Source organism: Podarcis bocagei (genome assembly GCF_964188305.1).
Source record: "Podarcis bocagei genome assembly, chromosome: W".
NCBI classification, from domain to species: domain Eukaryota; kingdom Metazoa; phylum Chordata; class Lepidosauria; order Squamata; family Lacertidae; genus Podarcis; species Podarcis bocagei.
The window spans coordinates 90,855,782-90,927,870 of record NC_138131.1 but is presented as its reverse complement, the minus strand read 5'-3'; positions in this window follow the sequence as shown (position 1 = coordinate 90,927,870).

Below are 72,089 nucleotides of genomic sequence, written 5' to 3'. Positions count from 1 at the left end.
ACAGAAAACTGGATAAAATAAAGGAACCAGTGAGCTAAAACCTGGCATCATTCATACAAGAGAAAAGGTTTGTGCATTTTCAGAAGATGTACATAAAAGTTGAAAACCTGGAGGCAGAGATGACCCTACTTCAGAGCAGTAGATGGAAGTAGGGCTTCCATTTGATGAGCACCTACAGCTCTTGACCACAGAGAAAGTTGCTGAAAGAGCACAGGGTGGTTAATCCTGCCATGTCTCTCCCACACTGGACATGACTGGGGTCATTCCCCAGCACTGGGCAGCTTTTTCTAATTTCAGAAAATGTTCTCCGTTGCATCTCTGCATGATTGATTGTTGTTGAATTCCATACTTCTAAGCAGTCTCTGCTAGGATGATTAATTCTAACTCTGGCAATTCTCTGCGTTGTGATTACTGACTCAGATACATGGCCAGAATCACCAGTCCTCCTCCAGTGAGGTTGCCTGACGCCTCTCTGTATGTCATAGCTCTGTGCTTCTTTCTACCCATTCAGAATGGATGAGTGACTGACAGGTGAGTGACAGAGACCCAAGGAAGGGGCTTCTCCAAGGCTGAGTAATTCCTACTTAAATGTATTTGAAAAGTAAACCTTTTCAATAGTGTTTCCAATTCTAATTAAGCCATGCTCTTGGCTACCAAACATTTGAGACTTGAGATCTTGAAACTTTCAAAGGGGAGTGTGTTTGGCTCAAAGCAACTTTCTGAAACACTACAGCTGGAATAGACAGAAGGGCTGAGCATCCGCTGAGGACGGCAGAAAATCCCATTAACCAGCAAGTCCCAGAACTCTTTCAGACATCTAAGGGCCCCTCCCCATTCAACTTCAACAGACAGCATGTGTCACCAGATCAGAGAACACACAGCAAAGCTCCAAACTGTCACAGTCCTCCTCAGTGCTTCCTTGGAGTAGAGCCTCTGGCTGTGAGGCAGACCATTTCATTGGGAATCCTGTTTTGCTAAGGGTTTTTTTTTGTGTATTTATTTTTTTGAGCCGTTCTTTGAAGTGTTGCTTTTAAAGCAGGGTGAAAACAATCACTTGAGAGGATTGTTCTGATCATGAAACAAACTTCAGAACATGGTTTGAAAAGAAGCATGATTCCTGGCTTGGCACTCACTCCAGCTACTTTCAGTGACACACCAACCTTTTGACTTTAAAATCTTGAAAGAGCTGCAATTGTCAGTAAGGACAAATGGACTTCGAGCCCCATTTACACAGGCTCTTTTGGAAGCCACATTAGCCCAGCTTTTGGTTCCAGATGACATCAAGCTTTTGGCACGTACAGTGTTACCCCCATCAGCAGGTGTTTTGTTTGCCCACGAATGGGAAACTGCCTGCCGTGCTTATGCTCCAGCTTTGTTTCAACAAATCAGGGGAAATAATCCAAATATTACCCTTGCAGACGTCATAGATGCCATGATGGGGCGTGGTCCTTTCACTCAAGCTTCAGTGCAAGCCACACTGCTGCAAATCTTATTGAGGGACACTGCTCTTGCTGCTAAACAAGCAATGAGAAAAATCCCAGAACCCACCAGTATTCAATCAAGGTGGGGTTCAATCAGGCAAGAGGCAAGAGAATCATATCCTTCCTTTATGGACAGGCTGCTTGTGGTTCGAGGACCCGACCCCCACGAAGTAAAATGAAGACAAAGAGACACGTGATATAAGGTTAATGGGCTAGAAAAGGCCACAACTTTATTGATTACAGCAATGAAAAGGTATTGGCTTAGGCATTGGATCGCAAAACAAGTGGGTTTATTCACCAGGGGGTCAACACCTGTTGATGCTAATCCAACTATAGGCTCACCCCTGATGTCACCGAGGGTCGTGCCATGGCCTCCCGCCAAGCAGGCTTCGGACGGAATACACGACCGCCAGATTCCTTTAACGGAATACCCCTATAAATTGAAGGCATAGGCGATGGCCACACCTAGCACTTCGACACACCACAACACATTATTCCAATGCCTAACCTACCCACCAATACCACCAGAAAGTTGTGACGATTCCTATGAGGTAGGCGAAAAAACCAAAAAGCCTAATGCCAAATGGAAAAACTCCTACCAGGCCCCCCGGGCAACCGGGGCGAACAACCTAAGGTCCATAGCAAGGCCAATGACCTAAGCCCTAACTCAAAGGGAGTGGAGGGTGGGTGACTCGCTCAGGACGACAAATAGAAATGAGGCCGGGGAGAGGCTGGCACTGCAGCATAAAGGCTGCTGGACACGCCCCCCATGGCACCTGGTTGGGCGGCCACCAGGGGGGGCGTGAGTGCCAGCCAGGTGAGCTGTAGGCAGGGGGCAACGCCCCCTGCTAGGAGCGGTGTTCGGGCTCCCGCCCACAACCACTCCCCTCTCTTTCAGGGAGGAGAGTCTTTACAGCAGTGAGTCGTCAAATTGAAAATCCTGAAGCCAAACAAATAATTATCAAACAATTGGCCTTTGAAAATGCCAATGAGGATTGTAAGGTTGCGTTACAACCGATGATACACAATCCTGCCACAGACACAGCAGCCATGCTTCGCATTTGTCAGTCTGTTGGTACAGCCACCCACAAGGCTCATCTGCTGGCGGCAGCGCTAAATGAAAACCAGCCTGTAGCCACCGATACAACTTGTTTCCAGTGTGGCAAACCAGGATCACTGATACCCCAGTGGGGGTAGAACAGTGGCCTCTACCAAAAGAAAAATCAGCAGCAGCGGCACCAGCTATTTCTGAACAGCTTATTTCTGAACAATTGACTTTCGGCCACATTGAACCATCTTCATCCCACTGGCTCCAGCAGACAGGGAACGGTTTGCTTTTACATTGCCAGTATATAACAATTCGCAGCCCACCCAGTGATATCAGTGGGTTGTCCTGCCTCAAGGCATGCGGAACTCCCCTACACTTTGTCAACATTTTGTGGGTGAAGCATTGAAACCTTTCCGCATGCACCACCTAGAGGTGCTGCACACAAGCTGCATCTGGCAGTGTTTGCGACACCATTGTTGCCAACAGGAATTTATATGCTCAGACAGAAAAGAAGAAGACAATCTGCATTATAGAATGGCTACATTTACCACACACCCCACCTAAAAACATTTATTCTGTTGTTGAATCCACATCAGACATTGTTATCAAAGGACGTTCACGTGCTATAGCTTTGAGCGGTTCTGATGTTGCATCAATATATCTGCCCTTCTCACAGACTGAACAGCAGCATTTATTCATAACAAATGCTGCCATGCAAATTGCCTTGGCTGATTTTATAGGTGTCATCATTTTTTCAAAAAATTATTTTTATTTAATTTTCCAAAAAATATAGAAATACAAAGATAAAATACACTTAAAGCCTTACTTCCAATACCAACTTTCTGGGACTCCCCCTTCCCCCTCCCAGCTGTATTCCCCTTTCATGAATTTAGTTCTACAATCTCTCACTCCCCATTTAAAACTTAATTTGTTTAACCCACTATCCAATTTAAATTACACAATCTTACCTCCCTCCCATATCATTTACAAAAATAGAAAAAAAAGATTTTTTCCCCCAGATCCACCCCAGTTTCCTTCCACGAATTCCCTTTTTTTAAAAAAAAAACATGTCCAATCAAAATGAAATGATATACAAGAGTTATATAAAGATATAAAAGATAAAAGATATAAAAAGATTCAAAAAATAGTTGCACAGCCTTTGGATTCCAAATCTCCCCCCCCCCCTTCCCCGGTTTAGATTCCCTATGTCCATCAGTCTGTATGTTGTCAGCCTGGAGGTCTCAAATCCATGGCCAGATTTCTCCCCAGTTCCACCTTGCTGGTTTTCTTTTAATTTATTTATTTTAATAATGTTTAACTTCAAACGTCCAATCTAAAAAAGGCCTTTAATTTCCTTGGTCTTTACCGCTCCTCCCTTTTTTCTTTCCATGTCGTAATCAGTCCTTTGTTCTTTTTATTCCTCACTTTCTCAGGTTTCTTGTCCTGTTCAGCTGCGAAAACGTTCTAATTCGGAAATCTGGTATCTCTACAGAGGTTTGTTGTTCAGGAACAAAAACTTACGTCCAGTCCCTTCCTTTTTTTAAAAATTTAAATTCATCATTAATACACATATACAAGCATACAAACATACATTTCTTACAATCCTTAAAAATGTTCAAACATACTTACACTCAATCCCACAAATAGTTCCTTTCCCCATCACCATCCGCCAACCCTTCACCCCACCTTTGTGTTTGACTTCCAATCTACTCAATTACAATTTCTTTCCACTTCTATTACTTTCTTTCACACACCTTTACCCTAATTTCATACTTCTTTTTCTATTACACATTGTTTTCCATCTTATTTGATATATCAGTATTTGAAACGGAACTTGTTTATTCTAATAGGAGTTCTGATTTTTCGATATGATTTTGCAAGTATCTTTTAAACACCTTCCAGTCCCTATCTTTTCTTTTGAAATCCTTCCAATTTCTTCCATTGTTTTGGATATATTGTAATACTCCAATAATTTGGCAAGCCACTCTGTTTTTGTCGGTATTATACCACTTTTCCAGTTTTTCGCAATCAATAGCCTTGCTGCTACTGTTGCGTATAAATATAAGGTCTTACCTTCTTCCCTTAGGCTTCCTGGTACAATTCCCAATAGAAAACCTTCTGGCGTTTTCCTAAATGAGTATCTAAACATTTTTTTCATTTCATTATATATTATTTCCCAAAATTGTTTGATGTTTAAACAATTCCACCATTTATGTATCATGGTACCTTTTCCCGTGTTACATCGCCAGCAGATATCGCTACAGTTTTTATTCATTTTTGCTATTCTTTCAGGTGTTAAATACCATCTATGTTGCATTTTAAGGTAATTTTCTTTCAGTATATAACACATGGTGAATTTCATATCTTCTTTCCACAATTTTTCCCATTGTTCAAACATAATATTTTTCCCAATATCTTGCGCCCATTTAATCATTGATGCTTTAACCAATTCATCCTTTGTTTCCCACTCTAAAATCAGATTATACAATTTAGATATATTTTTTGATTTTTCTTGTATTAAATATTTATCGAATTTTGATATTTCTTTTTCAAATCCTAACTTTTTGTCTTTTGCTAATCTATACTTAATTTGAATATATTGGAACCAATCACTAATATGAGCTTTAATCTCTGTGTAGTCCTTTAATTCCAATTCTCCGTTTTCTTCCTTTAATACAGTTTTATAGGTAGCCCAATTTTCTTTCATATTTAATTTTTTCACTGCGACAATTTCTGCTGGCGATGCCCACCAGGGAGTTTTCGGTTCTAAGAGTCTCTTATATTTCTCCCATATTTTATATATAGATTTTCTGATTATATGCCCTAGGAAGCCTTTATGTACTCTCACTTTTTCATCTATTAAATAGGCATGCCATCCAAATCTCGTCTCTACTCCCTCTAAATCCAATACATCCGAGTCATCTAATTTGATCCATTCCTTTAGCCAGGTCAGACCCACCGCATCGTGATATAACTCCATATCTGGGAGACCAAATCCTCCTCTCTCCTTCTTATCTATCATTATTTTGTGTTTTATTCTTGGCTTTTTCCCTGACCATATGAATTTAGCCAAATCTCTTTTCCAGTTATTAAAACATTTATCTCCTCCTAGTATTGGGATACTTTGAAATAAAAACATCATCCTTGGTAATATGTTCATCTTTATTACCGACATTTTCCCTAGTAAGGAAAGATTTAATTTTCCCCATACTTGCAAGTCATTTTTTATTTCATTCCATGTTTTCCCATAGTTCTCATTACTTAAGTCTATAGTATTTGTTGTTAAATTTATTCCAAGATACCTTATTTTCTTTTTGATTTCCAATCCTGTAATTTCTTGTAATTTCACTTTATCCTTTTCTTCCATATTTTTCACTAGTATTTTGGTTTTCCCATAGTTTAATTTGAATCCTGCTAATCTGCCATATTCGTTTATGCATTCCAATATTCTAGGTGTACATTGTAGGGGATTTTCTGTTGTGATCATAACATCGTCTGCAAAGGCTCTTAACTTATATCTTTTTTCACCAACTGCTATTCCTCTTATTTGGTTGTCCTGCCTTATTTTCTTTAATAGAACCTCTAATACTATTATAAATAACATTGGGGATAGGGGGCATCCTTGTCTTGTACCTTTAAAGATGTTGATTTCTTCTCCAAACTCTCCATTAATAATAATTTTTGCTTTCTGTTGGTTATATATTGCATTTATACCTTTTTGGAATTTTTCACCTAGACACAATTCTTTTAATAGTTTTTTCATAAATTCCCATGAGATTTTGTCGAAAGCCTTCTCCGCATCGATTGAAATCAGGGCTGCTTGTTTGTCTCTTCTTACTTGTAGATATTCCATTATGTCTATTATATTTCTGATATTATCCTTTATTTGTCTACCTTCCACAAATCCAGCCTGATTTTTATGTACTATTTTTCCTATAATTTTTTTCAACCTATTAGCCAATAATCCTGCGTAAATTTTATAATCGGAATTTAACAATGAAATGGGTCTATAATTTGAGACCGATTCCAAATCCGTACCTTGTTTTGGCAGGAGCGTTATATACCCTTGAGTCCAAGAGTCTGGAATATTCCCCTTCTCTACTGCTTCCTCTATTACTTCTTTTAGTGGGTCAATTAATTCATTTAACATTTCTTTGTAATATTCTGCTGGTATGCCATCTGGACCTGGGGATTTCCCTATTTTTAATTTTTGAATTGATTCCTTAATTTCTACGGTTGATATTGGTTCATTTAATAATTTATGGTCTTCTTCTGCTATCTCTATTAATTTATTTTTCTTTATATATTCCTCTATTTCTTCTATTGGCACTTCATCTTTTTGATATAATTTTTTGTAATATTTTTCAAATTCTTTTTTAATTTCTGTCATATCCCTTATTGTCCTCTCTTCTACTTTTATTTTATTTATTAATTTTTCATTTCTTTGTTTCTTTAGCTGCCAGGCAAGGATCTTGCCTGGCTTATTTGCCCATTCAAAATTTTTATATTTCCAAAATTTGATTTCTTGTTCTACCTCCTGTTCTATAATTTTATTATATTCTACTCTCAGTAATTTAATTTCTTGATTTAATCTCTCTTTATTTTTGCTTGCATAGGCCAATTTTTCCTTCCTTTTAATTTCTTCTAAAAGCCCCCTTTTCTTTTTTTCTTTATTCTTATATGCTATTGAGTTTGGTTGTATGAAATATCCCCTAACAACCGCCTTCCCAGCATCCCACACTGTTTTAACATCTGTCCCTTTCCTCCAATTGTTTTCAAAATATTCCTTCATCAACTTCCTGGCTCCTTGTATTACTTTTTCGTTTTTTAATAAGAAAACATTCATTCTCCACATTTTTTCCCCTTTCTCCTCTTTTCCTTTAAGAGTTAATGATACTGGATTGTGATCTGTAAGTGTTTTTGGCAATATTTCGGCATTCTCTGCTTCAATTGTCATATCCTTAGTAATCCATATACTGTCGATTCGACTATACGAGTTTTTTGGTTCTGAGAAATATGTGAACTCCTTTTCAACAGGATGTTTATATCTCCATATATCCACTAAATCAAAAATCTTTACCATTTCCATAAAGCTTTTTGGCAGCTTCCCTTCATTCCCCCCCCCCTAAAAGACCCACCATTACCCTCCCCACCGAAAGCAGCGACAAATGGCTGTATTTGCAAAAGACAAAATTCCTCGCTGGACTCAATAACAGAACTAGAATGACTAAATGCTGTTAACCAGCCACCAACTCAAAAACGGATTCTACGCTTACTGTCCTGGAATATTGCAGGGTGGGGAAACAAAGGCGGAGACCCAGACCTAATGAACTTCTTCAAAGATTTTGAATTAATACTTCTACAAGAAACATGGTCAACTAGAGATATTAAAATTAATGGATTCACCTCCTATACGAAACCCGCTTTGAAAACAAACACGAAGGGCCGGCCGAAAGCAGGGTTCTGTTGTATGATCAAAGACAACTCAGGGTTTGAGATCAAGCAGCTAGAAAAATGCTTTCCACTTGCACAAGCTCTACTTTTAACACAAAAAGACGATACCTTGCTACTTGTAAACGTCTACATCCCCCCAACCAAAAACAACAGCAGCAGTGAAAATTGGTCACAGCTAACCTTCTATATAGAAAATTTGACCGATAAATACCCAAATGCTTCACTGATAATAGCAGGTGATTTTAATGCAAGAGTGGGAACCAACAATGAACAACTATGTAGCAAATTAAATTGGAATACTGATAATGATATCGCACATGCCCTGAAATTAGGACGTTTCTCCAGAGATAGGGTTGTAAACAACGAAGGCTTACGCCTACTCGAATTATGTAACAACTTTAATTTGCAGATTGTGAACGGCTCAACAGAAGGCGATAGAAGCGGGGAGTTTACATACTTCTCCCCCCGAGGATGCAGTGTCATTGACTATATTCTTGCCCCTTATAATATTATAAATTCGATCATGGACCTCAAAATTGGAACGCGTACTGAAAGCGACCATCAGCCACTATCGCTGTCTATAAACTTAAAGAACGAAACCAAAATAACTAAGTACAATATCATAGAACCTTCTCAATACAAACAAATGACTCAATTAAAATGGTCTCAGGAAATGAGTGCAGCAGTGGGGCAAAAACTCACAGCCAACCTGAGAAAACAAGTATTATCCAATTTAAAGACCACTAATCCCTGCAGTGATATTCTGAAAACTTATAATGAAATCTTCCAAATGTTTGTAGAGCTTAGTACTCCACTTAAAGGTTGGATACTTAAACATAGCGCTAGCCCCTGGTTTGACGATGAATGTTTCCAGCTAAAAAGAAAACTGCGTCAAACATTTAAAAATAATCGCATTAAACTAGAGCCCTCTTATCTCGATGAAAAAAGAAAATATCATTACATTCTGGCCGAAAAGAAACAGAAATATGCAACCCAAAAATGGCTACAACTATTTGACTCAATTCAGAGTAAAAACAACAAAGCGTTCTGGAACCTAGTGTACGGAGGACTGAAAGCCGAAAATCAACTAACCCAACCACCAATTGCAGAATCCAAATGGTCCCAATACTTTACATCTGTATTTAACAATCTACACAGTGAACTTAAAGGAAATGAGACCGCTATAAATAAAATCAATAAACTCCAGGAGTGGCCAAGGGTAGAAGAAGTGGAAATTAGAGAGATAGTTAAAAATTTCAAATCGGGGAAATCGCCTGGGCCAGACGGTCTACCAATAGAATTATTTAAGACCTATATAGATTGGTGGGCAGAACCCCTAGCTCAATTGTTTACTCTCATAGACAAAGATGGGATCATACCGGAGATATGGTTAAGATCAATAATTATCCCAATCTTTAAAAATGGCGACCCAAAAGAACCAAAGAATTACAGACCGATAAGCTTACTATCAGTGATAGGGAAAATCTACGCTAAGCACCTCCTATCCAAACTCCTTATATGGATGAAAAATTTAAATTTACCAGGGAAAGAACAAATAGGTTTCTCTAAAGGTTGCTCTACATTAGACCACTGCCTTATACTTATGCATTTGGTTGAAAAATATAGATCTCAAAGGCAATCTAAGATATATGCTGCTTTTGTAGATTTTCGTGGTGCATTCGACTCAATTGACCGCCCAAAGCTGTGGAGGAAACTCGCAGAACTAAAAATTGATCAGCGCTTATTGATTCTAATACAAAATCTATACTCTTCCAATGTCTGTCAAGTCAAACTTAACACCATAGGTCATCTTTCATCAGACATCCCAATCTCGAAATGGGTAAAACAAGGATGTATTCTTGCCCCCTTTCTATTTAACTTATTCTTATCAGACTTGCCAGATCACCTTCAAAAAATAGAATCACATGCCCCTAAACTTAATCAGAAACCAGTTCCTCTCTTATTATACGCAGACGATGCAGTCCTACTATCATTAACGAGCTTGGGTCTGAAACGTCTTATATCTTCTCTGACCCTTTACTGCGAATGTAATAAACTCTCTATAAATTACGAGAAGACAAAAATTTTGGTCTTCTCAAATGGTTGGAAACTAGAGAAATGGAAAATAAGAGGGCAAGAAATCCAACAAGTAAAAATCTATAGGTATCTGGGAATCTTATTCCAGAGCAATCTAGGGTGGGCAAGTCATCGCACAAATGCCATAAAACAGGCAAAGTGCACCTCATCAGCAGTTGCCCGTTTTTATTATCAGAAAGGTAATCAATTTATTCCTGCGGCCAATCAGATTTTCCAAACAAAAGTGCAAGCCCAGATATTCTATGGAATCCCGCTATGGATTCAAGCATATAACAGTGATTTAAATAAGATTCACTCCAGCTTTCTGAGACGTATTCTTGGACTCCCAGCTGCGATCAAATATGAGACAATGTGTGCAGAAATAGGCATACACACAATGGAATACTGGGCCTGGTCCACCTCAATAAAGTACTGGTTACGCTGCCACTTTCGCTGCTCTCCATCAAGCCTGCTCGCTGATCTGCTCAAAGACTCCTATAAATCAAGATGGTATCAGTACCTCGAAAAAAAGATTGAATCTTTAGGCATCGAGCTGGAGTCCCTGTATAATTCTAATGAGCAATACATTTTCCAAAATATCCTAGCTAGACTAAAGGATGTGGAGAGACAAAATATTATGGCGGCTGTAAACAAAATTTGCTCCCCCATATTCTATGATTTAAATATCTTAGATAGCAGAGTCAATTACGTCACTAAATTAATAATCCCAGCCCAACGTAGGGCTTTTATGCTGGCCCGGTTGAATGTCTTTCCCTCAGCATTTGTCTGGGGAAGATATCAAAACATCCCTAGAAACAAGAGATTCTGCAGATGCTCTATGAATGTCCCGGACACTGTAGAGCATATTCTCTTTCATTGCCCATTGTACAGTACGCTCCGTCAACGCGTGCTGTCCCCTCTTTTGGGTGGTCTGGAACCCCAGCAAGGTGAATGTGCGGGATTCTGCCTATCCGACGTTGACCAAAGGGTAACGGCGGGGGTAGCCGAGTTTTTGGCTGCAGTCCTCCAAGGAGCAGGTTAACAAGGAAAACCACTGATTTTATATGTATATATATATATATATATATGATTGTAACCAACTGCTGCCTTTTTATATATATTTCAAGGCTTTTACATGTTATTTTCTTTCTTACGGTTTTTATTTGCATAATGCCTAATAAAGGTTTGATTTCAACATTTTGACTATTATAATCCTCCCCTCTTTGTCTTCATATATCAATTCCGGTTCATATTTGCTTTTAACATACATTACAACCCCCCTCTTTTTTCTTACATCAGATGCGATGAATTCTTCCCCTAACTTTGGTTTTACCAATAGTCTTTTATGCTTAGTATTGATGTGGGTTTCTTGTAAGCAAGCAAGGTCCCACTTCTGCCTCTCTAAGATACGTTCTATTTTCTGCCTCTTCCTCCTATTATTTAGACCATTCACGTTCCATGATAACAATTTAAATTTCATTATTTATTAGTTAAAAAATTCTAAAGTTAATGGAAAGAGTTTACGTTATCTGCAGTGGTAAAGGAGAGGGGTTTTGTAATAGTTATTGGTCTGATTGCCAATATCAAACCACTGGCGTAGTTCTTTATCCTTCCACCCTTTGCTGAGCTTTTTCTTCTTCTTCCGCCTCATCCGATAGCTCTCCCTTTCTTCCTTCCTCATTTCTTACTTCACTTTTCCCACCTCCTAATTCTCCTCGATACTTCCTCCAAAACATATCTGCTTCCTCAAATGTCTCAAATCGTCTTCTTTTTCCTTTGAAGTTGAAGGAAATCCCCACTGGGTATTCCCATCTGAAAGATATTGCTTTGGCCTTTAATGCTTTTGTTAGAAATTGGAATTGCTGTCTCTTTTTTATCAGCCTAGGTGGGACTTCTCGTAAAATTATTATTTCCTTTCCATCTATGGTTAATTTGTTCTTACTCTTTAGTTGGAGGATCTTATCTCTCATCCAATTCGATGTGAATACAATGATGCAGTCTGCCGGCCATTTGTTCATTTTTGCTTTTCTTGAGTTCACTCTGAAGATTTTCTCTGTCTGTTCTATTATGTCTTTTTCCTGTAAATGTAGCCACTTTGCTAAAGTTTCAATCATCTTCTTCCAAATATCCTCCTTCTCCTCTTCTGGAACATTTCTGAATCTCAAAGTCTTCTCTTTAATCTGCATCTGTATCATTGCTAGCGCGTCCCTTCCTTTCTTCAATAGAAAATTCTATTGTCTCCTTTAATGTAAACACCTCTGTAGACAAAATACTATTTCAGTTTTGCAGCTTTCCCAGAAGATAACAAGTCCTGTACGAATCCAAGAGTATTTTTCCACTTACGACCGTTTTTGTAATGTCCCGAAACCCCTCTAGGGGAATTGTAATAACTTTGTATCCTCTAATCCAAAAGTCAAATTGTTGTTCCTTATTTTCCGACAGTTTATATCCATATTGTATCAAATTGTAACAAAATTAACCAGCAAAGTCCTCCTAACAAAGTCCTCTTTATATTCTCCAACTTTGACAGCTACTTTGACAGCTGTCAAAGTCTCCGTCTCTCTTCGCCAGGCTCTGCGAATCGCCCCGGTTCCCAGGGGGGGTTACATTTTCCTTCTCACCCTCCACTCTTCTCCTCCAGCACAGTTCTTGTAATTTCCCATCGTGGAATTAATGATTTTTGTCAAGAGTATGCTTCTCTTTCGACCTTGGTTACCCAGTCCTTGTTTTAGAATGTTTACAGTAGGGGGGGGACTGACTTCCTTTTTAGATCACCCCCGCTCGTGCCGAATCCGAAAAAAAATTCTTTTTTTCTCCTTTTGAACCCGGTTTCCCAATTACTCACGGGTTGTTGTTAATAGTCCGAATTTCCAATGGAAGAAGTCAGCGCTCTCCGTCGAATGGCATGCGGCTTCGCTCGGCAGGGAAAGCAGAGGACTCAAAGCACCACGCCGCTCCCCGGCACCCGATCCGAAGCCTTTAAAAAGGCTCCTTCACGAGTCGGGAGGGCGCTAACGGTGCCAGCCGAGTCACCCATGTCCACGGGCTCCGTGCCCGTGGTTTTTAAGGGTCCCCGCGTCGCCGGCGCGGTAGGACCCAGCCCCTGCCGAGCAGACCCCCTCCGGAGCTCGGAGGGAGTCCGCCATGCGGCGATGGCGACAACCCGGAAGTCTATAGGTGTCATCATTTTTAACGCTCCAAAGGATGACGGTTTGACATTTCTGACACAGGTCACCTATGTTTTGGCTACCCCCTTGTCTCTCACACCTCTCCCCTCTGCATTGACCCTTTTCGCAGATGGAACAAGAAGTAGAGGGGGTAGTGACATGGGAGGAGGGAGGACAATGGAAATGTTTATTTACCCCCCCCCCCACAGTCTTCTGCTCAGCAAGCTGAGCTAGCGGCTGTGATTCTTGCATTTCAATCCTTTCCTACTCAACCTTTCAATCTTATTGTGGATACTCAGTATGTATATCACCTTTTTGCTATTTTACCAATATCTTATATAACTCCTTCCTTGGATTCTGACTTGTTTTCCTTGTTTCTTGCCCTGCAGGCCTTACTTCAGCACAGAGAGTTCCCTTATTATGTTGCACATCTTCGCTCCCACACATCGCACCCATGGTATTTAGCAGAGGGCAATGCAAGAGCAGATGCGGCTTTGGGGGACATTTCTGCCTTTTCTCTCTTTTCTGATCCTATACTATGTCATAACACCTTTCACCTTCCTGCGAAAGCATTGGCAAAGCAGTTTTCTATTCCCTTGGCCCAAGCAAGGGATATAGTTTCCCAATGTGCTTCTTGTTCTAAATCTCAGCTGGCCATTCATAGAATCATAGAATCATAGAGTTGGAAGAGACCACAAAGGCCATCGAGTCCAACCCCCTGTCAAGCAGGAAACACCATCAGAGCACTCCTGACATATGGTTGTCAAGCCTCTGCTTAAAGACCTCCAAAGAAGGAGACTCCACCACACTCCTTGGCAGCAAATTCCACTGTTGAACAGCTCTTACTGTCATTCCTTTTGATGCTGTCTGGGGGCTGCAGCAGGTTGCTCCGCCACTCACTGTGGGTGAGGACCAGGTCCAAGATAGATGATTCCCTTGTTGCTTCTTCCAACTTCTGGGAAATGAAATTGTCAGCTAGATAATGGAGGAATACAGTGGTGCCTCGCAAGACGAAAATAATCCGTTCTGCGAGTCTCTTCGTCTAGCGGTTTTTTCGTCTTGCGAAGCAACCCTATTAGCGGCTTAGCGGATTAGCGCTATTAGCGGTTTAGCGGCTATTAAAGGCTTAGCGGCTTAGCGGCTAAAAGGCTATTAGCGGCTTAGCGGCTTAGAAAAAGGGGGGGGAGTGAAAAAAATTGCAAGACTCGCAAGACGTTTTCGTCTTGCGAAGCAAGCCCATAGGGAAATTCGTCTTGCGAAGCGCATTGAAAAATGGAAAACCCTTTCGTCTAGCGGGTTTTTCGTCTTGCGAGGCATTCGTCTTGCGGGGCACCACTGTATGTTGGACCTTACATGAAACCCATCTGCAATCCATTTTCCCCAAGCTCACAAACTTCAAATGCAGAAAACAACACCTTAAACTTTTTCAGACCTGGAACCCATGCTTATTTCTTTATAAGAATATTTTTAAACTACCAACTCATTTTTAGAAATTGATGTGGTATAGCTTCCATTCAAACATGAATTTGTGGACTCTCCTCTTAGCTGGTCCCAGGACAGTTGTTGTGAGCCACCTTCTGTCAGCTGTGGCCGCAGACCCACCCACTGAAGATCCAAGCTTTGGCCCAAGTCTTCTGGAAAGCCATTTCCGAGCTAGAGAGGAGAGGGGGTTGCGGGCTAACCCCTCCCACACACTCCACTCGCGGGGGCTGGCCTTCTGCCCCCACGAGAGCAGGGGAATCCCCGGGCGTGCCGGCAACCCTGCCCGCCAATCGGCGGGGCTGGGGGGGGCATGGCCTAGCCCATTTAAGGCCAGGCACGTCCGGGGACCGCCCTCTTTTGCCCCATTCAGCTGAAGGTATTGGCGGCGAGCTTTGCTCAAGTGGCGGTTAGGCATTGGCAGGGGTTATTGTTAGGCAAATGAATGGGGGGGAAGGGAGCGCCATCACCTTCCCCCAATGAAAATGGGTAGTCCGGTAGAGGACTCCGGGGGGCATTGCCTTGTCCGAAACCTAGGGAGGTAAGGGCCTCCGGCACGCCCCCGAGCAGTGACACCCGTGGGATCCTAGTTGGCGTACTCCAACAGGACCCCCCCATGGCTTGTGGTTAACCCTTCCCAGTCTCCATGCCGGGTAGTCGATAGGAGCCAATGCCTAAGGCCAATACCTTCCAATTCTGTAATCAATACAGTTGTGGCCTTTTTATGCCCATTAACCTTAAATAATGTGTCACGTGTCTTTATTTCAATTGGGGGAGGGGACTTGCCACGCAAAGCCATTTCCGAGCTAGAGAGGAGAGGGGGTTGCGGGCTAACCCCTCCCACACACTCCACTCGCGGGGGCTGGCCTTCTGCCCCCACGAGAGCAGGGGAATCCCCGGGCGTGCCGGCAACCCTGCCCGCCAATCGGCGGGGCCGGGGGGCGTGGCCTAGCCCATTTAAGGCCAGGCACGTCCGGGGACCACCCTCTTTTGCCCCGTTCAGCTGACCGGTTTTCCCACCCCACCCACCCTTTAGGTTTAGGTAGGTTTGACCTTGCTATGGACTTCGGTTGGTCGCCGCAAGGGGCCTGATAGGAATTTTTCCAACTTGGTGCACTTCCAGCCTTTTGGTTTTTTCGCCTACCTCATAGCAAACGTCACAACTTCTCGGTTTTGGCGGTTAGGCATTGGCAGGGGTTATTGTTAGGCAAATGAATGGGGGGGGAAGGGAGCGCCATCACCTTCCCCCAATGAAAATGGGTAGTCCGGTAGAGGACTCCGGTGTTGTAATTGCAGAGTCCTGTACACAGCGGAATGATGAGCAGTACGTGCCACATGCTTAACTTTGCTTTATTTTCATTTCAATGTTGAGAGATTACAAACATGCAATCATCCTTTTCCTCGGAACAAAGAACACCGAGAGAAACAGTGAAAAACAGGAAACCAGTGTACATCACATCCAGTCTCCCATTCCCGTGGGAAACCCAACAGTACTCTGACCGTGGAATGCAAAACATTGTCCCGTGACTAGCACTTCGCTGCACAGTGAAGAAAGCAGAAACCAACATCCTCCCCCTTTCTGTGAACATCACTGGGCAGCGTGTTCGTACAATATCAGTACAAACCCAACTTCTGTACATAGGTACAGTGTTGATCCCTTGATACAATCTTGGACAATACATCAGCAGGAATTTCATTACCTGGCATATAGGACACCGTTACGAGTCCCTTCTGAATATGTTCCCTAGCATGTTGCACCTTCAATTGCAAGTGCTTCGTGCTTTGCTTACAACCTTCCGAATTCAGCAAAGCCAAACATGCTTTGTTGTCCTGGTAAACCTGGATTGGACATTTGACAGGAATTCTCATGTCTTTGCACAATTGTAACAACCATTCACAATCCTTAAGTGAATAAGACAGTGCATTCAGTTCAGCTTCACAAGTACTTAAGCTAATTGTTGTTTGCTTCTTGCATGACCAATCAAATAGACCCTGATTGTACATGTAGCAAACTCCAGACGTACTTTTCCTGTCTGTTGTGTCACTTCCCAAACTTGCATCTGCAAAAATCTCAAGACCACCAGACTTCTGATTGTTAAATCTCAGTCTGTAATGCATAGTGCCTTTCAAATAGCGTGCTATGCATTTCAGAGCTTTCCAATCCTTAACGGTGGGATTGTTAACTTGCCTGCTTAGCAAATTACAGCTAACAGCAATGTCAGGTCTTGAACATCTGGCAATGAAGTTTAGCTTGCCTAGCACACTTCTGTACAGTGTAGTGTCAGAAAATGCTTCTTCAGTGTCTTCTACCTGATAACCTGTTGTCATCGGTGTGTCTACAGGGTTAGCATCCATCAGGTTTAGTTTGCTTAAAACATCAGCAATTTTTCGTGACTGGTGTACTAGAATGTTACCACTTTGATCTCTCTCTATTTCCAGAGATAGGTAGTTGTTTACCTCACCAAGATCTTTCATGTCAAAGTGCTCTTTCAGTTGAGCTAGGGCGTTATTGTACATTGTGACATCTTTCCAAAAGAATAAAATATCATCAACATAAAACAAACAATACAGCTTCTTTTGCCCCTCCTCTTTGACAAATACACATGGATCAGCTTTCCCTTGCTGAAAACCTAGAGAAAACAATGTCTCAGTGAGTTTTGTGTGCCAACACCGTGCACTTTGTTTGAGACCATAAAGGGACTTCTTTAGAGCACAAACAAATCCCTGTTTTACCTGTACACCATCAGGTGGAAGCATATAAAGTGATTCACCTAGAGATCCGTACAAAAATGCTGTATTCACATCGTGGTGACTAACGTGTAGATTCTCCTCTGCAGCTAGCTTGAGCATAAGCCTAATGCTCTCATATCTCACTGTGGGTGAGTAGGTCTGGTGATAGTCTTCACCTGGTACCTGTGCAAAACCTCTGGCTACCAATCTGGCTTTGTGTCTGACTATCTTGCCATTTTGATCAGTCTTCACTTTGAAGACCCATTTGCTTCCAAGCAGTTTCATTCCTGGAACTAGAATCATAGAATCATAGAATCATAGAATCCAACCAAGCAGTCTTTAAGCAGAGGCTTGACAACCATATGTCAGGAGTGCTCTGATGGTGTTTCCTGCTTGGCAGGGGGTTGGACTGGATGGCCCTTGTGGTCTCTTCCAACACTATGATTCTATGATTCATTTTCTGACACTACACTGTACAGAAGTGTGCTAGGCAAGCTAAACTTCATTGCCAGATGTTCAAGACCTGACATTGCTGTTAGCTGTAATTTGCTAAGCAGGCAAGTTAACAATCCCACCGTTAAGGATTGGAAAGCTCTGAAATGCATAGCACGCTATTTGAAAGGCACTATGCATTACAGACTGAGATTTAACAATCAGAAGTCTGGTGGTCTTGAGATTTTTGCAGATGCAAGTTTGGGAAGTGACACAACAGACAGGAAAAGTACGTCTGGAGTTTGCTACATGTACAATCAGGGTCTATTTGATTGGTCATGCAAGAAGCAAACAACAATTAGCTTAAGTACTTGTGAAGCTGAACTGAATGCACTGTCTTATTCACTTAAGGATTGTGAATGGTTGTTACAATTGTGCAAAGACATGAGAATTCCTGTCAAATGTCCAATCCAGGTTTACCAGGACAACAAAGCATGTTTGGCTTTGCTGAATTCGGAAGGTTGTAAGCAAAGCACGAAGCACTTGCAATTGAAGGTGCAACATGCTAGGGAACATATTCAGAAGGGACTCGTAACGGTGTCCTATATGCCAGGTAATGAAATTCCTGCTGATGTATTGTCCAAGATTGTATCAAGGGATCAACACTGTACCTATGTACAGAAGTTGGGTTTGTACTGATATTGTACGAACACGCTGCCCAGTGATGTTCACAGAAAGGGGGAGGATGTTGGTTTCTGCTTTCTTCACTGTGCAGCGAAGTGCTAGTCACGGGACAATGTTTTGCATTCCACGGTCAGAGTACTGTTGGGTTTCCCACGGGAATGGGAGACTGGATGTGATGTACACTGGTTTCCTGTTTTTCACTGTTTCTCTCGGTGTTCTTTGTTCCGAGGAAAAGGATGATTGCATGTTTGTAATCTCTCAACATTGAAATGAAAATAAAGCAAAGTTAAGCATGTGGCACGTACTGCTCATCATTCCGCTGTGTACAGGACTCTGCAATTACAACACCGGAGTCCTCTACCGGACTACCCAATTTTCATTGGGGGAAGGTGATGGCGCTCCCTTCCCCCCCCATTCATTTGCCTAACAATAACCCCTGCCAATGCCTAACCGCCAAAACCGAGAAGTTGTGACGTTTGCTATGAGGTAGGCGAAAAAACCAAAAGGCTGGAAGTGCACCAAGTTGGAAAAATTCCTACCAGGCCCCTTGCGGCGACCAACCGAAGTCCATAGCAAGGTCAAACCTACCTAAACCTAAAGGGTGGGTGGGGTGGGAAAACCGGTCAGCTGAACGGGGCAAAAGAGGGTGGTCCCCGGACGTGCCTGGCCTTAAATGGGCTAGGCCACGCCCCCCGGCCCCGCCGATTGGCGGGCAGGGTTGCCGGCACGCCCGGGGATTCCCCTGCTCTCGCGGGGGCAGAAGGCCAGCCCCCGCGAGTGGAGTGTGTGGGAGGGGTTAGCCCGCAACCCCCTCTCCTCTCTAGCTCGGAAATGGCTTTGCGTGGCAAGTCCCCTCCCCCAATTGAAATAAAGACACGTGACACATTATTTAAGGTTAATGGGCATAAAAAGGCCACAACTGTATTGATTACAGAATTGGAAGGTATTGGCCTTAGGCATTGGCTCCTATCGACTACCCGGCATGGAGACTGGGAAGGGTTAACCACAAGCCATGGGGGGGTCCTGTTGGAGTACGCCAACTAGGATCCCACGGGTGTCACTGCTCGGGGGCGTGCCGGAGGCCCTTACCTCCCTAGGTTTCGGACAAGGCAATGCCCCCCGGAGTCCTCTACCGGACTACCCATTTTCATTGGGGGAAGGTGATGGCGCTCCCTTCCCCCCCATTCATTTGCCTAACAATAACCCCTGCCAATGCCTAACCGCCACTTGAGCAAAGCTCGCCGCCAATACCTTCAGCTGAATGGGGCAAAAGAGGGCGGTCCCCGGACGTGCCTGGCCTTAAATGGGCTAGGCCATGCCCCCCCCAGCCCCGCCGATTGGCGGGCAGGGTTGCCGGCACGCCCGGGGATTCCCCTGCTCTCGTGGGGGCAGAAGGCCAGCCCCCGCGAGTGGAGTGTGTGGGAGGGGTTAGCCCGCAACCCCCTCTCCTCTCTAGCTCGGAAATGGCTTTCCAGAAGACTTGGGCCAAAGCTTGGATCTTCAGTGGGTGGGTCTGCGGCCACAGCTGACAGAAGGTGGCTCACAACAACTGTCCTGGGACCAGCTAAGAGGAGAGTCCACAAATTCATGTTTGAATGGAAGCTATACCACATCAATTTCTAAAAATGAGTTGGTAGTTTAAAAATATTCTTATAAAGAAATAAGCATGGGTTCCAGGTCTGAAAAAGTTTAAGGTGTTGTTTTCTGCATTTGAAGTTTGTGAGCTTGGGGAAAATGGATTGCAGATGGGTTTCATGTAAGGTCCAACATACAGTGGTGCCCCGCAAGACGAATGCCTCGCAAGACGAAAAACCCGCTAGACGAAAGGGTTTTCCATTTTTCAATGCGCTTCGCAAGACGAATTTCCCTATGGGCTTGCTTCGCAAGACGAAAACGTCTTGCGAGTCTTGCAATTTTTTTCACTCCCCCCCCTTTTTCTAAGCCGCTAAGCCGCTAATAGCCTTTTAGCCGCTAAGCCGCTAAGCCTTTAATAGCCGCTAAACCGCTAATAGCGCTAATCCGCTAAGCCGCTAATAGGGTTGCTTCGCAAGACGAAAAAACCGCTAGACGAAGAGACTCGCAGAACGGATTATTTTCGTCTTGCGAGGCACCACTGTATTCCTCCATTATCTAGCTGACAATTTCATTTCCCAGAAGTTGGAAGAAGCAACAAGGGAATCATCTATCTTGGACCTGGTCCTCACCCACAGTGAGTGGCGGAGCAACCTGCTGCAGCCCCCAGACAGCATCAAAAGGAATGACAGTAAGAGCTGTTCAACAGTGGAATTTGCTGCCAAGGAGTGTGGTGGAGTCTCCTTCTTTGGAGGTCTTTAAGCAGAGGCTTGACAACCATATGTCAGGAGTGCTCTGATGGTGTTTCCTGCTTGACAGGGGGTTGGACTCGATGGCCTTTGTGGTCTCTTCCAACTCTATGATTCTATGATTCTATGAATGGCCAGCTGAGATTTAGAACAAGAAGCACATTGGGAAACTATATCCCTTGCTTGGGCCAAGGGAATAGAAAACTGCTTTGCCAATGCTTTCGCAGGAAGGTGAAAGGTGTTATGACATAGTATAGGATCAGAAAAGAGAGAAAAGGCAGAAATGTCCCCCAAAGCCGCATCTGCTCTTGCATTGCCCTCTGCTAAATACCATGGGTGCGATGTGTGGGAGCGAAGATGTGCAACATAATAAGGGAACTCTCTGTGCTGAAGTAAGGCCTGCAGGGCAAGAAACAAGGAAAACAAGTCAGAATCCAAGGAAGGAGTTATATAAGATATTGGTAAAATAGCAAAAAGGTGATATACATACTGAGTATCCACAATAAGATTGAAAGGTTGAGTAGGAAAGGATTGAAATGCAAGAATCACAGCCGCTAGCTCAGCTTGCTGAGCAGAAGACTGTGGGGGGGGGGTAAATAAACATTTCCATTGTCCTCCCTCCTCCCATGTCACTACCCCCTCTACTTCTTGTTCCATCTGCGAAAAGGGTCAATGCAGAGGGGAGAGGTGTGAGAGACAAGGGGGTAGCCAAAACATAGGTGACCTGTGTCAGAAATGTCAAACCGTCATCCTTTGGAGCGTTAAAAATGATGACACCTATAGACTTCCGGGTTGTCGCCATCGCCGCATGGCGGACTCCCTCCGAGCTCCGGAGGGGGTCTGCTCGGCAGGGGCTGGGTCCTACCGCGCCGGCGACGCGGGGACCCTTAAAAACCACGGGCACGGAGCCCGTGGACATGGGTGACTCGGCTGGCACCGTTAGCGCCCTCCCGACTCGTGAAGGAGCCTTTTTAAAGGCTTCGGATCGGGTGCCGGGGAGCGGCGTGGTGCTTTGAGTCCTCTGCTTTCCCTGCCGAGCGAAGCCGCATGCCATTCGACGGAGAGCGCTGACTTCTTCCATTGGAAATTCGGACTATTAACAACAACCCGTGAGTAATTGGGAAACCGGGTTCAAAAGGAGAAAAAAAGAATTTTTTTTCGGATTCGGCACGAGCGGGGGTGATCTAAAAAGGAAGTCAGTCCCCCCCCTACTGTAAACATTCTAAAACAAGGACTGGGTAACCAAGGTCGAAAGAGAAGCATACTCTTGACAAAAATCATTAATTCCACGATGGGAAATTACAAGAACTGTGCTGGAGGAGAAGAGTGGAGGGTGAGAAGGAAAATGTAACCCCCCCTGGGAACCGGGGCGATTCGCAGAGCCTGGCGAAGAGAGACGGAGACTTTGACAGCTGTCAAAGTAGCTGTCAAAGTTGGAGAATATAAAGAGGACTTTGTTAGGAGGACTTTGCTGGTTAATTTTGTTACAATTTGATACAATATGGATATAAACTGTCGGAAAATAAGGAACAACAATTTGACTTTTGGATTAGAGGATACAAAGTTATTACAATTCCCCTAGAGGGGTTTCGGGACATTACAAAAACGGTCGTAAGTGGAAAAATACTCTTGGATTCGTACAGGACTTGTTATCTTCTGGGAAAGCTGCAAAACTGAAATAGTATTTTGTCTACAGAGGTGTTTACATTAAAGGAGACAATAGAATTTTCTATTGAAGAAAGGAAGGGACGCGCTAGCAATGATACAGATGCAGATTAAAGAGAAGACTTTGAGATTCAGAAATGTTCCAGAAGAGGAGAAGGAGGATATTTGGAAGAAGATGATTGAAACTTTAGCAAAGTGGCTACATTTACAGGAAAAAGACATAATAGAACAGACAGAGAAAATCTTCAGAGTGAACTCAAGAAAAGCAAAAATGAACAAATGGCCGGCAGACTGCATCATTGTATTCACATCGAATTGGATGAGAGATAAGATCCTCCAACTAAAGAGTAAGAACAAATTAACCATAGATGGAAAGGAAATAATAATTTTACGAGAAGTCCCACCTAGGCTGATAAAAAAGAGACAGCAATTCCAATTTCTAACAAAAGCATTAAAGGCCAAAGCAATATCTTTCAGATGGGAATACCCAGTGGGGATTTCCTTCAACTTCAAAGGAAAAAGAAGACGATTTGAGACATTTGAGGAAGCAGATATGTTTTGGAGGAAGTATCGAGGAGAATTAGGAGGTGGGAAAAGTGAAGTAAGAAATGAGGAAGGAAGAAAGGGAGAGCTATCGGATGAGGCGGAAGAAGAAGAAAAAGCTCAGCAAAGGGTGGAAGGATAAAGAACTACGCCAGTGGTTTGATATTGGCAATCAGACCAATAACTATTACAAAACCCCTCTCCTTTACCACTGCAGATAACGTAAACTCTTTCCATTAACTTTAGAATTTTTTAACTAATAAATAATGAAATTTAAATTGTTATCATGGAACGTGAATGGTCTAAATAATAGGAGGAAGAGGCAGAAAATAGAACGTATCTTAGAGAGGCAGAAGTGGGACCTTGCTTGCTTACAAGAAACCCACATCAATACTAAGCATAAAAGACTATTGGTAAAACCAAAGTTAGGGGAAGAATTCATCGCATCTGATGTAAGAAAAAAGAGGGGGGTTGTAATGTATGTTAAAAGCAAATATGAACCGGAATTGATATATGAAGACAAAGAGGGGAGGATTATAATAGTCAAAATGTTGAAATCAAACCTTTATTAGGCATTATGCAAATAAAAACCGTAAGAAAGAAAATAACATGTAAAAGCCTTGAAATATATATAAAAAGGCAGCAGTTGGTTACAATCATATATATATATATATATATACATATAAAATCAGTGGTTTTCCTTGTTAACCTGCTCCTTGGAGGACTGCAGCCAAAAACTCGGCTACCCCCGCCGTTACCCTTTGGTCAACGTCGGATAGGCAGAATCCCGCACATTCACCTTGCTGGGGTTCCAGACCACCCAAAAGAGGGGACAGCACGCGTTGACGGAGCGTACTGTACAATGGGCAATGAAAGAGAATATGCTCTACAGTGTCCGGGACATTCATAGAGCATCTGCAGAATCTCTTGTTTCTAGGGATGTTTTGATATCTTCCCCAGACAAATGCTGAGGGAAAGACATTCAACCGGGCCAGCATAAAAGCCCTACGTTGGGCTGGGATTATTAATTTAGTGACGTAATTGACTCTGCTATCTAAGATATTTAAATCATAGAATATGGGGGAGCAAATTTTGTTTACAGCCGCCATAATATTTTGTCTCTCCACATCCTTTAGTCTAGCTAGGATATTATGGAAAATGTATTGCTCATTAGAATTATACAGGGACTCCAGCTCGATGCCTAAAGATTCAATCTTTTTTTTCGAGGTACTGATACCATCTTGATTTATAGGAGTCTTTGAGCAGATCAGCGAGCAGGCTTGATGGAGAGCAGCGAAAATGGCAGCGTAACCAGTACTTTATTGAGGTGGACCAGGCCCAGTATTCCATTGTGTGTATGCCTATTTCTGCACACATTGTCTCATATTTGATCGCAGCTGGGAGTCCAAGAATACGTCTCAGAAAGCTGGAGTGAATCTTATTTAAATCACTGTTATATGCTTGAATCCATAGCGGGATTCCATAGAATATCTGGGCTTGCACTTTTGTTTGGAAAATCTGATTGGCCGCAGGAATAAATTGATTACCTTTCTGATAATAAAAACGGGCAACTGCTGATGAGGTGCACTTTGCCTGTTTTATGGCATTTGTGCGATGACTTGCCCACCCTAGATTGCTCTGGAATAAGATTCCCAGATACCTATAGATTTTTACTTGTTGGATTTCTTGCCCTCTTATTTTCCATTTCTCTAGTTTCCAACCATTTGAGAAGACCAAAATTTTTGTCTTCTCGTAATTTATAGAGAGTTTATTACATTCGCAGTAAAGGGTCAGAGAAGATATAAGACGTTTCAGACCCAAGCTCGTTAATGATAGTAGGACTGCATCGTCTGCGTATAATAAGAGAGGAACTGGTTTCTGATTAAGTTTAGGGGCATGTGATTCTATTTTTTGAAGGTGATCTGGCAAGTCTGATAAGAATAAGTTAAATAGAAAGGGGGCAAGAATACATCCTTGTTTTACCCATTTCGAGATTGGGATGTCTGATGAAAGATGACCTATGGTGTTAAGTTTGACTTGACAGACATTGGAAGAGTATAGATTTTGTATTAGAATCAATAAGCGCTGATCAATTTTTAGTTCTGCGAGTTTCCTCCACAGCTTTGGGCGGTCAATTGAGTCGAATGCACCACGAAAATCTACAAAAGCAGCATATATCTTAGATTGCCTTTGAGATCTATATTTTTCAACCAAATGCATAAGTATAAGGCAGTGGTCTAATGTAGAGCAACCTTTAGAGAAACCTATTTGTTCTTTCCCTGGTAAATTTAAATTTTTCATCCATATAAGGAGTTTGGATAGGAGGTGCTTAGCGTAGATTTTCCCTATCACTGATAGTAAGCTTATCGGTCTGTAATTCTTTGGTTCTTTTGGGTCGCCATTTTTAAAGATTGGGATAATTATTGATCTTAACCATATCTCCGGTATGATCCCATCTTTGTCTATGAGAGTAAACAATTGAGCTAGGGGTTCTGCCCACCAATCTATATAGGTCTTAAATAATTCTATTGGTAGACCGTCTGGCCCAGACGATTTCCCCGATTTGAAATTTTTAACTATCTCTCTAATTTCCACTTCTTCTACCCTTGGCCACTCCTGGAGTTTATTGATTTTATTTATAGCGGTCTCATTTCCTTTAAGTTCACTGTGTAGATTGTTAAATACAGATGTAAAGTATTGGGACCATTTGGATTCTGCAATTGGTGGTTGGGTTAGTTGATTTTCGGCTTTCAGTCCTCCGTACACTAGGTTCCAGAACGCTTTGTTGTTTTTACTCTGAATTGAGTCAAATAGTTGTAGCCATTTTTGGGTTGCATATTTCTGTTTCTTTTCGGCCAGAATGTAATGATATTTTCTTTTTTCATCGAGATAAGAGGGCTCTAGTTTAATGCGATTATTTTTAAATGTTTGACGCAGTTTTCTTTTTAGCTGGAAACATTCATCGTCAAACCAGGGGCTAGCGCTATGTTTAAGTATCCAACCTTTAAGTGGAGTACTAAGCTCTACAAACATTTGGAAGATTTCATTATAAGTTTTCAGAATATCACTGCAGGGATTAGTGGTCTTTAAATTGGATAATACTTGTTTTCTCAGGTTGGCTGTGAGTTTTTGCCCCACTGCTGCACTCATTTCCTGAGACCATTTTAATTGAGTCATTTGTTTGTATTGAGAAGGTTCTATGATATTGTACTTAGTTATTTTGGTTTCGTTCTTTAAGTTTATAGACAGCGATAGTGGCTGATGGTCGCTTTCAGTACGCGTTCCAATTTTGAGGTCCATGATCGAATTTATAATATTATAAGGGGCAAGAATATAGTCAATGACACTGCATCCTCGGGGGGAGAAGTATGTAAACTCCCCGCTTCTATCGCCTTCTGTTGAGCCGTTCACAATCTGCAAATTAAAGTTGTTACATAATTCGAGTAGGCGTAAGCCTTCGTTGTTTACAACCCTATCTCTGGAGAAACGTCCTAATTTCAGGGCATGTGCGATATCATTATCAGTATTCCAATTTAATTTGCTACATAGTTGTTCATTGTTGGTTCCCACTCTTGCATTAAAATCACCTGCTATTATCAGTGAAGCATTTGGGTATTTATCGGTCAAATTTTCTATATAGAAGGTTAGCTGTGACCAATTTTCACTGCTGCTGTTGTTTTTGGTTGGGGGGATGTAGACGTTTACAAGTAGCAAGGTATCGTCTTTTTGTGTTAAAAGTAGAGCTTGTGCAAGTGGAAAGCATTTTTCTAGCTGCTTGATCTCAAACCCTGAGTTGTCTTTGATCATACAACAGAACCCTGCTTTCGGCCGGCCCTTCGTGTTTGTTTTCAAAGCGGGTTTCGTATAGGAGGTGAATCCATTAATTTTAATATCTCTAGTTGACCATGTTTCTTGTAGAAGTATTAATTCAAAATCTTTGAAGAAGTTCATTAGGTCTGGGTCTCCGCCTTTGTTTCCCCACCCTGCAATATTCCAGGACAGTAAGCGTAGAATCCGTTTTTGAGTTGGTGGCTGGTTAACAGCATTTAGTCATTCTAGTTCTGTTATTGAGTCCAGCGAGGAATTTTGTCTTTTGCAAATACAGCCATTTGTCGCTGCTTTCGGTGGGGAGGGTAATGGTGGGTCTTTTAGGGGGGGGGGAATGAAGGGAAGCTGCCAAAAAGCTTTATGGAAATGGTAAAGATTTTTGATTTAGTGGATATATGGAGATATAAACATCCTGTTGAAAAGGAGTTCACATATTTCTCAGAACCAAAAAACTCGTATAGTCGAATCGACAGTATATGGATTACTAAGGATATGACAATTGAAGCAGAGAATGCCGAAATATTGCCAAAAACACTTACAGATCACAATCCAGTATCATTAACTCTTAAAGGAAAAGAGGAGAATGGGAAAAAAATGTGGAGAATGAATGTTTTCTTATTAAAAAACGAAAAAGTAATACAAGGAGCCAGGAAGTTGATGAAGGAATATTTTGAAAACAATTGGAGGAAAGGGACAGATGTTAAAACAGTGTGGGATGCTGGGAAGGCGGTTGTTAGGGGATATTTCATACAACCAAACTCAATAGCATATAAGAATAAAGAAAAAAAGAAAAGGGGGCTTTTAGAAGAAATTAAAAGGAAGGAAAAATTGGCCTATGCAAGCAAAAATAAAGAGAGATTAAATCAAGAAATTAAATTACTGAGAGTAGAATATAATAAAATTATAGAACAGGAGGTAGAACAAGAAATCAAATTTTGGAAATATAAAAATTTTGAATGGGCAAATAAGCCAGGCAAGATCCTTGCCTGGCAGCTAAAGAAACAAAGAAATGAAAAATTAATAAATAAAATAAAAGTAGAAGAGAGGACAATAAGGGATATGACAGAAATTAAAAAAGAATTTGAAAAATATTACAAAAAATTATATCAAAAAGATGAAGTGCCAATAGAAGAAATAGAGGAATATATAAAGAAAAATAAATTAATAGAGATAGCAGAAGAAGACCATAAATTATTAAATGAACCAATATCAACCGTAGAAATTAAGGAATCAATTCAAAAATTAAAAATAGGGAAATCCCCAGGTCCAGATGGCATACCAGCAGAATATTACAAAGAAATGTTAAATGAATTAATTGACCCACTAAAAGAAGTAATAGAGGAAGCAGTAGAGAAGGGGAATATTCCAGACTCTTGGACTCAAGGGTATATAACGCTCCTGCCAAAACAAGGTACGGATTTGGAATCGGTCTCAAATTATAGACCCATTTCATTGTTAAATTCCGATTATAAAATTTACGCAGGATTATTGGCTAATAGGTTGAAAAAAATTATAGGAAAAATAGTACATAAAAATCAGGCTGGATTTGTGGAAGGTAGACAAATAAAGGATAATATCAGAAATATAATAGACATAATGGAATATCTACAAGTAAGAAGAGACAAACAAGCAGCCCTGATTTCAATCGATGCGGAGAAGGCTTTCGACAAAATCTCATGGGAATTTATGAAAAAACTATTAAAAGAATTGTGTCTAGGTGAAAAATTCCAAAAAGGTATAAATGCAATATATAACCAACAGAAAGCAAAAATTATTATTAATGGAGAGTTTGGAGAAGAAATCAACATCTTTAAAGGTACAAGACAAGGATGCCCCCTATCCCCAATGTTATTTATAATAGTATTAGAGGTTCTATTAAAGAAAATAAGGCAGGACAACCAAATAAGAGGAATAGCAGTTGGTGAAAAAAGATATAAGTTAAGAGCCTTTGCAGACGATGTTATGATCACAACAGAAAATCCCCTACAATGTACACCTAGAATATTGGAATGCATAAACGAATATGGCAGATTAGCAGGATTCAAATTAAACTATGGGAAAACCAAAATACTAGTGAAAAATATGGAAGAAAAGGATAAAGTGAAATTACAAGAAATTACAGGATTGGAAATCAAAAAGAAAATAAGGTATCTTGGAATAAATTTAACAACAAATACTATAGACTTAAGTAATGAGAACTATGGGAAAACATGGAATGAAATAAAAAATGACTTGCAAGTATGGGGAAAATTAAATCTTTCCTTACTAGGGAAAATGTCGGTAATAAAGATGAACATATTACCAAGGATGATGTTTTTATTTCAAAGTATCCCAATACTAGGAGGAGATAAATGTTTTAATAACTGGAAAAGAGATTTGGCTAAATTCATATGGTCAGGGAAAAAGCCAAGAATAAAACACAAAATAATGATAGATAAGAAGGAGAGAGGAGGATTTGGTCTCCCAGATATGGAGTTATATCACGATGCGGTGGGTCTGACCTGGCTAAAGGAATGGATCAAATTAGATGACTCGGATGTATTGGATTTAGAGGGAGTAGAGACGAGATTTGGATGGCATGCCTATTTAATAGATGAAAAAGTGAGAGTACATAAAGGCTTCCTAGGGCATATAATCAGAAAATCTATATATAAAATATGGGAGAAATATAAGAGACTCTTAGAACCGAAAACTCCCTGGTGGGCATCGCCAGCAGAAATTGTCGCAGTGAAAAAATTAAATATGAAAGAAAATTGGGCTACCTATAAAACTGTATTAAAGGAAGAAAACGGAGAATTGGAATTAAAGGACTACACAGAGATTAAAGCTCATATTAGTGATTGGTTCCAATATATTCAAATTAAGTATAGATTAGCAAAAGACAAAAAGTTAGGATTTGAAAAAGAAATATCAAAATTCGATAAATATTTAATACAAGAAAAATCAAAAAATATATCTAAATTGTATAATCTGATTTTAGAGTGGGAAACAAAGGATGAATTGGTTAAAGCATCAATGATTAAATGGGCGCAAGATATTGGGAAAAATATTATGTTTGAACAATGGGAAAAATTGTGGAAAGAAGATATGAAATTCACCATGTGTTATATACTGAAAGAAAATTACCTTAAAATGCAACATAGATGGTATTTAACACCTGAAAGAATAGCAAAAATGAATAAAAACTGTAGCGATATCTGCTGGCGATGTAACACGGGAAAAGGTACCATGATACATAAATGGTGGAATTGTTTAAACATCAAACAATTTTGGGAAATAATATATAATGAAATGAAAAAAATGTTTAGATACTCATTTAGGAAAACGCCAGAAGGTTTTCTATTGGGAATTGTACCAGGAAGCCTAAGGGAAGAAGGTAAGACCTTATATTTATACGCAACAGTAGCAGCAAGGCTATTGATTGCGAAAAACTGGAAAAGTGGTATAATACCGACAAAAACAGAGTGGCTTGCCAAATTATTGGAGTATTACAATATATCCAAAACAATGGAAGAAATTGGAAGGATTTCAAAAGAAAAGATAGGGACTGGAAGGTGTTTAAAAGATACTTGCAAAATCATATCGAAAAATCAGAACTCCTATTAGAATAAACAAGTTCCGTTTCAAATACTGATATATCAAATAAGATGGAAAACAATGTGTAATAGAAAAAGAAGTATGAAATTAGGGTAAAGGTGTGTGAAAGAAAGTAATAGAAGTGGAAAGAAATTGTAATTGAGTAGATTGGAAGTCAAACACAAAGGTGGGGTGAAGGGTTGGCGGATGGTGATGGGGAAAGGAACTATTTGTGGGATTGAGTGTAAGTATGTTTGAACATTTTTAAGGATTGTAAGAAATGTATGTTTGTATGCTTGTATATGTGTATTAATGATGAATTTAAATTTTTAAAAAAAGGAAGGGACTGGACGTAAGTTTTTGTTCCTGAACAACAAACCTCTGTAGAGATACCAGATTTCCGAATTAGAACGTTTTCGCAGCTGAACAGGACAAGAAACCTGAGAAAGTGAGGAATAAAAAGAACAAAGGACTGATTACGACATGGAAAGAAAAAAGGGAGGAGCGGTAAAGACCAAGGAAATTAAAGGCCTTTTTTAGATTGGACGTTTGAAGTTAAACATTATTAAAATAAATAAATTAAAAGAAAACCAGCAAGGTGGAACTGGGGAGAAATCTGGCCATGGATTTGAGACCTCCAGGCTGACAACATACAGACTGATGGACATAGGGAATCTAAACCGGGGAAGGGGGGGGGGAGATTTGGAATCCAAAGGCTGTGCAACTATTTTTTGAATCTTTTTATATCTTTTATCTTTTATATCTTTATATAACTCTTGTATATCATTTCATTTTGATTGGACATGTTTTTTTTTTAAAAAAAGGGAATTCGTGGAAGGAAACTGGGGTGGATCTGGGGGAAAAAATCTTTTTTTTCTATTTTTGTAAATGATATGGGAGGGAGGTAAGATTGTGTAATTTAAATTGGATAGTGGGTTAAACAAATTAAGTTTTAAATGGGGAGTGAGAGATTGTAGAACTAAATTCATGAAAGGGGAATACAGCTGGGAGGGGGAAGGGGGAGTCCCAGAAAGTTGGTATTGGAAGTAAGGCTTTAAGTGTATTTTATCTTTGTATTTCTATATTTTTTGGAAAATTAAATAAAAATAATTTTTTGAAAAAATGATGACACCTATAAAATCAGCCAAGGCAATTTGCATGGCAGCATTTGTTATGAATAAATGCTGCTGTTCAGTCTGTGAGAAGGGCAGATATATTGATGCAACATCAGAACCGCTCAAAGCTATAGCACGTGAACGTCCTTTGATAACAATGTCTGATGTGGATTCAACAACGGAATAAATGTTTTTAGGTGGGGTGTGTGGTAAATGTAGCCATTCTATAATGCAGATTGTCTTCTTCTTTTCTGTCTGAGCATATAAATTCCTGTTGGCAACAATGGTGTCGCAAACACTGCCAGATGCAGCTTGTGTGCAGCACCTCTAGGTGGTGCATGCGGAAAGGTTTCAATGCTTCACCCACAAAATGTTGACAAAGTGTAGGGGAGTTCCGCATGCCTTGAGGCAGGACAACCCACTGATATCACTGGGTGGGCTGCGAATTGTTATATACTGGCAATGTAAAAGCAAACCGTTCCCTGTCTGCTGGAGCCAGTGGGATGAAGATGGTTCAATGTGGCCGAAAGTCAATTGTTCAGAAATAAGCTGTTCAGAAATAGCTGGTGCCGCTGCTGCTGATTTTTCTTTTGGTAGAGGCCACTGTTCTACCCCCACTGGGGTATCAGTGATCCTGGTTTGCCACACTGGAAACAAGTTGTATCGGTGGCTACAGGCTGGTTTTCATTTAGCGCTGCCGCCAGCAGATGAGCCTTGTGGGTGGCTGTACCAACAGACTGACAAATGCGAAGCATGGCTGCTGTGTCTGTGGCAGGATTGTGTATCATCGGTTGTAACGCAACCTTACAATCCTCATTGGCATTTTCAAAGGCCAATTGTTTGATAATTATTTGTTTGGCTTCAGGATTTTCAATTTGACGACTCACTGCTGTAAAGACTCTCCTCCCTGAAAGAGAGGGGAGTGGTTGTGGGCGGGAGCCCGAACACCGCTCCTAGCAGGGGGCGTTGCCCCCTGCCTACAGCTCACCTGGCTGGCACTCACGCCCCCCCTGGTGGCCGCCCAACCAGGTGCCATGGGGGGCGTGTCCAGCAGCCTTTATGCTGCAGTGCCAGCCTCTCCCCGGCCTCATTTCTATTTGTCGTCCTGAGCGAGTCACCCACCCTCCACTCCCTTTGAGTTAGGGCTTAGGTCATTGGCCTTGCTATGGACCTTAGGTTGTTCGCCCCGGTTGCCCGGGGGGCCTGGTAGGAGTTTTTCCATTTGGCATTAGGCTTTTTGGTTTTTTCGCCTACCTCATAGGAATCGTCACAACTTTCTGGTGGTATTGGTGGGTAGGTTAGGCATTGGAATAATGTGTTGTGGTGTGTCGAAGTGCTAGGTGTGGCCATCGCCTATGCCTTCAATTTATAGGGGTATTCCGTTAAAGGAATCTGGCGGTCGTGTATTCCGTCCGAAGCCTGCTTGGCGGGAGGCCATGGCACGACCCTCGGTGACATCAGGGGTGAGCCTATAGTTGGATTAGCATCAACAGGTGTTGACCCCCTGGTGAATAAACCCACTTGTTTTGCGATCCAATGCCTAAGCCAATACCTTTTCATTGCTGTAATCAATAAAGTTGTGGCCTTTTCTAGCCCATTAACCTTATATCACGTGTCTCTTTGTCTTCATTTTACTTCGTGGGGGTCGGGTCCTCGAACCACAAGCAGCCTGTCCATAAAGGAAGAATATGATTCTCTTGCCTCTTGCCTGATTGAACCCCACCTTGATTGAATACTGGTGGGTTCTGGGATTTTTCTCATTGCTTGTTTAGCAGCAAGAGCAGTGTCCCTCAATAAGATTTGCAGCAGTGTGGCTTGCACTGAAGCTTGAGTGAAAGGACCACGCCCCATCATGGCATCTATGACGTCTGCAAGGGTAATATTTGGATTATTTCCCCTGATTTGTTGAAACAAAGCTGGAGCATAAGCACGGCAGGCAGTTTCCCATTCGTGGGCAAACAAAACACCTGCTGATGGGGGTAACACTGTACGTGCCAAAAGCTTGATGTCATCTGGAACCAAAAGCTGGGCTAATGTGGCTTCCAAAAGAGCCTGTGTAAATGGGGCTCGAAGTCCATTTGTCCTTACTGACAATTGCAGCTCTTTCAAGATTTTAAAGTCAAAAGGTTGGTGTGTCACTGAAAGTAGCTGGAGTGAGTGCCAAGCCAGGAATCATGCTTCTTTTCAAACCATGTTCTGAAGTTTGTTTCATGATCAGAACAATCCTCTCAAGTGATTGTTTTCACCCTGCTTTAAAAGCAACACTTCAAAGAACGGCTCAAAAAAATAAATACACAAAAAAAAACCCTTAGCAAAACAGGATTCCCAATGAAATGGTCTGCCTCACAGCCAGAGGCTCTACTCCAAGGAAGCACTGAGGAGGAGTGTGACAGTTTGGAGCTTTGCTGTGTGTTCTCTGATCTGGTGACACATGCTGTCTGTTGAAGTTGAATGGGGAGGGGCCCTTAGATGTCTGAAAGAGTTCTGGGACTTGCTGGTTAATGGGATTTTCTGCCGTCCTCAGCGGATGCTCAGCCCTTCTGTCTATTCCAGCTGTAGTGTTTCAGAAAGTTGCTTTGAGCCAAACACACTCCCCTTTGAAAGTTTCAAGATCTCAAGTCTCAAATGTTTGGTAGCCAAGAGCATGGCTTAATTAGAATTGGAAACACTATTGAAAAGGTTTACTTTTCAAATACATTTAAGTAGGAATTACTCAGCCTTGGAGAAGCCCCTTCCTTGGGTCTCTGTCACTCACCTGTCAGTCACTCATCCATTCTGAATGGGTAGAAAGAAGCACAGAGCTATGACATACAGAGAGGCGTCAGGCAACCTCACTGGAGGAGGACTGGTGATTCTGGCCATGTATCTGAGTCAGTAATCACAACGCAGAGAATTGCCAGAGTTAGAATTAATCATCCTAGCAGAGACTGCTTAGAAGTATGGAATTCAACAACAATCAATCATGCAGAGATGCAACGGAGAACATTTTCTGAAATTAGAAAAAGCTGCCCAGTGCTGGGGAATGACCCCAGTCATGTCCAGTGTGGGAGAGACATGGCAGGATTAACCACCCTGTGCTCTTTCAGCAACTTTCTCTGTGGTCAAGAGCTGTAGGTGCTCATCAAATGGAAGCCCTACTTCCATCTACTGCTCTGAAGTAGGGTCATCTCTGCCTCCAGGTTTTCAACTTTTATGTACATCTTCTGAAAATGCACAAACCTTTTCTCTTGTATGAATGATGCCAGGTTTTAGCTCACTGGTTCCTTTATTTTATCCAGTTTTCTGTTTGGAATCTTAATGGCTCCCCCTTTGTATTTTTTTTAAAATAATTTTTATTAACTGGCTAATCACATCAAATTAAATCACATCATATAAATTCCAAATTACAAAGCCAAATTTTTAAATTTTGTTGGGGGAACCCATACTTCAAGATCCAAAGGGGGATTCAGATCATCTTCTTTACTGCGTTAATGTCCAAATCAGTCCCAATCAGTCCAAACAAAGTTCATAATTCTATCCAGTCTTATCTTGGTGTTTCCACATCATATCTTATTCATATAATTTCTCTTTTTCCTTTACGATCTCTTCTGTTGGTCTCCTTAAGCCGATAGCAAGTATAATAATCCTGTGTGGATTTCCCGTTCCTCCACTAAGTCCAGATGGTTTCCATATATCTCCTTAGTAGATAACCTCGTTCTTTCCATCGTAAATTTTGGCATTTGTCGCTCTTAAGTCCCACCGAGGAGTTGATCCACGATATGTAAACAACTCTATTTCTCTCTTTCTCCTCCCAGACCCAAGAGCTCCAACAATGCCTCCCAAAATGGCGACGGCATTTTTAACTGCGTCATTCCAGAACTCTTAGCTTTCCAGCTTCATCTTGAAACATTGCTTTGGATCGAAAGTTTATCTCCACACAGCCTTAAATCCACAGCTTAAGTCCTTAGTTTCTGACTCATTAGGGGAGGGGATTCTTGTTAAATCACATAAAAAAAGGAAGGCAGGTTTTCTCCCCCCTCCCCCATTTGTCATACCATATCTTGACGTATCTTCTCATATTTTATTCTTGTCTTGTTATCAGAGATCTCTTCTGTCAGCAGTCTTTACTCCCCTTTTTCCTTGAAGCATGTGCAATTAATCTTGTCCAAATTGTTTCTTTTAAAGATCATTTGCAACTAGCGGCGCGAATCAGGAACGGCGTCCAGGAGAGCCGGAAATCCCACAGGAGGGCTTTGTGCCTAGTGCCCCCACCCCCATAAATTCGGGGGTGGTATAGGGCACAGCAGGCAAGGGCCGTCCCCCGCACAATTCTGCACCTCCTCCCAATTGCTTAGCCCAGCCATACTGAATTCTGTCTGTTGATCACACTCAAACACAACAAGGGACTAGGGATGGAGGAGAAATGTGATTCAATTTGCATTTAAAGGCAAACCTACTTAATTTGCACTTCCCAAAACAAAATGAGTACTGAAGTGCAGCCATTGTTTGAAATCCACACTTGCTGAATTTTGCAAGGTTGTCCTCCAGTCAAGCCATGTGTCCAGAAATGCATGTATTAGGGAAATAACATACAGAAATGTATTACATTAATTTAAATTGTTTTACAAAAATACATTAGGCAAGTTATACATACAAACTATGTGCATGTTATGAGAAATTTGCACTAAAAATGCTGGTGATTTTTTCTTTTAATTGCAAACTGATGTGGGAATGTGGCAAAATATTTTTAAGGTGACATGGAAATGAGGAGAGCTAAACTTAAGACATGGGTATAGCCAAGGAGGGGCAGATCCAAAAATATTATTGAAAAGCATTGAAAGTACTCAATTATCTGAGGTTCTGCTCCCCCTCAGCAGAAGCCTGGCCCCCACAATGTCTTATTTATGGTGTATTTTTGCCTGTGACTTAAGAAACTGAAACTGAAAGATTCTACCGTCCTTACAAGGGAAGTAACCTAGGCACTATCTCTCATTCAGTTCTGTAGCTTGGGGGTTCCTTCTACTGGACCCTTCGCCAACCTGGGGCTGGAAGCTGCAGGAGGGGAGGAGAGGGCTCTTGAGCTGGGGTCCTGCTTATGGGTTTCCCTTTGGGGCATTCACTGTGGGAGCAGGATCCTGAATTAGATGGGTCATTGGCCTGACCCAGCAGGTTTTTCTTAGTTTCCTATGTTCACATGCTGGTTTAAGAATAATCAATGTAGGTGATGTATTTTGGAGAGGTTCTGGCCCTATCGGGTTCTTTATAAGGGTGCTTTGTATGCTGCCATTCTTTCTGAAGGCACCTTGGTATCTCTGGTCCCAACCCATGCCCTCATGCCATAGACCTGGCTGTTCCTTTCTCTCCTTGCAGGCTGAAGAGAAGCAGAAGGCCTCAGCTGCATTTGCTCAGCTCCACACTGCCATGGAGATCCTGGGAATTGTGGTGGAGGAGCAGAAGGCCATCTGGCGAGTTTTGGCCGCCATCTGCCACCTGGGTGCTGCAGGGGCTTGCAAAGGTAAGACTAACGGCTGGCAAAGGTGGCATTTTGGGCTGGGTGGTTCTACAAGGAGACTGCTGTGCTGGATCCATCTGCTGCAGCCTGAGAAAGGAGATGATGGAGATGTCCCTGCTTTGCAGGCTGCATGGTGCAGCATTTCAGAAAATCAAGCCATCTGCTTGGGCTCATTTGTCTGAATTCCCTGCCCCCTTTTAGCCTATCCTTCTAGGAGCATTACAGAAAGTCAATGGATCTCAGTTCAGCCTCTCTGCTTGAGAGGCTGCTGTTTTCATATAATGCTGGTCTTGCACAAGGCCTGCTCTTGGAGATCCCTGGAGTGGGAGGAGAGCCAGAGAAAGTGCAAGACCCTCCAATATGTGTTCTGTCTGAGCCAGCAAGCAGAGTGTGCCACCCACTGCAGAGTTGGCAAAATGTTAAGCCACTTGCTATCTTACATAGAACCATAGAATTGTAGAGGGCTGCCTCATGGAAACAAGCCTGTTTTTTGCTGCTCCAGAGAGTGGTACCCAAACCAACAGATTCAAATAACAAAAGAGGAGATTCTGATTAAACTGGGAAGAACGTTCTGAAGATAAGAGCCATTTAACGGTGGAACAGACTCCTTGGAGGCTTTTAAGCAGAGGTTGGATGGCCATCTGGCATGGATACTTCAGTTGAGATTCCTGCATTGCAGGGGGTTGGACTAGATGACCCTTGGGGAGGCCCTTCCAACTTTACAATGCTATGATTTCCTCAACACCCCTCAGCCTCCCAGGCTGCTCACACGTCCTGATCTGAATATGCCTCCTAGTAGGAGTTGCCTTATTGTGGCGTTCCCTGGGCTTTGAAGAGTGGTTGCCTAGGAAAGCTGCAGAATGCAAATCCCTGGGGTGATAATTTTAGAATGAGAGAAGGGACTCTCACAGCCACCCCTTGGCTCCCTTAAAATTAAAATGTGGGCTAAATGTTCAGCACAACAGTAGTCCAAGAGGATAGCAAAATCATACAAGGATCATGAAAGTGTATTATCAGAGATGGCTACAAGCAATGCTTCTGTTCCAGAGTCATAGAATCATAGAATCATAGAATCATAGAGTTGTTATAGACCACAAGGGCCATCGAGTCCAACCCCCTGCCAAGCAGGAAACACCATCAGAGCACTCCTGACATATGGTTGTCAAGCCTCTGCTTAAAGACCTCCAAAGTAGGAGACTCCACCACACTCCCTGGCAGCAAATTCCACTGTCAAACAGCTCTTACTGTCAGGAAGTTCTTCCTAATGTTTAGGTGGAATCTTCTTTCTTGTAGTTTGGATCCATTGCTCCGTGTCCGCTTCTCTGGAGCAGCAGAAAACAACCTTTCTCCCTCCTCTATGTGACATCCTTTTATATATTTGAACATGGCTATCATATCACCCCTTCACCTCCTCTTCTCCAGGCTAAACATGCCCAGCTCCCTTAACCGTTCCTCATAAGGCATCGTTTCCAGGCCTTTGACCATTTTGGTTGCCCTCCTCTGGACACGTTCCAGTTTGTCAGTGTCCTTCTTGAACTGACATGTGCTGCCTATGCACTGGTGGAGGAAGAGGGGACGGGCGGAGCGCACCACCCCCGGCAGAGCAATCCCAGTGGGGTTCCATCGTGGTTGCCCCCCCCCCACACTGGGCGCCCCACAGGCGGCATACCACGCCCCCAGGACGCGTGCCAGCCCTGCCCCCGCCTGCTCTCTGCCCTCAGTGCCGGAGCATGAAGCTCTGCCACTGTGCCTATGCACTTGTTTATCCATCTGGCTCCATTTTGAATTTGCACCCTCAGCCTTCATTACCATTTTATTATGGTAATGAACAGAGTTGAGTCTGATACTGCTGGCTCCTCTATCAGCTCCTACCCATCAGTCTCCCAGGTGCCATCAACACTGCCTGGCTTTGCAACTGTATTTTATTTTCTTCTGATTATGATTTGGTGTTGCTGTGTCTGAATTATAGCAAGAAGAATCTTCATCTCTGTAGCATGTCACAGCACCATTAATCAACTATAATTATTTTAAAATTTGGAAAGTTCACTGCTTAGGATGATGTCCTTCACCTGCCAAATGCTTAATACCAGAGTTTCCTGTAGATAGTATGAAATATCCAGGAATTTTAGTGAGGCTCTGGGTTCAGTTCTGGAATCAAGCCTTTGATACCCTGTCTAAGGCAACATCCCTCCCTTTTGACAGCAGTGGCTTGTTGATTTCTAAACAGAGGATCACTTCATTGCCCTGTAATGCTTCATTCCAGATTTTTGAAGATTACTTGGGAATTGCAAAGAGTGTGATTGCATCCCCATGTTCCTGCTTTTTTATTGCTGCAATTGTCACATGATAGTTTGGTGATTATGGGTGACACACTGCATGGAGATTTCCCTTGCATTTTGAATAGTTGGAGCTTGGTTTCCAATAGTAAAATTACCACTAAAGTTCATGGGTTATTACTAAGGTGGTGGTTGCTACTGCGGCTTCTGCTTCTTCTCCAGCTCATTGCACACAGCTCTTTACAACAAAAGTCTTATCAGTGGCAACCTGCCCATTCTGTCCATGGCCAATGCTTAGGCCACATTCAAGTCATACCTTTAAAGCACTATGATACCTCTTTAAACAGTCATGTTTTCCCCAAAGGATTATGGGAGCTGTAGTCTGTTAAGGGTGCTGAGCATTGTTAGGAGCCCCCTATACCCCTCCCAGAACTACAGTTCTCAGAGTTTCCTGGGAAGAGGGATTGATTGTATAGCTACTCTGGGAACTGTAGCTCTGGGAGGGTAGGGGAGGAAGTTTCAGACATACGTAGGTGAGTTCATCTCTGTTATAATCTTTTCCAGCAAGGTCACATCAGGAAAAGTTTGGTTCTCATGAAAGTCGCTTGACTAGGCCAGATACTTCCTAGTTTATATCTTCACCATATTGCGGGCAACGGAAGGGTGTTGTCTCTGCAAACTAATGAAGTTCTGTGAGGGGGCTACGAATCTCCTGACAGCTCTCAGCATCCTCAACAAACTACAGCTCCCAGGAAGCCATGACTGTCTGGAGTGGTGTCATAGTGCTTTATAAGTGTATGCCGTGGGCACAGGAGCTGAGTAGACCTTTGCTCCCCAAAATATTCCTTGTGATTGTGCCTTCTGGCAGCCAAGCAAGTACCTGTGTTGCAGCTCTGAGCTTCCCATCAGGGTCCACTGCCATCTCCTGAGGTCCGGAGAGGGAGCATCAGGGATCAAAAGAGGGCTCAGAATGTGGTCAGGGTGGTTTTCGGTGGTGGTAAGAACAGCCAAGGCGGTTCAGGTTGCCTTGTGGGGCTTCTGAAGGTTCTTCCAGGTCCTCATTTGTTCTCTGTGGGGTTTCTTGCCTCTTTCATATAGGAGGTCTCCATGAGATCTGGGCTAGGCAGAATCTTGGCCTGTTTGGAAGAACTGAATACCAGGCTGCTTCAAGACCAGCTATTTAGTGAGGCACATCCTGCTTCATTCAATCACTTTACAGGGCATCCACATGTCTGCACAAAATCTGACATTTTTCAGGGGTTTGGGAGTGGAAAAATAAATAGCTCTCCTTTCAGCAGCTCACCCTTTGCTCCAAAAATCGATTCTGTTGCCAAAGGGAATCAAAGGACTCACAGATTTAAAAATGGATCAAAGTAAAATAGAAGTGGACTAAGAGAGAAAAAGATGAATTAGTTCCTATAACTCCAGTCCTCTGCTCTTCCTGCATTCAGTGGTATTCTTGTCAGGGACTTTTTTTTATTAATGTATTTGTTTGTTTGGTTGGTTTTTTTTGTTTATTAAACTTCTATCCCAAAGTTGCCCAAGGCAGCAAACGTGATAAAATGATAAAAACCTCTTAAAAACATACCATTCCAGTAGAGATGCAGACTGGGAAATATTTAATCTTAAAAGGCTTGTTGGAAGAGGAAGGTCTTCAACTGGTACCAAAAAGAGGTGGCACCTCTCCAGTCATAGAATCACAAAATTGTAGAGTCGTCTAGTCCAAGCTCCTGCTAAATGTAATATTCAAGGGAAGGGCATTCCAAAGGCCAGGTGCCACAAAACTAAAGGTGCGACTCCTGTATTTTGCAGAACACACCTCTTAATAAGAGGGTATCTGCAGGAGGCCTTTTCCTGCAGAGCACAGTGATTGACAGTTGGGGGGGGGTCTAAAACCCTAGATGCCTAGGGTCAAAACGATCCCTTTGAGTAGTTGTCGAAGCCAGCCTTCGACAATCTTTGGGGTTGGCTAATTTGAGTAGCCAACCCCAAAGATCAAAGTCTGACAGTCCTTCATGTTGAATGTGAACAGCTGGCTTCGCAGATGGTGTAAACAGGAACGGTTTGGATTCTTAGATCACGGACTGCAGTTTCTTGAAGATGGACTTCTGGCAAGTGATGGGCTGCACCTCACAACGGTTGGGAGAAATGTTTTTGCCAAAAATCTCAGAAACCTCATCAGGAGGGCTTTAAACTGACTAATGTGGGGGAGGGAGACAGTGCTCCTGAAGGCAGGAGCCTATCAATTGATGAAGATGATCATCCAAATGTCATAGACCAAATGGAGCAAACAGCACGCGGACCTAGTGGTGGGAGGAAAAAATCCTTAAATAAGAGACACGGGGGAATGATTAATGGACTTCAATGTCTGTACACTAATGCGCAAAGCATGGGAAATAAACAAGATGAGCTTGAGCTCTTGGTACAGCAAACTAAATATGACATAATAGGCATCACTGAAACCTGGTGGGATAAGTCCCACAATTGGAATGTAATAATGGGGGGATACAATCTATTTCAGAGAAACAGACCAGACAAGAAAGGAGGAGGAGTGGTGTTATATGTCAGGGATGTGTATACCTGTGAAGAGATCCAAGATTTAGAACCTCAATGCCAAAGTGAGAGCATTTGGGTCAAAATTAAGGGAGAGAAGAATAACAGGGACATCATTGTGGGAGTTTACTATAGATCCCCAAGCCAAACTGAGGACATAGATGATGCCTTCCTGGAACAGATGGCCAAGCATGCAAAAGGAAGGGAGATAGTAGTAATGGGGGACTTCAGTTACCCGGATATTTGTTGGATGTCAAACTCAGCCAAGAGCATAAGGTCAAACAGATTCCTCACTGGCCTTGCAGACAACTTCATTGTCCAGAAAGTGGGAGAAGCAACAAGAGGAACAGCCATTTTAGATCTGGTCCTAACCAATGTTGATGAGCTGGTTAGTGGGGTAGAAGTGGAAGGATCATTAGGCACGAGTGATCATGCTCTTCTGAAGTTTACTATACAGCGGAAAGGAGCAGCCAAGCATACTAGGACTCAATTTCTTGACTTTAAGAAAGCCGACTTCATAAAACTTAGGGAAGTGCTGGGTGAGATCCCATGGACAGTAATACTAAAAGGAAAGGGAGTTCATGATGGCTGGGAGTTTGTTAAGAGGGAGATACTAAAAGCACAACGTCAGGCAATACCAATGAGACGGAAACATGGAAGGTGCCTAAAGAAGCCAGGGTGGCTATCTAAAGAACTTTTAACTGAGTTAAGATTAAAAAAGGATGTGTACAAAAAATGGAAAAGGGGGGAAACCACCGAAGAGGAATTCAAACAAATAGCCAGCACGTGTAGACACAAAGTCAGAAAAGCTAAAGCACAGAATGAACTCAGGCTTGCTAGAGAGGTTAAAAGCAACAAAAAAGGCTTTTATGGGTATGTTCGTAGCAAAAGGAAGAACAAAGAAACAGTGGGGTCACTCAGAGGAGAAGATGGTGAAATGCAAACAGGGGACACAGAAAGGGCTGAACTCCTCAATGCCTTCTTTGCCTCAGTCTTCTCCGATAAAGAAAACAATGCCCGACCTGAAGAATTTGAAGCAAATGATTCAGCAAAGGAAACAAAGCCCAGAATAACTAAGGAGATAATACAAGAATACTTGGCTAGTTTAGATGTATTCAAGTCTCCAGGGCCAGATGAACTGCATCCAAGAGTATTAAAAGAACTGGCAGATGTGATCTCAGAACCACTGGCAGTCATCTTTGAGAATTCCTGGAGAACAGGCGAAGTCCCGGCAGACTGGAGGAGGGCAAATGTTGTCCCTATTTTCAAAAAGGGGAAAAGAGAGGACCCAAATAATTACCGCCCAGTCAGTCTGACATCAATACCAGGGAAGATTCCGGAGCAGATCATTAAGCAAACAGTCTGTGCGCACCTAGAAAGGAATGCTGTGATCACCAATAGTCAGCATGGATTTCTGAAAAACAAGTCATGTCAGACTAACCATGTCATGGACAGCTCACGGAAGAACCCCGACCAAACCCAAGAGGAGGCGTGTAGTGGTGATAGGGGATTCCCTACTGAGGGGAACAGAAGCAGTGATCTGTGGGCCGGACAAGATGTCTCGGGAAGTGTGCTGTCTCCCCGGGGCTAAGATCCAAGATGTAACTGAACGACTGCAAGGAATCATAAAACCCACTGACAAATACCCCTTCCTCTTGGTTCATGTGGGAACCAATGACACTGCAAGCAATAGCCTCCAGAAGATCAAAAGAGACTACGAGGCTCTCGGCAGGAAATTGAAGCAACTAAATGCACAAATTGTCATCTCGTCTGTCCTCCCAGTTGAACGACGTGGCCCAGGGAGAGAGGGGAAAATAGTGGAAGTGAACAGCTGGCTTCGCAAATGGTGTAAACAGGAACGGTTTGGATTCTTAGATCACGGACTGCAGTTTCTTGAAGATGGACTTCTGGCAAGTGATGGGCTGCACCTCACAACGGTTGGGAGGAATGTTTTTGCCAAAAATCTCAGAAACCTCATCAGGAGGGCTTTAAACTGACTAATGTGGGGGAGGGAGACAGTGCTCCTGAAGGTAGGAGTCTATCAATTAATGAAGATGATCATCCAAATGTCATAGACCAAATGGAGCAAACAGAACGCGGACCTAGTGGTGGGAGGAAAAAATCCTTAAATAAGAGACACGGGGGAATGATTAATGGACTTCAATGTCTGTACACTAATGCGCAAAGCATGGGAAATAAACAAGATGAGCTTGAGCTCTTGGTACAGCAAACTAAATATGACATAATAGGCATCACTGAAACCTGGTGGGATAAGTCCCACGATTGGAATGTAATAATGGGGGGATACAATCTATTTCAGAGAAACAGACCAGACAAGAAAGGAGGAGGAGTGGCGTTATATGTCAGGGATGTGTATACCTGTGAAGAGATCCAAGATTTAGAACCTCAAAGCCAATGTGAGAGCATTTGGGTCAAAATTAAGGGAGAGAAGAATAACAGAGACCTCATTGTGGGAGTTTACTATAGATCCCCAAGCCAAACGGAGGACATAGATGATGCCTTCCTGGAACAGATGGCCAAGCATGCAAAAGGAAGGGAGATAGTAGTAATGGGGGACTTCAATTACGCGGATATTTGTTGGACGTCAAACTCAGCCAAGAGCATAAGGTCAAACAGATTCCTCACTGGCCTTGCAGACAACTTCATTGTCCAGAAAGTGGGAGAAGCAACAAGAGGAACAGCCATTTTAGATCTGGTCCTAACCAATGTTGATGACCTGGTTAGTGGGGTAGAAGTGGAAGGATCATTAGGCGCGAGTGATCATGCTCTTCTGAAGTTTACTATACAGCGGAAAGGAGCAGCCAAGCATACTAGGACTCAATTTCTTGACTTTAAGAAAGCCGACTTCATAAAACTTAGGGAAGTGCTGGGTGAGATCCCATGGACAGTAATACTAAAAGGAAAGGGAGTTCATGATGGCTGGGAGTTTGTTAAGAGGGAGATAGTAAAAGCACAACGTCAGGCAATACCAATGAGACGGAAACATGGAAGGTGCCTAAAGAAGCCAGGGTGGCTATCTAAAGAACTTTTAACTGAGTTAAGATTAAAAAAGGATGTGTACAAAAAATGGAAAAGGGGGGAAACCACCAAAGAGGAATTCAAACAAATAGCCAGCACGTGTAGACACAAAGTCAGAAAAGCTAAAGCACAGAATGAACTCAGGCTCGCTAGAGAGGTTAAAAGCAACAAAAAAGGCTTTTATGGGTATGTTCGTAGCAAAAGGAAGAACAAAGAAACAGTGGGGTCACTCAGAGGAGAAGATGGTGAAATGCAAACAGGGGACACAGAAAGGGCTGAACTCCTCAATGCCTTCTTTGCCTCAGTCTTCTCCGATAAAGAAAACAATGCCCGACCTGAAGAATTTGGAGCAAATGATTCAGCAAAGGAAACACAGCCCAGAATAACTAAGGAGACAGTACAAGAATATTTGGCTAGTTTAGATGTATTCAAGTCTCCAGGGCCAGATGAACTGCATCCAAGAGTATTAAAAGAACTGGCAGATGTGATCTCAGAACCACTGGCAGTCATCTTCGAGAAATCCTGGAGAACAGGCGAAGTCCCGGCAGACTGGAGGAGGGCAAATGTTGTCCCTATTTTCAAAAAGGGGAAAAGAGAGGACCCAAATAATTACCGCCCAGTCAGTCTGACATCAATACCAGGGAAGATTCTGGAGCAGATCATTAAGCAAACAGTCTGTGAGCACCTAGAAAGGAATGCTGTGATCACCAATAGTCAGCATGGATTTCTGAAAAATAAGTCATGTCAGACTAACCTGATCTCATTTTTTGACAGAATTACAAGCCTGGTAGATGAAGGGAACTCAGTGGATATATATATGAGGAACGGCTAAGGGAGCTGGGCATGTTTAGCCTGGAGAAGAGGAGGTGAAGGGGTGATATGATAGCCATGTTCAAATATATAAAAGGATGTCACATAGAGGAGGGAGAAAGGTTGTTTTCTGCTGCTCCAGAGAAGCGGACACGGAGCAATGGATCCAAACTACAAGAAAGAAGATTCCACTTAAACATTAGGAAGAACTTTCTGACAGTAAGAGCTTTTTGACAGTGGAATTTGCTGCCAAGGAGTGTGGTGGAGTCTCCTACTTTGGAGGTCTTTAAGCAGAGGCTTGACAACCATATGTCAGGAGTGCTCTGATGGTGTTTCCTGCTTGGCAGGGGGTTGGACTCGATGGCCCTTGTGGTCTCTTCCAACTCTATGATTCTATGATTCTATGATTCTAATGTCACTGAGCCTCCCTGCCAATTCGTGTATGTTATTTAAGTGTCCGGTGATGTTCAAGGATTGGTCAGTCACATATGTGCAACATTCGGCGCCTATCAAAGCACAGGTCCCCCCTTGACTTGACAAAAAAAAGTCTGTAGCAATCCTCGTTTGTAACCTACCTCAGAGAAGTCAGATACCAAAGAGTCTGTTATCTGAGTGGCTTCTTGCATGAACTTCAGGAGGATGTCGGTGAGTCTGAGAATGTTGACGTGGTTAGATCCAGCTCCGTAAGCAGGGAACAGTGCCCGAATCACAGTCTCTCCATTGGCAGCGATGCCAGAGAGATCTGACAGGTCCTTTTGTTCCCTTTTATTCCCCTGTCTCCCGGGTGGTAGGTGACCCTAATCCCAGGGACAATGTATCCGACAAAGCAGGACCCAGACATGTGTGGGCTTATCCAGGTGTATGCCCGGTGTCTGCACACCCAGAACAAGCCACTGAGGAACGATTCCATTCTGCCAGATGCAAAGGTCTGCAATAGCATAAGGTCTGAGTGTTGTGGCTTCCAAGTGGGTGGGTGGCCGATTGCGTTGGCCCAGGCGAGGGTGAGGTTTGGAAAGGTCTGGGAACGCGTCGGGTTGGTGACAGTCACTTGTCCTGTGGCTAGAATCTTATATAATAATAATAATAATAATAATAATAATAATAATAATAATAATAATAATAATAATAATAATAATAATAATAATAATAATAATTTATTATTTATACCCCGCCCATCTGGCTGAGTTTCCCCAGCCACTCTGGGCGGCTCACAATCAGTGTTAAAAACAGTACAGCGTTACATATTAAAAACTTCCCTGAACAAGGCTGCCTTAAGATGTCTTCTGAATCTCAGGTAATTATTTATCTCTTTGACATCTGATGGGAGGGTGTTCCACAGGGCGGGCGCCACTGCCGAGAAGGCCCTCTGTCTGGTTCCCTGTAGCCTCACTTCTCGCAATGAGGGAACCGCCAGAAGACCCTCGGCGCTGGATCTCAGTGTCTTGAGGTTGACATTGCAGGTGCTAGTTCCGATAGAGGTCCCTTCTCCGGTGAAGCGGCGACAGAGGGGTCCCTTGGTGGGACCTGTGAGGTACAGATATTTGTGGGTAAGGAGGCAACATCTCTTTTTTTATATAACATTTTTATTGGTTTTTCACAGTTTTTATAAACACAAACAATACACACTACAAACAAACAAGTACACAAACAAACATGTATAATTTCATATCCCTTTTTCTTAAACCTTACTTCGCCGACTTCCTCATACCTCCCCTTTCTGCATCCCAATTCCCAAACTTATTTCAGCAAATCCTAACTTTTAGTTTTGTCAAATTTTTCCCTTATTCTTTTCTTTTACTTAATCTTTTACAGCTGTAATCGCCTTTTTTTCTAGAACCTCGACATTTTAGCATTCATTAATTTTATAATATTTCTTAAGATAAATTTTAAATTTCTTCCAATCTTCATCCGCCGTCTCTTTCCCCTGATCACGGATTCTGCCGGTCATTTCAGCCAGTCCCATATAGTCTATCACCTTCATCTGCCATTCTTCCAGAGTGGGTAGATCTTGAGTCTTCCAATGCTTTGCGATGAGTACTCTTGCTGCTGTGGTCGCATACATAAAGAAAGTTCTGTCTTTCTTTGGCACCAATTGGCCGACAATGCCCAAGAGAAAGGCCTCTGGTTTCTTAGGGAAAGTACATTTAAGTACCTTTTTCAATTCATTATATATCATTTCCCAGAAAGCCTTAATCTTCGGGCACATCCACCAAAGGTGATAAAAAGTACCTTCAGTTTCTTTACATTTCCAACACTTATTATCAGGCAAATGGTAGATTTTTGCTAGCTTGACTGGGGTCATGTACCACCTATAGATCATTTTCATAATATTTTCCTTTAAGGCATTACATGCCGTAAATTTCAAACCGGTGGTCCACAACTGTTCCCAGTCAGCAAACATGATGTTATGACCAATGTCCTGTGCCCACTTAATCATAGCTGATTTAACTGTTTCATCTTGTGTATTCCATTTCAGCAACAAGTTATACATTCTTGACAAATTCTTAGCATTGGGTTCTAGCAATTCTGTTTCTAATTTTGATTTCTCCACCTGGAAGCCAATTTTCCTGTCCTGTTTATACGCTTCCATTATTTGGTAATAATGGAGCCAATCTCGTACTTTGGTCTTCAATTTCTCATGGCTCTGAAGTTTCAGTTTGTCACCCTGTTGTTCCAAAATGTCCCAATATTTTGGCCATTTAGCCTCCATCTTGAGTTTTTTCACAGCTTTAGCCTCCATTGGCGACAGCCATCTTGGAGTTTTATTTTCCAACAAATCTTTATATCTAGTCCAGACATTATATAATGCTTTCCTATAAGGAGGCAACATCTCTGGAACGGTATTGTTCCAGTGTTATGGCTACTGGAACTAGTGGAAGACTTTGCTGGAGGTGGCTGGGTGCGTGGGCACAGATCCAACAGTTGAAGTAGGGACTTTCTTTAGCCACCTGGCTAAGAAGTTTGATGTAAGAGTTCTGCTCCCAGGACAAAAAGAGATCTTCTCCCGGGAAGGAGAGGTCTGTGCCAAGCTGCCGGGGCGCGATGCCAACTGGGTATAGTGGGTCAGTGGTATTCAGGAGCCGCCTGTCCTTAGCAATCCCGCCACATCTCAAAGGACCGGCGTTGTCCCACACAGGGGTGTGGGAGGGGTGTATAGGATGGTGCCAACCCTCCAGGTACTCTGCCCCTCTCCAGTCATGAGTGAGTCCAAGGCTCCATAGGCAACAGAATTGTCTTAGGCGGAGTCCTTGCAGTTAGGGTTTTCATGGCTCAGGGGTCATAAAAAGGCATTGGAAACCAAAGATCAAATTTTCGGAAGGGTGGTGTGAGTCTGTGTACACGTGTGTAGCCCCTCCGGCTTCGATTTCGGTCCAGTTCAGATTTCTAGAGATCTCTCCCTGGCCATAAAGTAGGTAAGTCCCATTGTTGCATCTCAGGCAGTAATAATAATAATAATAATAATAATAATAATAATAATAATAATAATAATATTTTTTATTTATACCCCACCCTCCCCAGCCAAGGCCAGGCTCAGGGCGGCTTACAAGCAATAATAAAAACAAGTTGAATTATTACAACTTAAAAACAAAATTAAAAATACAACAATAAAATATTGAAACATTAAAATATTAAAATGTAGTCTCCTCGCAGGAGGAGAAGGAAAAGAAAAAAGAAAGAGAGGGAGGGAATCAAATTGGCTCCAAGCCAATGGCCAGGTGGAACAACTCTGTCTTACAGGCCCTGCGGAAAGAAATCAGATCCTGCAGGGCCCTGGTCTCATGAGGCAGAGCGTTCCACCAGCCAGAGTTGAAAAGGCCCTGGCACTGGTTGAAGCCAATCTAACTTCCTTAGGGCCCAGGACCACTAGAGTGTTACTATTTATGGACCGTGGGGCATACCGGGAGAGGCGGTCCCATAGGTACGAGGGTCCTAGGCCGTGAAGGGCTTTAAAGGTCAAAAGCAGCACCTTAAATCTGACCCTGTATTCCACCGGGAGCCAGTGCAGCTTGAAAAGCACTGGGTGAATATGTCCCCATGGTACATATCAGTACCAATACTGATGGTTGAGAGTGAGGACGGCTGACCCTATACGTTGGAGATTTTGGTCTCGTATAAAGAGTTCCCAGTACTGGTTATTGGTAAGTCTGGGTACTAATGAATGGTGCAACAGAGTCAGTGACACAGAGAGACAGAAGTCCAAGTCCCCCATTCAGTCAGGGTTGGATTTCCCCCCAGATTCGATACTGTGAAAGTCCAAGAAATGGTAGTTTGTTTGTAATCCAGTGCAGTGGCTCGACGCGAAAGCGGAGATCCTGGTCAGGGAGGAGAGGATAAAAAGGGTGGGCAATATTCCATGTTCAGCAGCGGGGTGGTAAACAGGATGAACGGAGGGCTGGGTTGGCGCTCGGAAAAGAGGAGTTGGGCTATGAAGTGGTGAGCTGTCAGTGGAGCTGTCGGTTGAGCTGTCAAACGGAGCGCTGAAGGAAAGCGACGAAGCAATGAGCTGTCAGTGGAGCTGTCAGTTGAGCTGTCAAACATGTTTGAGGTGTAGTTTGATGGCGGTTGTGTCCAGGACAACTTCGGAGGTCCAGATGGGCTCAGAGGTGGTATCTGGTCCAGTCTGTTGGGCCCAATCCTGACTCTGATCTGGTCCGGTCTGTTGGGCCCGATCCTGACCCCGATCTGGTCCGGTCTGTTGGGCCTCGTCCTCGTTGATGTAGGAGGTTGCGGCAGGAGGCGGGGCATCAAAGGTGTAGTCCTCTCCCTGGCTCTCCTGCGCCTCCTGGGGCAGTGGTGCTGCCTTGCACCTAGTGTGATGTAGTCAGGCGTTCTTTTCTCCCACCTTCACAGCAGTAGGCGAGGTTAGAAGTACTTGGTACGGGCCCTCCCAGGCAGGTTGAAGGGGCAGCTTCTGGTACACTTTAACCAGGATCCAGTCCCCCAGGTGGAAGGAGTGTGCTGGGACGTTGATTGGTAGATTCTGTCCCTCTATGGCAGCATACTTGTGGAGATGTTGTAGCTGTTTTTGGAGCTGAATGACATAATTAGTAAGTTCTGCTTCCCCCACCTCAAGTTCCAAGAGGGGAAATAAAGTGTTATAAACAGAGGGAGGGGGTCTCCCAAACAGAAGTTCAAAGGGGGACAGTTTTAACGGTCCAGTGGGGGCACTCCGAATATTATGGAGAACTAGTGGGAGTGCATTTACCCATTTTAGTCCGGTGGTACTACAAAGTTTCCCTAGCTGTACCTTTACCTCTTGATTCATGCTCTCTACTTGTCCTGATGAGGCTGGGTGGTAGGGTGTATGGAATTCCCACTTTATTCGAAGAGCTTGGGCCTCCTGTTGGACTGCCTCTGCAGTCACTGTCCAGTCGACGGGGTACTCCATACCGGGGAATGATATCTTGTAAAAGGGCCCTGGCGAGTACTGAAGCGGTTGCCTTCTTGCAAGGGAATTCCTCCACACAGGAGGAGAATTTGTCCACTATGATTAGGGCATGTTTGAACCCCTGACACTGGGGTAAGTCGATGAAATCCAGCTGTAAACTCTCATGTTATGCATGTTATGCAATTCTTTGAGGCTGCTGTGGCTGCAGCCGCTATCCCTGGAGCATACCAGCACCTTTGGACATGGTCTATTAGTCTTCCCTTTCCCCAATGTGTCTGTTGGTGGAGGACCCTCACAAATTTTGGAGTCCAGGCTTTTGGCATGACGGTTCTGCCGTCTGGGAGGAGCCAGACGCCACCCGTTTTGTTGGCGCCCATGGATTCCCACATTGTTTTTTCCTCTTCAGTGGCCGATTGGTACATTTGTTTGAAGTCAATGTTGGCAGGGAGTTGTATACCTTGGAACTCAGTCTCGCCCTCTGGGGGATGTAGTGAGGCCATTTGGGCTGCCCTGTCGGCTTGCCTGTTACCTCTGGAGACTGAGTCCCTCCCCTTTGTATGTGCTTTGCAATGGACGATGGCTATTGCTTTGGGCATGTGGATGGCTGTTAGTAACCTTTCCACTAGGGCGGCGTGGGAGAGCTGAGAACCAGCTGCGGTCAGGAAGCCTCTTTGGAGCCATATCTGGCCAGTTGTGTGTACTAGTCCGAAGCAATATTTGCTGTCAGTGTTGTCCTTCTTCCTTCGCTAATCTCACAAGCCCTTATGAGGGCAATTAACTCTGCTGCCTGGGCACTATATTGAGGGTTTATAGGGTTGGCTTCTAAGACTTTGAAGTCAGAGACTACGGCATATCCAGTCTTCCTTTCCCCGTTTATGACTTTGGAACTGCCGTCTGTGTAGAGTATTAGATCAGGGTTTTCTAGAGGGAGGTGGTCTAAATCTTCTCGGGGTTTCTCAGCTTGTTGGACTATCTTTGTACAATCATGGTGCAGGGTGCCATCATCTGGGAGGGTGTAGGAGTGCAAATATCCAGAGATGTAGTGATCAGGTGGGATTGCTATGAGGAATTATAACAGATATAGGGTAAGCCATCTGTGTCAGCAATGAAAGCATTGCGTTGACTGGGTTTATGTTGGATTCTTAAGCCTTATCAGAGGGAAAACTGGCCACTCTCCAGGCACTCGGCTTAAGATCCTTGTTGACCTCCCCGTCTGCGTCTCCCGGCAGGATACAGGCTAGGTCACTATCGGCGATCCCACTCAGCGTGAGAGGGACACACCACTCCTCCCTCCTCCCTGCCTCCCTCAGGGAGGGGGAAAAGAGACAGACAGAATTCTATTTACATCGCTTTATTTCTGTCTTTGCAGCAGTACAGAGAAACGCGTCTGCACTCATCAGACTCCAACAGTAGAGAGAAAAAACTCCACCCCTGTACTTCCAGTACAGGTCAGATGACACTCTGAGCTAACATCCGGTGCTCAGAACAGTGAATAGACTGCCCCTTCGTTCCCATGGTACAGTCCCAAACATCAACATCCTGTTTTGCTTTGCAGCCACCTGCAGCTCGCTCTCACATTGCTGCTTTTTTCCTGACATATCATATTTTGATATGATTCTTGATCAATCTACACCCCTGCATCCCTGTTCCATTCCTCTCTTCCTCACATGTCACGTACACAGCAGTTGCTTCACCAGGCAGGCATCATGGGCCATAAAGATAGTGGGCAAGTTTCTTTGAAGCAGTTTCTTATATATTAATCTTAGGATGTTAATCTTAGGGCCAGGAAACAGATCTCACATGAAGGTGATAATGATCCGCTGTCCTCCTGGTCATCCTTCTTATCATATGTACTGATTGTTTATTACCTCCGGGGTTGCCATATGCTCTTTGTAGTTCTGTTCTTTGTTTACCCCAGAAATATTTGTGCTTAATTAGTTTTAGTAGTTTAACTTGTCCCCACGTGGGTTTGTGGAAATGCTCAGAAGAAATCTGATTGGTTCTTACGAACACTCTGTAAAAAGTTCTTTTGTGAATAAAACGGCCTGGGCCAGGGGCTGCACATGGACAGGCACAGAGAGAGAGAGAGACGATTTATATGCACCCTTCCCAGAGTCTTGCTGGTTCAAGCCTCTGTGTGTATTCTTATTAATCAGAGTTCAATCCTTCCTTTACTTTGCGAACGCAACAGGAGGGGTAGTAGGGTTGCTGGGTTTAGGGAGTTGACCCGTTTAATAGTGACATTGTATGGAGTTAACAGGAGGGCTTCATAACGGTTTAGACGTGGGTTTGAGAAGTGGTGGCAGCCCCTTAGAGCTAGAAGGGTTGAGACTGCATAGGGAACGTGTATTGTGATCTTATGTCCCAACACTGTCTCTTGAGCCTTTTGAAGGAGGAGTGCAGTGGCAGCAATGGCTCTCAAGCAACTCACTGCTCCCTTTGCAGTATTGAGTTATAGACTGTAATATGCCACTGGCCTTTCTTGATCTCGGAAGGGCTGGGTAAGAACTCCTGAGGCTACCCCCATTTGTTCATGAATGAATAGGTTGAAAGGGATGCGATAGTCCAGGAGGCCCAAGGCGGGGGCAGATCGTAATTCCCTCTTAAGGCTTTCAAAGGTGTTATAGGCTTCCTCTCCCCAAACCAGTTCATCAGGATGATCTTGGCGGGTCATAGTGGACTGGGGTTTAGTTATTTCGCTGTAGCCGGCAATCCAAGCTTGGCAGAAGCCTGCCATACCAAGGAAGCCTGGCAATTGTCTCTTTGTTTTGGGGAGGGGGATTTTGGTGACTGCCTCTATTCTGTCAGTTCCTAGGCTTTGGGTGCCTATCCCCAGGATATGTCCGAGGTATTTTACTTCCTGCTTGCAGTATTGCAGCTTCTTAGGGGACACCTTGTGTCCTTTATATGCTAGCTCGAGAAGGAGGTGTTTTGTGTCTAATTTACACGCCTCCTCGCTGGTAGAACATATTAAAATGTTGTCTACATAGAGCAGATAGGTAGACCAGACAGATGTACATCCTGTAAATCCTGGTGTAATATTGCAGAAAATATAGCGGGTGATTCCGCATAACCCTGGGGTAGTCTGGTCCAGGTTAGTTAACTAGGTCCCCAGGTGAAGGCGAAGAGGAATTGACTCTCAGGGGCTAGAGGGAGACTGAAGAATGCAGAGCATAGATCTGCAGCGCTGTACCATGTAGTTCCTGCCAGGAAGGGAATTTAGAAGGGAATTTGGGTTGCCCACCACTGTCTCAGGTCCTGAACAAATTGTTCATTCACCCACAAATAGCAAAGCGAAGTGTAATAAGGCTAAACAAAGCAAAACAGGTTGTTTTGGGTTCCATCTACATAGAAAGAAGAATCCTCTGTGGGCCTGAGGTGTTTGAGATGGCCTGAGCATTGCTTGCACCTGAAGCAGCTTGCACCTGAAGCAGTCCAGGCAGCTCCGTGGGACACGATTCAAGAGAAGCTCCGCAACCACTACGCGCCAAAGCCATCCAAGATTGCTGCCCGCCATGCGTTTTACCACCGGTAAAGACTCCTGAGAGGCAACGCGATCCCTTACAGGTGGGAGTTTCCCCAAGGCCTATCCTTTAACTATAAAGGAAAGAAAGTTAAAATTAAAACAATAGAAGACAACAAGAAGTTCCTGCACGACTACGGAGAGGACTTGCAGAAGGGAGCAGCAATTCCTTGGCCACCGTCACAGCCTGGTATAGTACCAACTCCCACACCCCCGGGTTCGGACGAAAAGAAGGACACCCCATAAAGAGAAACAACAGATTGATTCAGGATGTCTCTGCAGCTGTATAGTTGGAATATTCATGGAGCAAATTCCCCGGAAAAAAGAAGAAGGATCTTTCATATCTTGAAAAAAGAACACTTGGATATTATTTGTCTGCAGGAAACACATGTGACTAGACTCCACAGGAAAGTGTTAATCAACAAAAGACTAGGCCAAGAATTTATTTCATCAGATAGAGTTAAAAAGAGAGGCGTGGTGATCTATGCTAAGGAGAACTTGTCACCGAAATTTTTGTTTAAAGATGAACAAGGAAGAATTTTGGCAATTGAGATACAAACTCAAGGAGAAAAAGTTTTGATATTAGGAATTTATGCACCAAATGAGGGGAAATCGGAACTTTACAAGAAGCTACATGAGACATTGCTGGACTATCTGGATTATTCCAACATCATTATGATGGGAGATATGAACGGGGTGGTTTCTACCTATATGGATAAGTCACAAAACCAAAACTTAACCAAGGAAGGCAGACTACCAAAAACTTTTTTTGAACTAACCGACAATATGGATTTGATTGATATCTGGAGGACAAGAAACCCCTTAGGTAAAGAAGGAACCTTCTTTTCTGAGGCCCACCTGTCATGGACAAGAATCGACCAAATTTGGACAACTAGAGGGCTGGCTCCTAAGACTAGAAGAGTGGAAATCTGCCCAAAGACTTGCTCCGACCATAACGCTTTGAAAATGGAATTGAGACTTACTCCAGCCGGTTCCTTCAGATGGAAAATGAATGACAACCTACTAAGAGATCAAGAGATTGTAAAGAAGGCCCAAAAAACTTTAAAGGACTATTTTGAAATCAATTTGAACACCTCGGTGGAAAAGAGAACAATCTGGGACGCAAGTAAAGCTGTAATGAGAGGGTTTCTGATACAACAGAATACGATCAAGAAAAAACTCTGGAATGGAAAAAAGGATAAGATATTAGAGAAGATAAGAGACGGAGAGAAAAAATTGAGATTAAAACCAAAATCAAAAGAGATTCTAAGAGAAATTAAATTCCACCACCACCAGAAATTGACAAATCAAGAAGTGGAATGGAAAATTAAACAAATGAAACAAAGATCTTTTGAATCGGCAAATAAATGTGGGAAACTGCTAGCATGGCAGTTGAAAAAGAGACAAAAATTGAACTATGTTACCAATCTAGAGGTTGAAGGGAAAAACATTCAGAAACCAGATGAAATTAGAAAGTGTTTCCAGAAATATTTTAAAAAACTGTACACGCAAGGACCCGAGGAAGTGTTTGAGATGGATCAATTTTTAAAAGCAAATGGCCTACCAAAACTATCTCAGGAGAAGAGATCAATCTTGAACTATAGAATAACACAACAGGAAATTGAGGATGCCATTCAGAATATGCAGCTGGGCAAATCTCCAGGCCCAGATGGACTTACCTCCAAGTATTATAAGATATTAAAAAATTATTTGACACAACCACTAATGGAGGTTTGTAATCAGATCATGGAGGGAGGGAGGTCACCGGAAACGTGGAAAGAAGCTTTCATTACATTGATACCTAAAGTGGAAACTGAAAAGAATCAGCTTAAGAACTACCGTCCCATCTCACTCCTAAATGTGGATTACAAAATATTTGCAGACATTTTGGCGAGTAGATTTAAAAAGGTATTAAATGAAGTAATTCACAAGGACCAGGCAGGCTTTCTCCCCGGCAGACATTTGTTTGACAACACTAGGAATATTATTGACATTTTGGAACTTTTACAAACTAACATCAACACTAAAGCAGTGTTAATTTTTATTGATGCGGAGAAGGCCTTTGACAACATTTCCTGGAAGTTTATGAAGAAAAACTTGGAAGGGATGGGAGTGGGACGGGGGTTTGAAAATGGTTTAGAAGCAATTTATTCAGAACAAAAAGCTAAGTTAATAGTGAACAATGTGGTGACAGAAGAGTTCCAAATTGAAAAAGGAACACGGCAGGGGTGCCCTCTCTCCCCCCTATTATTTATCTCAGTCCTGGAGGTGCTCTTGAATATGATTAGGGAGGACCGGCTGGTACAAGGAGTACGGGTCGGAGCGAAACAATATAAACTGAAAGCTTTTGCAGATGATTTGGTTTTAACATTACAGGAGCCAGAATCTAGTACAAAAAGAGTTTTAGAACTGATTCAGGAGTTTGGTCGGGTGGCGGGATTTAAGTTGAATAAACAAAAAACCAAAGTTTTGGGGGAAAACTTGACATCTTCAGAAACAGATGGGTTTCAGAGGGAAACAGAGTTAAATGTGGTTAAAAAAGTGAAATACCTGGGGCTTAACTTGACTTCCAAAAATTTGAATTTATTTAAAGATAACTATGAAAAATGTTGGTCAGAAGTTAAAAAAGACCTAGAAACTTGGTCAAGACTGAAACTTTCCTTGTTGGGCCGAATCGCAGCTATAAAGATGAACGTATTGCCAAAGATGTTGTTTTTGTTTCAAACCCTACAGATCTTGGACAGAGTGGAATGTTTTGGAAAGTGGCAGAAGGATATCTCAAAGTTTGTTTGGCAGGGCAAAAAGCCCCGAATAAAATTTAAAATACTAACTGATGCAAAAGAAAGAGGGGGGTTTGCCCTGCCAGACTTAAGGTTATATTATGAAGCTGCAGCCTTCTGCTGGATGAAAGATTGGTTGCTTTTAGAGAACACTGATGTCCTAGATCTGGAAGGTTTTAATAACTCGTTAGGATGGCATGCGTATTTGTGGTATGACAAGGTAAAAACCCATAAAATGTTCAAAAACCATATTGTCAGAAAAGCAATATTTATGGTCTGGACAAAATATAAAGACTTACTAGAAAGTAAGACCCCGAGGTGGCTATCACCAGTGGAGGCTAAGGCCCGAAAAAAACCCAATATGGAGGCCGGTTGGCTGAAATATTGGGAAATAGTAGAAAAAATTGGAGATAATTGGAGGTTGCAGAGCAATGAAAAAATAAAGAATAAGGTGCAAGATTGGTTCCATTATGCTCAAATTCAAGAGGTTTTTAAGTTGGATAAAAAAATAGGATTCCAGGTGGAAAAATCGAAACTAGAGACAGAACTGTTAGAACCAAGGACCAAGGTATTATCGAGAATGTATAACTTGCTGCTTAAATGGAACACTCAGGATGAGACAGTTAAATCAGCCATGATAAAATGGGCTCAAGACATTGGGTACAACATTATGTTTGAAGACTGGGAAAGGTTATGGACCACCGGTATGAAGTTTACGGCATGTAATGCCTTGAAAGAAAACATTATGAAAATGATATACAGGTGGTACATGACCCCAGTCAAGCTTGCTAAGATATACCATTTGTCTGATAATAAATGCTGGAAATGCAAGGAGGCTGAAGGGACATTTTTTCACCTTTGATGGACTTGTCCAAAAGTGAAGGCCTTCTGGGAAATGATCTACAATGAGTTAAAAAAGGTGTTTAAGTACACCTTTCCTAAGAAACCAGAGGCCTTCCTCCTGGGCATTGTCGGCCAAAAGGTGTTAAAGAACGATAGAACATTTTTTATGTATGCAACCACAGCAGCAAGAATTCTTATCGCCAAATATTGGAAGACTCAAGATTTGCCCACACTGGAAGAGTGGCAAACGCAATTGATGGACTATATGGAGCTGGCTGAGATGACTGCCAGGATCCGAGATTTGGGAGAAGAAGCAATGGAGGAGGATTGGCAAAAATTTAAGGACTATCTGCAAAAACTTTATAAGTTATATGAATTATAAGATTTCGCATGATTTTGAAAGGCTAGCTCCAGCAACGAGATTGGACAGTTTATGAAACTAAATTATATTAATGAAAGGACTAATGTTTAAAATAACATTTGTTTTTAGAGTAAATTGATAATAAGGAATTTAAACACAAAAAGCAACTATCTGAAAGTACAAAAGGAACACATGAAACAAGGTTAGAATTTGCTGATATTTTTATTGTTAAGAATGCATGGTGAGGGAGATGTGGGGAAGTCCGGTAGAAGATTGAAAAAAGTTCTGAAATGACGAATTTTTCTTTTTTCTTTTCTCTTTGTTCTTGTTTCTTTGTATATCTGACTGTGTCTTTATCTGGGAAAAAATGCAATAAAAAATATTATTAAAAAAAATATAATAATTTACACGCCTCCTCGCTGGTAGAACATATTAAAATGTTGTCTACATAGAGCAGATAGGTAGACCAGACAGATGTACATCCTGTAAATCCTGGTGTAATATTGCAGAAAATATAGCGGGTGATTCCGCATAACCCTGGGGTAGTCTGGTCCAGGTTAGTTAACTAGGTCCCCAGGTGAAGGCGAAGAGGAATTGACTCTCAGGGGCTAGAGGGAGACTGAAGAATGCAGAGCATAGATCTGCAGCGCTGTACCATGTAGTTCCTGCCAGGAAGGGAATTTAGAAGGGAATTTGGGTTGCCCACCACTGTCTCAGGTCCTGAACAAATTGTTCATTCACCCACAAATAGCAAAGCGAAGTGTAATAAGGCTAAACAAAGCAAAACAGGTTGTTTTGGGTTCCATCTACATAGAAAGAAGAATCCTCTGTGGGCCTGAGGTGTTTGAGATGGCCTGAGCATTGCTTGCACCTGAAGCAGCTTGCACCTGAAGCAGTCCAGGCAGCTCCGTGGGACACGATTCAAGAGAAGCTCCGCAACCACTACGCGCCAAAGCCATCCAAGATTGCTGCCCGCCATGCGTTTTACCACCGGAACCAGGCAGCGGGGGAGTCAATCAACAACTACACCACCACCCTGCGACAGGCTGCAATGCACTGCAAGTTCTGAGACTTAGACGATGCCCTGATGGATCGATTCGCCTGCGAGGTCCGGGACATCTGTCTGCAACGGTGTCTCCTCGCCAAACCAGACCTCACGCTGCAGAAAGCCATTGAGGAGGCCGTGGCCTCGGAAGCTGCTGATCCTCAAGCCAGCAGCCCACGTCTTGCTAGGAAGCCAGTTCCAGTGCATCATGAAGAGGCCAGCAGTGATGAGGCATCCTCCAGTGAAGACGATGACGTGCACCAGATAAAGCGGGAGCGCAGGAAGTTCCAACAGAAGTCCAAAGGTCAATCGGAATATGCCGGCTGCAGAGGCAACCATTCCCGTGCCAAGTGTCGATTCAGAGATGCCATCTGTCGGAAGTGTTCCAGAAGGGGCCACATTGCTAAGGTCTGCCGATTGGCTCCGTCCGGCACCCCCCCTTCACTGCCTCACAAGTCCAAGTCTTCACTCCAGTCCGCCAAGGAAAGCTGTTTCGCTCTCACCAACTGCCACTGCCCGTCTGGAACCACTATTGGCCAAACCGACTCGCCTACGCGACGCAAGCTAAACGTCACGGTGCTCATTGAAGGAGCTCCATGTGACATGGAGATTGACACTGGGTCTGCCCTGTCCATCGTGTCTTGGAGCACCATCAAAAGACTGGTACCCAGAGTGTCTAAAAGGCAACTCGACTCTCACCGTGTACACCTGAGAGACTACCAGGGAAACAACATTCCCGTGGTAGGCGTTGGCCGGTTCCAGATCACCTTCAAGGATTTTTCAGGCCTGCTCTGACTGGTGGTGGTCGAAGGTCAGCGGCCAAGCCTCCTAGGGCTAGACTGGTTTGATGGAAGTCACCAGCATCAACTGCATCTCTAACGCAGAGACTGAGGATCTGGTCAAAGACTTTGCTGAGGTTTTTGACGGCACTTGGGGCAATATACAGGTACGCCCATCTCCTTTAGCCTTGATCCACAAGTCGCCCCCATCAAGCTAAAGCCACGCCGGGTTCCCTTTGCTCTCAAGGCTAAGGTGGATGAACAATTGGACAAGCTGATCGCCCAAGGAGTTTTGGAGCCAGTTGACCACGCCAAGTGGGAAACCCCCATCATCACGCCTGTCAAGCCGGATGGGTTGGTGAGAATCTGCGCTGACTACAAGTGCACAATCAACAAGGCACTTCAGCAGCACGCTTACCCGGTTCCTATTGTTCAACACCTGCTGCGTTCCTTGGATGAGGGTAAGGTCTTTGCTAAGCTGAACCTTGCCCAAGCCCATCAACAACTGCCCGTTGATGATGCCACCGCTGAAGCCCCGACAATCGTCACCCACCGAGGGGCATTCTGTTGCCGCCGTTTGTAGTTCAGCCCTTTCTGTGTCCCCTGTTTGCATTTCACCATCTTCTCCTCTGAGTGACCCCACTGTTTCTTTGTTCTTCCTTTTGCTACGAACATACCCATAAAAGCCTTTTTTGTTGCTTTTAACCTCTCTAGCAAGCCTGAGTTCATTCTGTGCTTTAGCTTTTCTGACTTTGTGTCTACACGTGCTGGCTATTTGTTTGAATTCCTCTTTGGTGGTTTCCCCCCTTTTCCATTTTTTGTACACATCCTTTTTTAATCTTAATTCAGTTAAAAGTTCTTTAGATAGCCACCCTGGCTTCTTTAGGCACCTTCCATGTTTCCGTCTCATTGGTATTGCCTGACGTTGTGCTTTTAGTATCTCCCTCTTAACAAACTCCCAGCCATCATGAACTCCCTTTCCTTTTAGTATTACTGTCCATGGGATCTCACCCAGCACTTCCCTAAGTTTTATGAAGTCGGCTTTCTTAAAGTCAAGAAATTGAGTCCTAGTATGCTTGGCTGCTCCTTTCCGCTGTATAGTAAACTTCAGAAGAGCATGATCACTCACGCCTAATGATCCTTCCACTTCTACCCCACTAACCAGGTCATCAATATTGGTTAGGACCAGATCTAAAATGGCTGTTCCTCTTGTTGCTTCTCCCACTTTCTGGACAATGAAGTTGTCTGCAAGGCCAGTGAGGAATCTGTTTGACCGTATGCTCTTGGCTGAGTTTGACATCCAACAAATATGTGGGTAATTGAAGTCCCCCATTACTACTAACTCCCTTCCTGTTGCATGCTTGGCCATCTGTTCCAGGAAGGCATCATCTATGTCCTCCGTTTGGCTTGGGGATCTATAGTAAACTCCCACAATGAGGTCACTGTTATTCTTCTCTCCCTTAATTTTGACCCAAATGCTCTCACTTTGACATTGAGGTTCTAAATCTTGGATCTCTTCACAGGTATACACATCCCTGACATATAACGCCACTCCTCCTCCTTTCTTGTCTGGTCTGTTTCTCTGAAATAGATTGTATCCCCCCATTATTACATTCCAATCGTGGGACTTATCCCACCAGGTTTCAGTGATGCCTATTATGTCATATTTAGTTTGTTGTACCAAGAGCTCAAGCTCATCTTGTTTATTTCCCATGCCTTGCAAATTAGTGTACAGACATTGAAGTCCATTAATCATTCCCCCGTGTCTCTTATTTAAGGATTTTTTCCTCCCACCACTAGGTCTGCGTGCTGTTTGCTCCATTTGGTCTATGACATTTGGATGATCATCTTCATCAATTGATGGACTCCTACCTTCAGGAGCACTGTCTCCCTCCCCCACATTAGTCAGTTTAAAGCCCTCCTGATGAGGTTTCTGAGATTCTTGGCAAAAACATTTCTCCCAACCGTTGTGAGGTGCAGCCCATCACTTGCCAGAAGTCCATCTTCAAGAAACTGCAGTCCGTGATCTAAGAATCCAAACCGTTCCTGTTTACACCATTTGCGAAGCCAGCTGTTCACTTCCACTATTTTCCCCTCTCTCCCTGGGCCACGTCGTTCAACTGGGAGGACAGATGAGATGACAATTTGTGCATTTAGTTGCTTCAATTTCCTGCCGAGGGCCTCGTAGTCTCTTTTGATCTTCTGGAGGCTATTGCTTGCAGTGTCATTGGTTCCCACATGAACCAAGAGGAAGGGGTATTTGTCAGTGGGTTTTATGATTCCTTGCAGTCGTTCAGTTACATCTTGAATCTTAGCCCCGGGGAGACAGCACACTTCCCGAGACATCTTGTCAGGCCCACAGATCACTGCTTCTGTTCCCCTCAGTAGGGAATCCCCTATCACCACTACACGCCTCCTCTTGGGGTTGGTCGGGGTTCTTCCGTGAGCTGTCCGTTCCAAGGTCGCCTGCACATTCCCTGAGGACTGACTTTGCTGCTCGTCTTCATATACCTGATCGACTGTAATGAGGGAGAGATCCTCAAATGGAGTCTGCTCTTCGTCTTCCATGCTAGGGGAGAGGACCTCAAAGCGATTGTGTATTTCTAAACAATCAGAGCGAACCCTGGGCCTCCTACTTCTTTGAGTCACGTTTCTCCATATATCTGGCTCCTGTGTTGGTGAACTAGCCTCCTTCTCAGGGGAGTCCCCTGTCTCCTCCTTGGTGGAGACGGTGTGCTCTGTTGCTTCCAAGAAGAGCTCCAGCTCTCTAATTCTTTGGAGCGTAGCTACACGTTCCTCCAGTTGCTGGACTTTGTCTTTTAAGAGGGCAATCAACATGCAATTGCTGCAGGTAAACCTGCCTGCAACCTTTGGCAAGATGGCAAACATTGCGCAGGAACCGCAGGCGACTGCAGCTGTTCCCTCACCCTCCATCTTGAGAATGTGTCATTGGGGGTGGCTACAGCGGTCCTCCATCATAAAAAGCGTGAAGACAGGACAAATAATTCCTCCCACAAAAAAACCCTAGGTCTCCCCCAACAAACGTTTGAGACTAGCTCCCCTAAATCTACACGATGGATCAAACTGCGCGCGCTGCTGCCCTGCAAGCTCTGATAAGCTCTTCCCACAGCTAATCACCTGCCTCAACAGAAACCCTGTCCCCTCTGACCTTTGCATAGGGAGAACAGCTAATCAGCCACAAAGAATCACACACACACAAGAAAACCCTTTTTGCTACTTCTTCAACTGCTGCCCTGCTAGGTCTGATAAGCTCCTCCCACAGCTAATCACCTTCCTCAACAGAAACCCTGCCCCCTCTGACCTTTGCACAGGGAGAACAGCTAATCAGCCACAAAGAAACACACACACACAAGAAAACCCTTTTTGCTCCTTCTTCAACTGCTGCCCTGCTAGGTCTGATAAGCTCCTCCCACAGCTAATCCCCTGCCTCAACAGAAACCCTGCCCCCTCTGACCTTTGCAAAGGGAGAACAGCTAATCAGCCACAAAGAAACACACACACACACACACACACACACACACACACAAGAAAACCCTTTTTGCTCCTTCTTCAACTGCTGCCCTGCTCATTGATGTTTTGTAATGTGTTCCTAATGTTGTACACCACCCTGAAATCTTTTGCTAAAAGATTATTAAAAAATTGAATTATTAATAATAATATTTCACTCATGCACTTGCAAAGAGGTTGGATACAGTTGGCTGGAAGTGCTGTAAAAATGATACATGGAGCAAGAGCAGCTTAGTTCCCATCTGGTTTATAGAAGAATAGAATAGTGGGAAAACATTCCTGTTACAGGATAAATAATACATTGAAAAAAGGCAGTTTAGAGCCTGGTTCTTACGCATTCTTATTGTGAAGTGAGTGAGTTCAGTGAGTCTTCTTCCCAAGAAAGTGGTTTTTGGCTTGTGGTGCTCATCTAGATTAGGAGGAGAGAGCTAAGAACCAGCATTTCTCTTAGAGGAAATTCTGTGTATGTGTTGTGGGCAAGAGGCACCCTCAACCTTGAGACTGATGTGAAGTGCCATAATTTCACCACCAGCAGACAAGACAAATAACATATTTGCTGGCAGGAGACAAACTGTAGCAGAACAGAAATGGTGCTGCATGCAACAAATAAGAGGTTAGGATAGAAAACGATACCCAAGCAGCCCAGTCTCACTCTCCCTTTCATACATTGAATCACCTGGGTATGGAGGGGGAAGGGATGCACAGAGCTCATAAACATAATCAATGTAGCCTACATTTATCAATTGAGAGCATAATGAATGTGGTTTGATGATAGGCATGTTAGAAGGTACATTAGTCATCCCAAGCTGACAAAATCCAAAACTGCGATCTAAATTGGATTTATTTATTTACTTACTTACGCAAAGCAAGTAACATGTAAACAAGTTACATAGACTGCCCTATAAATTCACTCTTTGGAAGGCTCTTCAATATACACTGGTAAAACACAATATTAAAAACAGCTCTCTCATTTTGCATTTCATTCTCAGTGTAAATAGAATAGTAGCAAGGAAAATAAATATTTATGGAGCTTTGTAAAAAAAAAAAAGGTAATACTTATAAAATTATAAAACTATTTCTTATATGAGCAAAAAGAGCATCTTAGCTTTCTTCCCAATAATCTTCTGTAACAGAAAGCGAATTAAGTGGTGGGGTGAGAAACACTTCACTAGTAATGCACACTGGAAGGAGGAAGGATAGAGAAAGGATTTTGCCAAGAACCAAGGCAGACCCCCTGTCTCACCAAGGAGGGCTATCTAGTCCCCCTCCCCAATTACCTGACCCTGGCATAGCCCAAACGTGTTCAAAGTTCATCAGAATCTCTCCCTCTGAAACAAGCTATTTACACCTGCTTCCTGACACTGTGTCACAATGGAATTATTTGGAGGTGGGTCTACCCAAAGGGGCAAGTCACCTCTGTGGCCTGTGAGTCCACCCTCACTCTTTGAGTAAACAAACTGGAGGTGTGCCATGAGAATACTCAGAGTGACGAATCCCAAGACTGAACTGTGGGGCTCTGGGTTTGTCGGTGGTGACCAGCTCCGCATTGTAGTCAGGGGGTCCTGGTGTATAGTTCTTGCTGGAGGAAGCAAACCTTTGGGAGATGCTGTAGGATGGCTGGTGGCACAGGTAAACATCTGGTTCAGGTATGGTATTCATTGCCGGGCCAGGCCCTCTCACCAGGTCTTTAGCATAGCCCCACACAGAGGCACTGGATGCCATTGAGAGGCAGGGAGCTGCAGGTTTGACAGGCAGCTTTGGACGCAGTGTCTGTGGAAGGGTGTATTGGTTGGGTGCTGGGTTTGGGCTGCTCACCCAGTAGTGCGTTCGAAGGCCCATAGTGTACGCTGGTGCATTCGACTCTTCAAGTGGGTGTATCTTCTCCACGTAGTACTCATTTGGGGCAGGCGTACAAGATATAACTGCAAGCCAAGAGCAGATAGGAGGTGACACCCCTCACTTGGTGCTCCCCACTGTCGAGCATGTGGATAAACCTGTGGATACTGTTGGGAATCAAGCCTTTATCAGGACAAACTGGCAACTCTCCAGGCACCTGGCTTGATCTCCTGATGACCTCCCTGTCTGCATTGCTAGGTCGCGATAGGCGATCCTTCTCAGCGTGAGAAGAACACACCTGTCAGGGAACTGCCATCGGAGCATCAGGCGGTGGAGGGTCTCAGGGAGGAAGAAAGAGACTCAACAGCTGAGGCAGGAACCAGCAGGGGGAGAAGTGGATCTCCGAGGGAATGCGAGCAGGAGGGAGGGCTCAGAGACGCTTCCAGCGAGAACAGTGGGGAGGTATCGGAGTCTCCCATAGGGAGACCCACACCTCGCCGGAAACTGTCACGCCGTGAGTCCAGGAGACGCGTTTCCGTTAAGGAGCTTCTTTGCTGGAAACGCTTCCGCAGACAGCCACTGTCAGACTCTACGAGTGACTAAGAGCAGACATGTTTGTGGAGCTCTGTCACACACAGAGGTTTGTGGAGTCGCACAAACTCTGAGGGAGCACGATTTTACGCACAAGCAGCTAATCAACCCATTACAGCAGTCTGACAGTCTCTGTACGCTGCCTGTGCAGGAGAAAGCATCATGAGCGAACCAGCCGGAAGCGGAGGAGCAGGAGTTGGAGCTGGTCCAAGCTTGGAAGAAAGGTACCGAGCGTTGGAAGTCCAACTTGCGCTGCAGACGGCGAGGCTGGAGGAGAGAAGGGCTCAGGATGCAGACAAGAAGGGGAGAGCCACTCAGTTCCCCAGAAAGGTACCAGGATTGGTGCAGAAGTTTGGGGGGGACCCCAAGGACTACCATGCCTTTAGGACAGAGATGCAATATGCCCTTAATGTGCAGTTCGATGAGTTCCCTGATGAGGAATCGCGAGTTGCTTTCGTAATTGGGCATCTTGAGAAAGGGGCGCGGGACTGGGTTCGACCCCTAATGGCGACGCACAATGACGTCCTAAAGGACACGATGAAGTTCTTTAGAGCAATGGATATCATGTTTTCCAGCGATATTGAGGAAGGGGTGGTGCGCAGACAGCTAATGGCTTGCAAGCAGGGAAGCCGATCTGTCCGTGAGTACTGGACTGAGTTTACCATGCTGATTCACAGACTGGGTTGGGATTTATCGGCGGCACCCATTCAGATGCTATTTGAAGAAGGTCTTTCTTCGGCTGTGAAAGACGAGCTGTCCCGGAGCCCCAGGGCGGTGTCTATGGATCAGCTGACCAAATCTGCGCTGACCATAGGAGCGCGTCAGGAGGCAAGAGCCTTGGAGAGGCGGGAAGGGAGAGGGGAACGTTGGAAGGAGTTCCGCATTCCAGACATTCCTGAGCCAGCTTTCCCGCCGGCAGAGCCGATGGAAATTGGAACAGCGCGCGCGCGCGCATTTTCTAAACCCAGTGAGGGGGTTAAGAAGGAGGGAAAAGGCGCCCGGAAATGCTATCTCTGCCAACAGCCAGGCCACTTTGCCAGAGTCTGCCCCCAGAGGAAGGAATGGCAAGGGATGGTGGGAGCTGTTGAGGGAGGAGAGCAGGGAGAAACGGAGCAGGTAAAAGCCAACGCCTGGTTGCCACAGTCAGGGCACTGCAGCCAGGCCAAAGAGCAGTGAAAGTGCCCGTGCCAGAAGCTCCTCAACCTGCTCTAGTTATTGATGTGTCGCTAGAGCTGCAAAATGGACACCCCCTAAAAATAAAGGCGCTGTTGGACTCAGGCAGCTCCTGCAATTTTATGAGCAAGGAGTTTGCTGCTGAACACCAGATACAGACTATCCCTTTAAGCAACCCCCTGCAGGTGACCACGATCGATGGCAGGGAGTTGTTGGGAGGAGGAGTCAGCTTGCAGACCGTCCCAATGATAATGAGGGTGGCAAGGCACACAGAACTGATAGCGTTTAATGTGGCCACCTTGGGAGGCGCTCCCATTATTTTGGGAATGAGCTGGCTAGCGCTACATGATCCGCTGGTGGGCTGGCATCAAAGAGTGGTTTCCTTTGGTTCAGCACATTGCCTAGAACACTGCAAAGGGGAAAAGGGTTCAGCAGGGGCCCAAGCCACCCTAGCAGGGACTGAAGTAATGGAGAAGGTGAAGGTACCACCACAGTATGCAGATCTCAGCGACGTGTTCAGTGAGAAGGAAGCTGACCAACTACCCCCTCATAGGCCCTTTGATTGCCAGATCAATTTACTCCCTGGAGCACAGCTTCCTGTGGGCAAGTTGTATGCCATGTCAGACAGAGAAATGCAGGAGTTGCGAGAATTTATTGACAAGAACCTGAAGAGGGGCTTCATCAGAGAGTCCAAAGCAGCGGGGGGTAGCCCAGTGTTTTTTGTGGATAAAAAGCACACGGACAAGCCGAGACTTGTATGTGATTTTAGGAGGTTAAATGCAGTGACTGAACCAGTGACTTTCCCTATGCCCAGGATTGATGATATTTTGACCAGGGTGAGGAAGGGAAAGATTTTTACAAAGCTGGATCTAAGGGGGGTTGTAAGAAGTTAAGACCCAAAAGGCTGGGACCATTTGAAGTCATGCAGCAGGTCAACCCAGTGGCTTTCAGACTCCGGTTACCGAACCACATGAAGCTGCACCCAGTTTTCCACAGGTCATTGCTGTCACCGTATAAAGGGGACAGTGAAGGGAGGGTCACTAGGGGACCAGCAATGGAGGAGAAGGAACACAGCTACCATGTAGCGGAGATCCTCGATTCCAGGTGGAAGGGAGATCAAGTTGAGTATTTGGTAATGTGGGAAGGGGAACCGGAGTCGGAAAACACCTGGGTTAGGGCAGAGGATGTCAATGACGAATTTTTAATAGAAACTTTTCATCAGAGGTTCCCACGCAAACCTCAGCCTGTAGCGAGGTTCCGAAGGGAATACTTTGCCACCACCGACGAGGAAGAGGAGTTGGAGGGGTTCACAGATTCCGAAGAGGAGGAGGATTCAGCTAGCCAGGACGGCGATCGATGGAGGGAATTGTTCGAGACGTCTGAAGATGAAGAAGATTCTTTTCGGGGTTTTAACCCTTCACCTCCCAGGGAAGAGGAAATGGGAGGGGGTGAGGGGGGCCCTGGAGGGGAGGTGGATGTCAGGGAACTGCCATCGGAGCATCAGGCGGTGGAGGGTCTCAGGGAGGAAGAAAGAGACTCAACAGCTGAGGCAGGAACCAGCAGGGGGAGAAGTGGATCTCCGAGGGAATGCGAGCAGGAGGGAGGGCTCAGAGACGCTTCCAGCGAGAACAGTGGGGAGGTATCGGAGTCTCCCATAGGGAGACCCACACCTCGCCGGAAACTGTCACGCCGTGAGTCCAGGAGACGCGTTTCCGTTAAGGAGCTTCTTTGCTGGAAACGCTTCCGCAGACAGCCACTGTCAGACTCTACGAGTGACTAAGAGCAGACATGTTTGTGGAGCTCTGTCACACACAGAGGTTTGTGGAGTCGCACAAACTCTGAGGGAGCACGATTTTACGCACAAGCAGCTAATCATCCCATTACAACACCCCTCTTTCCTGCCCCCCCCCGGCAGGGGAAAGAAATAGACAGAAACGTATTTACATGCCTTTATTTCTGTCTTTGCAGCGTTACAGAAAAACACGACTGCTCTCTTCAAACTCCAACTGCCGAGAGACAAACTCCACCTGTACTTCCTGTACAGCTCATATTACACTCTCAGCTAATTCCGGCGCCCTCTGCACTGTGAATTGACTGTCCCTCTGTTTCCCATGGAACAGTCCCAACATTCCCATTATGTTTTGCTTTCAAGCTACCAGCTCGCGGCCGCATTGCTTCTATATCGTAACATACTCCCCCATATGAATCAATGTGCGCTGCGAGCAAAGCGTGATCCAGAGAAGAAAACAAACAGTTGTTATACATATAACACTCCCCTGTTGTTTCAGTTCCACCCTTGGAACTACCCGCCACTGGTTTCCCCAGTGTACCTCTCTGGTAGTCTGACTTCCAAGGAATGAGTGCATCTGCATTACCTTGGCTAGGGAATGTAGTGTTACACTTAGCAACTCCCTGTTGTGTCTTTGTCTCTGACTTAGACACAGCTTCAACCTGTCTTGACTTGTCAACAATAGTAACACATGCAACAGCTAAGTTAGCAAACTCTTTTGAATATCTCTTGGGTGGTACACCCTTTGTAGCTCTCTCAGACCTACGTATGAGGTGCTGATCCTCTTTGCTCACTGGTTCAGTCTCAGGACTCTTTGGAGAACCAGTTCCAATAGTAAACAGTGGTTCATCCTTCATTTGTGAAGGTCTAGCCATTGTGTGAGATTTCCTCTCAATGACTGTGTCAACTGAGCTCTTTGAGCTATCACTGTCACTCTGAGTACCACTGTAATCAGTAAAATCATCGTCAACATCTGAATTGTCCTCAGTGGGAAATGTGTGAACAATTACTCTCTCCTGTTCAGGAGCACTCTCTAGAAATTTTCTGAGAATCACCTGACCAGATTCAGACAAAATTACTCTGTAGAGACCCTTTTCATAACCCACAAAAATGCCTCTAGCATTCTTTACTCCACCTGGAGCTTCTGTCTTCACATGAGACCCAAAAACCTTAAAATGGGCAACAAAAGGTTTTCTACGGAACAGCTTCTCAAAAGGAGAACTTCCCAAATCTTTTGAAACCTTTCTCAATCAAGACTAACAATAACACAATATCGACTCCGCCCAATACTCATGTGGCAAATGTGAACTCAGCAATTGTGCCTTCATGCCATTTTACAATTCTTTGTTCACTTGCACACAGACACTTCTGTTCCATGCTTCTGCAGAAACAGCAGTCTTGTGTCTTGTGCCTTATCCCTTTCTTATCCAGGAAATCCTGAAAATCCTGTAAAAGAAAAACTGGCTTTTCATCTGTGAAAAGACAATCAATGTTAGCATTATGAACATTCTTAACCTTGTCACAAAATTCTTTAAACCTTTCTAAGGCTTCTTGTGGTTTCTGCAATATATATACCCACACATAATGAGAGAAATAATCCACACACACAAGATAATATCTTGCATTGCCTCTAGATGGTGCTAGAGGACCAATCACATCAGCATACACTCGCTGAAAAGCTTTGATTACTTGCGTCGTCTTCTGGACGTTTTTTTTTTTGGGGGGGGGAGTTATTTGTCCTGTCTTCAAGCTTTTTATGATGGAGGACCTCTGTAGCCACCCCCAACGACACGATCTCAAGATGGAAGGGGAGGGAACAGCTGCAGTCGCCTGCAATTCCTGCGCAATGTTTGCCATCTTGCCAAAGGTTGCAGGCAGGTTTACCTGCAGCAATTGCATGTTGATTGCCCTTTTAAAAGACAAAGTCCAGCAACTGGAGGAACGTGTAGCTACGCTCCAAAGAATTAGAGAGCTGGAGCTCTTCTTGGAAGCAACAGAGCACACCGTCTCCACCAAGGAGGAGACAGGGGACTCCCCTGAGAAGGAGGCTAGTTCACCAACACAGGAGCCAGATATATGGAGAAACGTGACTCAAAGAAGTAGGAGGCCCAGGGTTCACTCTGATTGTTTAGAAATACACAATCACTTTGAGGTCCTCTCCCCTAGCATGGAAGACAAAGAGCAGACTCCATTTGAGGATCTCTCCCTCATTACAGTCGATCAGGTATATGAAGACGAGGAGCAAAGTCAGTCCTCAGAGAATGTGCAGGCGACCTTGGAACGGACAGCTCACGGAAGAACCCCGACCAAACCCAAGAGGAGGCGTGTAGTGGTGATAGGGGATTCCCTACTGAGGGGAACAGAAGCAGTGATCTGTGGGCCTGACAAGATGTCACGGGAACTGTGCTATCTCCCCGGGGCTAAGATCCAAGATGTAACTGAACGACTGCAAGGAATCATAAAACCCACTGACAAATACCCCTTCCTCTTGGTTCATGTGGGAACCAATGACACTGCAAGCAATAGCCTCCAGAAGATCAAAAGAGACTACGAGGCTCTCGGCAGGAAATTGAAGCAACTAAATGCACAAATTGTCATCTCGTCTGTCCTCCCAGTTGAACGACGTGGCCCAGGGAGAGAGGGGAAAATAGTGGAAGTGAACAGCTGGCTTCGCAAATGGTGTA